This window comes from Carya illinoinensis, chromosome 8 (assembly GCF_018687715.1).
Source record: "Carya illinoinensis cultivar Pawnee chromosome 8, C.illinoinensisPawnee_v1, whole genome shotgun sequence".
In the NCBI taxonomy this organism is placed as follows: domain Eukaryota; kingdom Viridiplantae; phylum Streptophyta; class Magnoliopsida; order Fagales; family Juglandaceae; genus Carya; species Carya illinoinensis.
This window is the reverse complement of record NC_056759.1, coordinates 10,147,665-10,219,753: the sequence shown is the minus strand read 5'-3', so window position 1 is coordinate 10,219,753 and position 72,089 is coordinate 10,147,665. Positions and strand designations below refer to the sequence as shown.

General features: G+C 37.8%; 1 protein-coding gene across 3 annotated transcripts; it reads left to right on the top strand.

The window, feature by feature from the left end:
- Window positions 1–22,702: 22,702 nt before the first annotated feature.
- LOC122318954 (ABC transporter B family member 4-like) lies at window positions 22,703–30,179 on the top strand. 3 transcript variants are annotated; one of them, XM_043136733.1, is made up of 13 exons: window positions 22,703–22,856; window positions 23,721–24,080; window positions 24,804–24,858; window positions 24,965–25,140; window positions 25,215–25,436; window positions 25,571–25,809; window positions 25,934–26,459; window positions 26,566–26,839; window positions 27,025–27,878; window positions 28,164–28,430; window positions 28,557–28,820; window positions 28,912–29,208; window positions 29,701–30,179. In XM_043136733.1, the coding sequence occupies exons 2-13, from the start codon at window positions 23,745–23,747 to the stop codon at window positions 30,061–30,063; spliced, it is 3,873 nt and encodes a 1,290-aa protein (XP_042992667.1). In that variant the 5' UTR covers window positions 22,703–22,856; window positions 23,721–23,744; the 3' UTR covers window positions 30,064–30,179. The 3 variants fall into 3 exon arrangements, with proteins under 3 accessions (XP_042992667.1, XP_042992670.1, XP_042992669.1); XM_043136735.1 differs by lacking the exons at window positions 22,703–22,856; window positions 23,721–24,080 and adding an exon at window positions 24,095–24,572; XM_043136736.1 differs by lacking the exons at window positions 28,912–29,208; window positions 29,701–30,179 and having other exon boundaries at window positions 28,582–28,808.
- The last annotated feature ends 41,910 nt before the right edge of the window (window positions 30,180–72,089 follow it).

The following is a 72,089-nucleotide window of genomic DNA, read 5'->3' as shown; positions in this document are numbered from 1 at the left end:
TTGCAAATCTCCTTGCCATATACGGGTAGAAGGCAAGAGTGTTTGTGTAGTGTGTTATTATGGAGAATTTACAAGCTTTATGGAGAAATTTCAAATTAAGTGAAGAGGAAGATACAACAATTACCTTAGAGAATGAGGTGATATGGGAGGTTCAAAGAAAGGGGGAGTTCTGTCTTATTGGAAAAATCTGGATGGATAGATATATTGGAAAAAATATTGTTGAAACTACTATGGCCAAGATTTGGAGGCTGAGCAAACAAGCAAAGTTTACAGTAGTTGACTCCAATGTTTTCATTATCTCCTTTGCCAATCATGCTGATCGTGGTTGTGTAATTGAGGGACGTTCGTGGCTATTTGATAATCATATCTTTGTAATTAAATTATTTGATGGGTTTACACAACTAAATGAAGTTTGATTCGACAACAATGTGGGTGCAACTCCATAACATGCCTTTGGTGAGAATGAACAAAGAATGTGGTGGAAGGATTGGAAGTTCGTTGAGAGAAGTAGAATACGTGGATGTGAAGGAAGATAACGTGGCATGGGGAAGTTTCTTGCAGCTTAGAGTCAGACTGGATTTGTTTAAACCATTAGCGAGAGGCAGAACTACAATGTTAAATGGTATGAAATATTGGATTCCAATCCAGTATGAGAAATTGTTTCGATTCTGCTTTGACTGTGGGAGAATTTTTCTTGAGAATGGTGTTCGTGGGGTGGTGAAACAAGAAGAAAATGTTCCTGCTCAATTTGGGACGTGGCTGCGTGCAAGGGCAGATGGCAGACGACTACGTGGGGGGCTTTGGGGGAGAACCAGTAGACCAGAAAAACTGGTGGCTGAGGGTGGTAGCACGGCAGATGAGGGAGGCTCAACTCACTGTAACGGAAAGAGTACTAGTTTGGGTGATATTCAAGAGGACATTGAAAAGGGTGTTAATAGCATGCATACATTAGACACTGAAGGTGGTGAGAATCAAGTAAGGGTAACGGATATAATTGATAAGGCAAATGATGACATTCAAACTTTTGGAACAGCTATGGGGGGAGCAAATGGTGGGCCTATTACTAAGGGTTCTAGCATTGCAACTGGGCCAGCCTTTCAGGATCCAGGCACACCAATTGGGCCTATCATCCATGATCCAGTTCTTTCTCAGGCTCGGGTCCATTCATCTGGAACTGCAGTGCCAGCTATACACAACACAAGATCATGGAAAAAACGTGCTCGTGTACAAGGTACTCCTTTTATTCCTAGTGTTGAATTACCAAGTAAGAAGAGAAGTAGTGGGCTATTGTAAATTGTGGTCATATGAAAAAACAGAAGCTTAAGGGTAAAGAGAAGGTGGGAGAGGAGTATGCTATTTCACAAAATGAATCGACAGTGGCTTTTATACAGCCCTGCCGGGATCAATAATTCTTTTAAGTTGGAATTCACGTGGGCTTGGGAACCCACGTGGATTCAGAGCTCTTCTTGACTTGGTCAGAAGAGAAGTTCCTGAGGTTCTTTTTCTGCAAGAAACAAGATTACATGCAAAGGAGATGGAGAGATTGAAGTATAGATTGGGTTATGAAAATTGTTTGGCAGTAAGTAGTGATGGTAGAAGGTGTGGTATTGCTTTATTGTGGAGGAAGGATGTGAACATTACAGTTCTAAGTTTTTCAAGATCACACATTCATGCACGAGTTAAGGATGATGATTTAGCTAATGCTGAATGGTACCTCACTGGTATATATGGTTACATTTTAAAAATAAAAAATAAAAAATAAACATGGCATGTTCCAGTTGAAATTTCATCAACTTGGTGATAACAAGCAGAAACTGCGGAGTCTACTGTGGAGTGGAGATTTCTTGGCACTCACAAGCACAAATGCTTCTTTGAGCCGGGAATTTTTCAACCGAATTTTGTATATCTTTGAGTAAATAGCATTTGTTATATTTTGCATCAGCTTCTCCTCTGCAGTCTTTTGTAGTCTTGGTGCGGTATTGATCACGGTTCACTGGCATTGAAACAACAGTTTACTTCTGATCATGGTTCCCTCAGAGATGTTTTCGTTGGAATATTTTCTATTGTGCAGGCTTCCATTGAAAGAATCTTTATCACTTTGTCTCTAAAGTTTCATTCCTTCTACTTTTTATTTTCATTTATGTTTCATGACCACCAAATGACATACAACATATCTCTCTATTTCTGTCTCTGTCTCTCTCCCCTTGTTACTTGTTCTATCGTTCTTGTGGCTTTAGTGAGCTAGAATTTCCTGTTTTAAGCAATCTATTCGACTGAAAATTGAAATTTGTGAGTATGTGTTTGCTTATAACTCACTCTGACAAACAAAAATATGTATACAACTCGTTATTTTCTTTCGCTGCCTCTCTGTTTGTCATTATAATCCATGATTCTGTTAGTCCCCATTTTTGACGTAGTAAATTGTGTTGAGAAGTTGCTATTTTAGTGGACGGTGTAAATGGAGATGGAAAATGGCTTGAACGTTGGGACAACAACCACTCATGAGGGAGCCTAATAAGAAATGTAGAAGGAGAAGAATATTCTAGTCTACTTTGTATTTCTTACTGATAGTTTTTTTGTATACAGAACAATCACGGTGCAATATTATAAAAGTAAAATGGTGCTACATATGGAATGTTCTGGTTTTAGTCACTATGACTTGTACACAGCTGTGTTTAATATGGGCTTGATTTGTGCAATTAATCCATAATTGTCAATACTCCCCCTCAAGTTGGAGCATGAAGATCTGTAATGCCCAACTTGGATCTGAAAAAGACAAATAATTCGCAACCCAAAGGTTTTGTGAAGAGATTAGCTTGTTGTTGAGAAGTCGGTGAATAAGCGGGAGTAAGAAGACCAGCACGAATATGGTCACACACCAAGTGGCAATCAATCTTTATGTGTTTAATGCATTCATGAAAAACAGGGTTGCGTGCAATGTGAATGGCGGCTTGATTGTCACAGTGAAGTAGTGCATGTTGAGGATGAGAGATTGTGAGATCATGAAGAATAGAGCGTAGCCATGTAATCTCACAAGAGGTGTTGGTCATGACACAATATTCAGCTTCAGCAAAAGAGTGAGAGACAGTGGATTGCTTTTTGGTACGCCAAGAGATGGGACTATCGCCAAGTTTAACAACAAAGCCAGTGGTGGATCGGCGAGTCATAGGGCAACTGCCAATCCCCCACTAGCCCAGTCAGAGTCACAATAGGAAGATAATTGGAAACTGCAGGCTGAAGAGAAAAACAAGCCATAATTGAGAGTGGTCTTCAAATACCGAAGTAACCGGAGGGAAGCTTGCTGATGGGGCTCACGAGGAGCATGCATAAACTGGCTCAAAAGATTGACTGTGTAAGCAATATCTAGATGTGAAATGGTCAGGTAGGTGAGACGACCAACCAAGGGATGGTAAGAGGCTAGATCAACAAGAGGGGTACCATCAGTGTCATTGAGCTTAAGATGCTACTCCATAGGAAAGTAAGCAGGGTGAAAACCAAGTTGACTAGCATTAGAGAGAATGTCCAAAATGTACTTGGGTTGGTTGAAAAAAATTCCAGAGGGTTACTGTGCTATTTCAATGCCAAGAAAATACTTCAGATTCCCTAGGTCTTTGATCTTGAATGCAGTATCCAAGTGGTTCTTGAGAGCAGTGATGGTCGGTAGGTTGTTGCCAGTAACAAGAATGTCATCAACATAGATTAGGATGGCAGTGAACATGGCTTTTGTTGTTTTGGTGAAGAGACTATGGTTAGCATTAGATTGAGAAAAACCTACCAAAGTAAAAACATGAGACAACTTGGAGTACCATTGGTGAGAAGCTTGTTTAAGACCATATAAGGATTTACGCAAGCAACAAAAACGCTTCTCCCCCTAAGGGTAATAACCAGGAGGTGGATGCATGTATACTTCTTCATCAATATCACCACGAAGGAAGGCCTTGTGAACATCCAATTGGTGTAGAAACCAACTTTTAGCTGTAGCTATAGCAAGAAGACAATAAAGGGTAACAAGTTTAGCAACTGGAGCAAAAGTATCATGATAATTCAAACCTTCTACCTAGGTGTAACTCTTGGCAACCAACCGAGCTTTATGACGTTTGATGGATCCATCAGCCTTGAGTTTGGTTTTGTAAACCTACTTACAACCAATGGGTTTTTTGTTGGGAGGAAGGGGTTCTAGAGTCTAGGTATGGTTGGCTTCCAGGGCTTTGATTTCATTAGCCATAGCAGCCTTCCAGTGAGGAACAAGAACAACTTGAGAATAAAGGGAAGGGTCATGAAAATTTTTGGAAATAAAGGTGAGAAAAGCAAAATGCTTAGGACTAAAAAAATGATAAGAGAGAAAATTAGGTAAAGAATGAACTGTACCTGAGAAAGTTTGTGGATTAGAAGTGGAATGTGAAGGCTCCGGGAGGTCTGAGCAGATATAGTCTTGAAGGTAGGAAGGACGAATGATCTGGCGGTGTGGCCGAGAGGAGGTAGTTGGAGGGTTGGGTTCAAAGGGTTCAAGAGAAGGGCTATCAATGGGAGTATCTGTGGGGTTAGGAAGATGCTCTAGGGGAGGAAGTTTAGGAAAGATATGGGTGGGATAGATAGAGACAGTAGGGACAACGAGTGGGGTGTCTGTGAGGTTATAACCTGTAGGGTTAGCATAAGGAAAGACAGTCTCAAATTGAACATCTAGTGAAGAATTTTTTTTTTTTTTTTTTGTTTCTATGCTATATACATGATAGGTGGAGTGACTAAGAGAATAACCAAGGAAAATGCATGGTGAGACACGTGGTGAAAATTTATCACGATGAATGTTCAAAGCATGTGCATAGCATAGACAACCAAAAACATGAAGATGTGCATAAGTGGGGGCTTTAGGAAAAAGAAGTTCATATGGAGTTTTATGATGTAGAGAGATGATGGGCTATGATTAATCAAATACGTAGCAGTTAGGATACATTCACCCCAAAAAGAGATAGGTAAACAAGCCTGAAAACCTAACAACAAGCAACATTTAAGAGGTGACAGTATTTTTGCTCAGCAACACCATTTTGTTGAAGAGTTTCAACATAAATACGCTCATGAAGTACACCATGATTAGAAGTTTTTTTTTGTAGGCGATGATAAAAATTCCTAACCATTATTGGTGCAAATTCGTTTTATGTCAAAATGGAATTGAGTTTTTATCATGAAAAACAAACTTGTGAGACAAGAAAAGGTGTCTGATTTAAATTTCGTGAGATAAACCCAAGTGACACGAGAATAATCGTCTACAATAGTAAGAAAATAATGTGCACCAGAATGATAAGGTGTGGCATAACCACCCCATATATCACAGTACATACGATCAAAAGGATTAGCACTCTTATTTTCAACCAATGAAAAAGGTAAACGAGTATTTTTAGCATGAATACAAATATCACAATGAGCATCTTTATTCAAATCAGAGAGACCTTTCGGGGTACAAGGAAGTGAAGGATGACCTAAATGAAAATGCCATAATGGGTGGGCAGTAGAGTTGGTGTGAAGAGTAATGGGGCCCGGGGCTCAAAGGTGATATAGACCTCCACTTTCCTCACCCATTCCACTCAGCTTCCTTGTGTGTTGGTCCTGAGAAATGCAAAGAAATGGAGTGAAAAAAACAAGGCAAGAGATGTCTTTAGTAAGCTGGCTAATATAAATAAGATTGTATTGAAAACTAGGGACAAATAACACATTAGTGAGCTGAAAAGAGGGAGATAAAACAAGATTGCCCATGTGAGTGACTTGGGTCGTGGCCCCTATGGGTAAAGTGAGGGACTGCGAATGGGTTGTGACATGGGTAGCATGAGGAAAAAAGAAATCATAAAGGCCACATGTGTTGAAGCACCCATGTCAATGATCCAAGGCAGGAGGGCATAAAACGAGTGAGTGATAAAAGGCTAGAGGTACCAAAAAAATCCTCCACACGGCTTGGCTCAAGAAGACCCATCAATTGCCGATATTGCTTAGTGGAGAGGCTAGGGATTACACTTGCAGTGGAAGGAGGGATTACACTGTGTTGTTAGGTGTGGGTAGGAGTGGTAGATGAAGGTGGCACTGTGTCTCCTCTTGATGAACAGTAGAATAGGCTTTGGAAAAAGAGGGTAGGGGATCCATAGCTAGAATTTGGCTCCTGATATTGTTGAAGGAATCATTAAGGCCCATGAGAAATTGAAATAAATGTTCTGTGTTTTCCTCTGCTGAAGCATTTTCTTGAGCCCTGCATGTGCAAGAGTTAGGTTCCTGTAGAGAGTGCAATTTATCGCAGAGTCCCTTGATGGTGTTGTAGTAGGCTATAACAGTCATGGAATCTTGATGTAGATTGATGAGATCACACTTGTGGAGATACAACCACGGGTGATTGCTTTGAGAGAATCGGTGGTCTAAGTCTTTCCACACTTCAGAAGGATTTTGACAATAGATCAAGCTTTGCCTTAGAGATTTTTTGATGGAATTGAGTAACCAAGAAAGAACCATGTCGCAGCACCTCTCCCACAGTGTAGCTATGGATGCATCTGCAAGTTTTGTTAAAGTGCCATCAACGAAAACAAGTTTATTTTTGGCGTTGAGAGCCATATGCATGGAACGTCACCATGAAGGGTAATTGTCACCGGTGAGAAGTTCTGGAACCAAGGTAGCTCTAGGGTTGTTGGCAACGGTTAGGAAATATGGTGAAGTGAGATCACTGATGAGTTGAGATGGGGTTTGGCTAGGTTCAGCCATGGAAAAAAAATTTAGTTGCAGAAACGTTAGAAATCCAAAAGAACCTGGCTGTGATACCATGATAAGAAACGTAGAAGGAGAAGAATATTCTAGTCTACTTTGTATTTCTTACTGATGGTTTTTTTTTATATACAGAACAATCACGGTGCAATATTGTAAAAGTAAAATGGTGCTACATATGGAATGTTCTGGTTTTAGTCACTATGAGCTGTACACGACTGTGTTTGATATGAGGCTTGATTTGTGCAATTAATCCATAATTGTCAATAGAGCCGATGATGGGCCCCAAGGCGGACCAAGTCTTAAGGATCAATTACAAGATTAAGAGCCACGAAGATCAAGAGAGCAATGCAAGAATTGGTGCAATCCAATTGGGATCAAGCTAGCAAGAGCCCAACACTCATGAGGGGCTTGAAAGAAGGAGAACCAGTTTTGCTCCACTTGATCCAAGCTATGGAAGACACGACTTGGGCCTATTGTTATGGAAGGCCATGGATTTATTTATTTCATTAAAATGGCTTAATTTATTAGTCAAATGAATTAATCAAGAATAATTGGGCTTCGGGGATGTCCAGCCCACACATCTTATTTCTAATGAACTAGGCTTTTGGGGAAGGCCTTGTATTTTGGCCAAGGGTTTATTTGGAAAGTTATAATTTTATGTCTCACTAGGGTTTCAGAAGTTACTGTAGCACGGCGTATGGCACTGTTCACGCTACAATACCCGAGGCATTGTTTACTTAGGGTTTTTAGGGATTGTCTATTTAAACCACTTGTAACCTCATTTGAGAGGCAAAATATATGGAATTGTGATTGAGAGTTGAGTTATCTCCTCTTGTTCTTCTTGAACTGCTAAACTTATCAAAGGGAAATCAAAACCTTTGTGGCGTTCTTCCTTTGTAATCTAGATTCTTGAGACGGGTTTTTCAATGGGTCTAGATTTTGATATAATCTAAGTTCTTTGAACGAGTTCTCATCGGGTCTAGATTCTCCATCCATATACCTGAGTTTGGCTTTCTTGGGGTTGTTTTTCCAGTATTGTTGTTGGGTCTCAAAGCAAGTCTATTGGGGTTCACATCAGCCGAACTAAAAAACAACATAGAAAAAGCTAAAAATAATAGCCCGAACGTGATCGGTGATTGACAAGACTTTGAGAAGAGTACTGGAGAAGATTAGAATTCCAAAACTGTTCCATTTCTTAAGCTTTTCTTGTTTGCAGATTCCACTAATGTTTTCCTGATGATTGCTAGTACAATGGGTGCCATTGGAAATGGCTTAGGTCTGCCCCTTACATCAGTATTCTTCAGGGAAATGATTAATAGTTTGGGAAGATCTACAGACATTGTTCCTTTAGTTTCCAAGGTAAAAGCTACGCTCCCCGAGTTCAATTCCAATCTGTCACTAGAAAAGTTTAGTTGAATGTTCACTTTGTTTTTCACTACTTGTTCTGATGAAAGTCTAAGGCTCGTTTGGATGTTGAGCTGAGTTGAGTTGAGTTTTTTATGAATAGTAATGAGTTTAGATAGTTGAATGAGTTTGGTGGGATACACTTAAGATGAGTTTAGTTGTATTTACATGTTAAAATAAATTTAGATATATTTATAGAAAGTTGGGAAAGAAATAGATTCCACCATTATTTTATATTGTTTAACTAAGAAAACTGACCGAAATCAATTGCTTTTGGACTCCACCAAATTCGGAGCAACCTATCTGTGATTCACGTGCACTACTGGAGACAATGACCTATGAAGCAATGGTCAAAACGGTCTGGCATCTGGAATAATTTTTATTTTTTTCATTCAACAAAGCAGCCAGCATCTTTTCTTTCACATCGAGATACAGTAAACACACTTGAGTTTTACACGGATTCAACTCAACTTTATGTTTGGATGGTTGAACATGATCAAAAGTGGACTGCACTCAATACAATTGAGTGCAGTCAAGTAACCATACAAAGCCTAAAATATGCTAGAGTTTTACTATGTACAAGTAAAATTGCGTACTAATCTGCGTACCAATACTGATTTTTTCATATTTAAAATTTAAATTAGCATTATTTTTAATAAAATCTACTTTTTGACCAATCACGTTAGATTGATGCACATATTAGTACACAGTTATGCTTGCAACTAAATTTTTCCAATATGCCATGATCTCTCTGGTAGTAGCAGTAGTAGTATAACTTGTCTAGCGCTTCTGTTGAAAATTAATTAATCTTGTTTTTAGAAGAATCAATGCATTTGAACACTCTTCATTTCTAATATGCTAATTTGTTGATCAGATGAAGATGACATTGATTAGTTTCCTGCTAATGTTTTAGGTCTGTCTAAAAATAGTCTACCTGGGTGTTAGGGTTGGTGCCGAGGGATTCATCCATCAGTAGATTCCATAACAAAATATTACAAGACATTTATTGAATGCTAAAAACATCCATCTATCAGGTGGTACTGAAAAATGAGAAAGTTATCTTGTTCTTGTCAGAGGTGGCTAGCTGGATGATCATAGGGGAGAGACAAGTTGCGAGAATATGGGGTTTGTACTTAAAGGCTATTTTGAGACAAGATGGGGCTTTTTTCGATAAAGAAACTAAGAGCATTAGTAGTAGTCTGAACAAACTTTAGCTAAAATTTATCTAAAAAATTCACTTTTACAAATTTTAGCTAGCCACTTTTTATAACATCAAATAATAGGTTCAACAAATCTTTCACTATTCTATTAAAATATTGATTTTGAACTTTTAATTATTTTAATTCTAATTTTAATTTGAATACGATTATATTAAATATTATGGTTGCATGAAAGTTTATTGTTGTATTAAAATTTAAGGTGCTTGTTTGTAATTAATCTTAGTAAACATATAAGCTAAAAATTTGTGTGCAAAGTAGGTTGCGATGCAGTGAAGTTATATGCCGCTGAAAAAACTGAAAATAATATCATCAACGTGTGGTCTAGTGAATTATAAAAACAAGCATCAGTTCATTAATATGAATCCCATTGAAGTGCTTTAAAGTTCAAAGTGAGGGAGAGGAAAGGCAGAGAACATTGGGTTTTTCTTCGGTTATTTCTTTTTGCACGGGAGAGAAGGAGGCAGCAAGAAGTGAATATTTTAGTCCAAAAATAATATTTGGCCAGTCCCTTCCAATCAATAAATTTGACCAGCCATATAGTTGATAGTTAAATTTACTGTTCATTTGTTGAGCCTATTGTTGTACTTTATTTTACACTTTAACTATTCTTTGGCTAAAATTTAACTTCCACTACAACAAAAAAGATATTTTGGGATGAAATGAAAATCGTCCCAAAAAGTGAGATTTAGGAACGAATTTCATATTTCGTTTCCAAAAAATGACGGAATGTCTGTAATGTTCGAACGATCTAGTTAGGGATGAAATATTTTGTTCCAAATAAGTTAACCATTCAAACACTAATGATTCACCATTCGAAAGTCTAAATTGTACCGTTCGAACCTAATTTTGGTGCGTTAGGTAAATTTTTTTAGAGGGAAATTGATACATTGTTCGAACGTTCGAACGTTCCAATTTAACTGTTTGAATGATGCATCAGCACAGTTCAAACTTGATTTGAAGGGGTCGAACGGTGACCAAGGTTTGACCAGTGTACATGGCAAGAGGAATTCTTTTTCTTTTGAGTAATAGGTTCAACTAGTTTTAGTCAATTCGAAAGCATAGATTCCCCCTCCTGTGATGCATTGTATAGAGGTTGACAATATGTCATTAAATTGTTAGGAGGTTAGATTTGACTCCTCACTATGCAGAGGACTAAGTACTCAAGAGGTCTTTCTTAAGAGTTTTGCATCAAAGGTAAAAACACATACTAGAGAAGATCGGGTTCGTACCCAAGCAAATGAACTTGTGTGGTTATAGAGTGCATGGACTTGGTATATTCAGCAAACCTGTACCTTGTGTATGATATCAACATAAAAACTGTGAAAGTTAAAAATAAAAAAAGAAATAAAAAAAAACAACAAAACAACAACAAAAAACAAAAACAAGACAACTTCCCCCTTTTTATTATTATTATTATTATTATTATTATTATTATTATTATTATTATTATTATTTATTATATATATTTTGTTTAAAAAATAGGGCATGTCACACACACCAATAGCCTTCCTTAGAAATTCAAATCTTAATCTATCCAAAGGTTTAGTGAACAAATCAGCCAATTGGTGTTCGGTATCAATATGTTCGAGTGACACTACTTTTATCACAACCAAGTCTTGTATAAAATGATGTCTTATATTTATATACTTGGTCCAAAAATGTTGCACAGGGTTCTTCGAGATACTAATGACACTTGTATTATCGCAATAGATAGTCATTGTATCTTGTGAGAACCCATAGTCCTCAAACATATTTTTCATCCATAGTACTTGTGTGCAACAACTACCAGATACAATGTACACGGCTTCAGCAGTGGAGAGAGAAATGAAATTTTGCTTATTGGTCAATCATACTACCAGATTGCTACCGACATAAAAACAGTCACCAGTGGTGTTTTTTTTGTCGTCAGCATTACCAGCCCAGTCAGTATCAGAATAGCCAACAAGACTTAGATTTGAATCTCTGGAGTACCAGATGCCATAGTCAACATAGCACTCAAGTATTTTAGAATTCTTTTGACTGTAGTGAGATGTGATTCTTTGGGTTTCGCTTGAAATCATGCACATACACCTAAACTAAATGCAATATCTGGTCTGCTAGCAGTAATGTATAGAAGACTTCCTATCATGCTTCTGTAGAGAGTAGGATCAATGCTTTTACCTGTAGAATCTGAACAGATTTTAACTGAAGTGCTTATTAGAGTGCGAGCATGTGTCTTGCCTTTCATGCCAAATTTCTTAACAAGATCTTTAACATGTTTTGATTGTGAAATAAAAATTCCTTCTTCAGTTTGTTTGATTTGGATTCTAAGAAAAAAATTTAATTCCCCAATCATGCTCATCTCAAACTCATTTTTCATGTTGGTAGAGAAATCATGTGAAAGTTTATCAAGAGTGGAACCAAACACAATACCATCTACATATATATTTGTGCTATAAGTAAATGCTTACCAGATTTTCTTAAAAACAGTGTTCGGTCAGCTTGCCCTCTTACAAAGTTATTGTCAAGCAAATATTTCGTGAGTCGTTCATACCATGCTCGAGGTACTTGCTTTAATCCATATATAGCTTTCTTCAATCTAAAAACATGGTCAGGAAACAGGTGATTAGTAAATCCCTTTGGTTGTTCAACATATACTTCTTCATTTAGTACGCCATTTAAAAATGCACTTTTAACGTCCATTTGATAAAGCTTAAAACGTAAATAGCTTGCAATTGCTAGCAGTATGCAAACTGATTCCAAGCGGGCTACTGGTGCAAAAGTTTCATCAAAATCAATTCTTTCAACTTGGGTGTATCCTTGTGCCACCAGTCTAGTCTTGTTACGAACAATGGTGCCATGTTCGTCTGACTTGTTCTTAAAGATCCACTTTGTTCCAATGATGTTATGATTCTCATGTTTAGGTACCAGTTCCCACACTTGATTTCGAGTGAACTGGTGCAGTTCCTCATGCATGGCATTCACCCAGCTTTCATCTTGTAAGGCTTCTTCCACCTTCTTTGGTTCAACCTGCGAAAAATAGCAAACATATGAGACTTGATTTAAAACTTGTTTCCTTAGTCTCATACCTTCACTCAAGTCTCCAAGAATGTTTTCTTTTGGGTGGTTGTGACTGATTCTTGTGGATGGCTCCTTCTCACGGGTTGGAGTTGAGTTTGGTAAGACAGGTTCCACTGCATTTATATTCTCTTGATCTATTGAGTTTTCTTCTATATTTTCAATAAGTTGTTCAAATTCCTTGGTGATCATTTCTTTGGAATTGTCATCTACAACTACATTGACTGATTCCATCACTATTTTAATCTATAGATTTTAAACTCTGTTGGCCTTGCTGTTTGATGAGTATCCCAGAAATATTCCCTCATCACTCTTGTTGTCAAATTTGTGGGTAGTCTGAGTACTCTCTTTGTCTTTCAGTATGTAACAGGTACTCTTGAATACTTTAAAGTACTTTACCGTAGGTTTCTTCCCATTCCATAACTCATAGGGAGTGAGTTTGGTGCCTGTGCGAAGAACTACACGGTTCAAAATATGTCTAGCCGTATTGACAGCTTCTCCCCAGAAGTAGAGCCAACTTTTTGCTACTTAGCATAATGCGTGCCATCTCTTGTATTGCTCGATTTTTTCTCTCCACAATTCCATTTTGTTGTAGAGTGATTGGGGCTGAGAATTCTTAATGTATGCCCTGTTCATCACAAAAGAAAGAAAAATTAGCATTTTCAAATTCTCTACCATGATCACTACGAATACGAGAGATAGAAGAATTCTTCTTTGTTTGCAATCGTTTGAACAATTTCTTGGCAAGCTTGAAAGTTTCTATTTTATCTCTCAACAGAATGATCCACGTATATCTTGAACAGTCATCTATGATAACCATTATATATTCCTTTCCTTTGAGACTCTCATTTTGAGTAGGACCCATCAAATCCATATGTAGCAGCTCAAGTGGTCGTGAGATCAGAATGTTACTTAGCTTCCTGTGCTGTGCCTTGGTTTGCTTTCTTTCTTGACAAGCTCCACACACTATCTTTTTGTTTTTCAAATTTTTTGACAGTCCTCATACAGCTTCTTTCTTGAGAATCTTTCGCATGTCTCTATAGTTGATGTGGCCTAGACGGTAATGCCATAACTCAGTTTCATCCAATTCTACCTTGTGACATCGTATTGGGTTGATGGGAGTGATTCCATATCAATTGTCAATAGTTCCGGTGCCTCTTAAAATCCATTTTCCAACACCATTATATCCTTTGAATTCATCTTTTGAGAACTGCACAGAAAGATTATCATCACAAAATTGACTGATACTTAACAAATTTGCCTTGAGACCATTAACAAAAAGAACATTATGAAGAATAGGTAAACCAGGAATATTCATACTTCCCTTTCCTTCCACTATTGTTGAACTTCCATCACCGAAAGTTACTGACTCACCACTAGTGGACTCAATCTCTTTAAACAATCATTTTTCTCCTGTCATATGTCTAGAACAAGCACTGTCCAGGTACCACATGCTAGTGTCCATAGCTTTAAGAGCAGTGTGTACTACCAGGCATACGGCTTTTTCTTTCACTACCCATTTGGTCTTGATATTTGTTTTCTTTAAATTTTTTGAAGAACATAATTCAGATAGTTTGCACAGATTCTTACCAAGAGTATGTATTTGATTGCTCAATTTGTCCACCTTAAATTCTAGGTTCCTATCTTTTCTCACAAACTTATTTCTTTTTCCTCTCTCTTTTTCTTTTCTAAGTCAGAGACAATTTGTTCTAATGTGTCCAGTTATCCCACAAAAATGACAAGTAGGAACAAAGATACCTTTGGACTTACCTGAAGGAATCATTGTTGACTTGCCTTTGTTATCAGAGTTCTTAGGGATATTTTTAGTGTTACTTCCTTTTACAAAGGTAATGCTTTTAGATGTAGAGGCAACGGATGCTTTATGATATGAATCTTTGAAAGTATTGTATCCCAAACCTGTATGATCAGTATTATCTCGTTGAACCTTTAGTAGTTCACTTAGTTTTTGAGTGGGAGTTTTATCTTTGAGTTCCTGACAAGTTGCCAAATCCTTTTCTAGCACTTCTTTATGTTCGAGAAGTTTTGTCACTTCTAGTTCTGTCAGCTTTAGTGCTTCCACTAAATTATTATTCTCATTTTTCATGATGGTTAAGCTTTTGTACAGCTTTTTATTTACTTTCTGAATTGTCACGAATTCTTCACATAGTTCCTCATATGCTTCCTGCACGCTTAATTCATGATCAGATACTTTTGTGGCAACATCAGAATCAGTATCACATAAGCTTGTGCTGTTATCAGTACATATTTTATTCTTTTCAATATGATCAGTAATGGATGCAGAGAAAGCTATAAACACAGTTTCATTATCAAAAGATGTATCTGAGCTTTCAGAATCAGAATCATCACTCAAAGTAGCATTCAAAGCTTTTGCCTTTCTTTTATAATTTGGACATTCAATTCTTATGTGACCAAAATCAGAACATTCATGACATTGGACTTTCTCTTTAATATCTAGTTTATCTTTATTCCATTTTTCAGGTTCATTCTTTTTAACAAAACTCTTCCATTTTTTCATTTTTCCAGAACTATTTTTATTAAACATAATTTTTTTTTTTAATTTTCTGGCCACAAGAGCTAGGTCATCACTACATTAGAATGACTCTCTTCTTTAACAGTTTTGAGTGCAATGGACTTACCTTTCCTTTGTTGTGGAAGAGTAGATTCATAGGTTCGTAGAGAGCCTACCAATTCTTCTACCCGAATTGTATCTAGATCCTTGATTTCTTCTATGGCTGTCAGTTTTGGTTGAAACCGTTCAGGCAGAGATCTCAGGATTTTCCTCACAACTCGTGCCTCCTCCACCTTCTCACAGAGATTGTACCTGGAATTGACAATGTCATTTAGTTTGGCATAGAACTCATTAAAGTTCTCATCATCCAACATTTTTATTTCTTCAAATTCTGAAGTCAATATTTGTAATTTGGAATTTTTCACCATCTTAGTCCCTTCATGTGTGATTTCCAAAATATCCCAAGCCTCATTGGCATTTTCACACATTGAAATCCTCTTGAACTCATTAGGTGAAATTGCCATAAAAATGGCATTTAGACCTTTGTTATTCCAATTACAACTGCTGGATTGTTCTTTGGTCCATTCTTCTACAGGTGATGTAGGCCTCGTCCATCCCAATTCCACGGTTAACCATACTTTCTTGTCGAGTGATCTTAAAAACGCTCTCATCCTTACTTTCCAGTAGGCATAGTTGTCACCATCAAATTGTGGTGGTGATGATAGTGTTGCCATGATCGTTTAGGAGAACAGATCACACTCAGATTGAGTGAACCACGTTCTGATGACAATTGAAATTACCCAAGTACCCCTAATTCTTCATGTTTAACACTTAGCACAAACTGTTAGCACCGATTAGTAACCAAAATAAAATAATCACTTAAACACACTATTTGGTTATGAAGGGAAACTCTTTGAAGAACTCTTCAAAGATAAAATCCTACAGGACAACCAAATCAAGGAAAGTCAATTTATTGATTTAGAGAACTACAAGTAAATTGTTAACAAAAACTTTGTAACCAACTCGTTTACTCAAGACATGCAACCTGCTTGCCTTCTACCTCAGTAGGTAGTCAGAACCTCTGACACTTTCCAATCATTGCCTTTCCTACTGGAACCTCCAGTGGTTGAAATTTGAACAGGACGACTCCCCCTTGGAGTATGCTCCCCCTCAATTCCATGAACTGAGTTTCTCAATATCTTCGTCAATGTCAAGTATGTGTTGTATGTGCTCACCTTTTAAATCTTCAACCGACTCCCTTTATATAATTAATGTTGTCATCGACTTGTAGAAGGGGTCTGCTGATAGGTTTATCTAGTATCCTAGTTAGAGACGTTTCTACCAACTTGTGAACACCTCATATTGGATTATTCTACCAACATTGGTTCCGATCCAATGTACTGATGCCGAATCTCAAAATTTTGACCGTACGGATGAGTCCGGAATGATCCAAATAGTTGGAAAGCACTATTTGATCGTCGAAATCAGACTCTGAATGGCTTAGATCTAGCCAAAAACAGATCTAAAAAATAGACGGTTCTGATCTGTCTGGCGCATGAGATACATGCGCTGTACAGTGCGCGTGGGCAACGCGTGGGGGCGTGTATTACACGCGCTTACAGTACTGTGGCGCGTGGGGGAGAGTGAGGCTCGTGTGTCACACGCGCCGAACCTCTCTAGGGCGCGTGGGGGCGCGTGTCCTTCACGCGTCTTCAACCTCTGGCACGCGTGGTGGCGCGTGGGAGCGTGTGGTGCACGCGTCTTCAACCTCCAGAGCGCGTGGGGCGCGTGGGTTGCAACAGATGCACGCGCCGATCTTCTAGGGGCGCGTGTAGCCTCGTCCGACCTCCGTTTTTGATTCCGTTTGTGGAAACGGATTCGTCTCGACGCGAGGAACACCGTGAAGTTGTCAAAAATTGATTTTGAACAACTTGAATTTTTGGACAGCTCGAACCAGTGCTCTGATACCAGTTGTTGGGAGCTGTTCTGACACATAGACGATTCTAAATAAAGGAGGGATGAAATTTAACGTGGTTCGGCAATTGCCTACGTCCACAGCTGCTGTTATTTCACTATGAAATGATTTTTATAGAAAAATTTTCTCTCTGCTCACCCACTCTCTTCCTCTCTTCTTTCTCTCTTCTGCACTCTCTGCTGCACACTCTGCTGCACCCTTAAGCTCTCCTATTTATAGGAGAGCATATCACTACGTTGCAGCAATTTGCTGCATGATTCTTGGGGAGGTGGGGAGGTGCCTAACAATACAAAAGCACCGAACGGTGCCTAATGAGCCAAAATAGTAAACGGTGAGCCATGCACCGTTTGCTTCTTTGTCTCCATCTGCAACAATCTCCCACTTGGAGACAAATGAGTCTACATATCTTCATAGCAACTATCACAATAACTTCAAGTCATGCCTTTAAGTACGAAGTCCAACTGAAGCTATACACAGCTTCAGTTTGTCAACAGTAACTACTTTTGTGAACATGTCTGCTGGGTTCTCTGTTCCTTGAATCTTCTCAAGTATCAGCTGTCCACTATCGAGAAGAGATCGGATAAAATGGTATCGCAACTGTATGTGTTTTGTTCTGGAATGAAAGACTGGATTCTTTGCAAGAAAAATAGCACTCTGACTATCACTGTGCAGAATGCCTTTTTCATTCTTCTTTCCCAATTCCTTCAAGAATGACTGCAACCAAACCATTTCCTTCCCTGCTTCAGTTATGGCAACGTATTCCCCTTCTGTAGTTGAGAGAGCAACAATCTTCTGTAACTTAGAAGCCCACGATACAGCTGTACCACCCAGCGTATACACAAATCCAGTAGTACTTTTTCTACTGTCAACTTCACCTGCTAAATCAGCATCTACATATCCCTGTAGTTTTAAACCTGCTTTTGTAAAGCATAGTGACGTATCTGAAGAGCCTTGTAGATATCTTAAAATCCACTTGACTGCTTCCCAATGCTGCTTTCCTAGATTACTCATGTACCTACTCACAGCTCCCACTGCTTGTGCAATATCTGGCCTTGTACAGACCATGGCGTACATAAGACTACCAATAGCAGATGCATAGGGTATTCTGTTCATGCATTCTTGCTCTTCCTCCGTCTTTGGCGACTGATCCTTAGTTAGTCGAAAGTGACTAGCTAAGGGTGTGCTCACTGGTTTCGCCTTGTCCATGTTAAACCTTCTGAGCACCTTCTTCACATACTCCTCCTGCGAGAGCTTGAGAGTATCATTAGACCTGTCTCTAATAATTCTCATACCAAGGATTTGTTTTGCAGCACCCAAATCCTTCATCTCAAACTGCTTTGACAACTGCTTCTTCAGTTCATTGATTTCCTCGATGCTTGACCCTGCAACGAGCATATCATCCACATACAACAGTAGGATGATATAAGAGTTGTCAAAGTTCTTCATATAGCAACAATGGTCAGCCTGCAGTCTTGTGAATCCATTACTACACATGAAGTTGTCAAACTTCCGGTACCATTGTCGTGGAGCTTGTTTTAGGCCATACAAGCTCTTCTTCAGTTTGCAAACTAGATTCTCTTTTCCCTTCACTGAGAATCCTTGTGGCTGGTGCATATAAATGTCTTCCTCCAAATCACCATGAAGGAATGCAGTCTTCACATCTAACTGCTCAAGATGTAGATTCTCTGCAGCCACAATTGCCAACACTAGCCTGATCGTTGTCAATTTTACAACTGGAGAGAAAATGTCTGTGTAGTCGACACCTTCCTTTTGTTGAAACCCCTTCACGACCATTCTGGCTTTGTAGCGCTTGCTACCATTGTGTTCTTCTTTAATTCTGTACACCCATTTATTGTGCAAAGCCTTCTTGCCTTTTGGAAGCTTGGTTAGCTCCCATGTCTGATTTGATATCAGTGACTCCATCTCATCTTACATGGCTTTCTCCCACTTGATCGAATCTTCAATTCGTAGAGCTTCATCATAACTTTCCGGTTCACCACTATCTGTTAGCAAGATGTAGTATAGAGATGGTGAGAACCGCTGCGGTGGCCTGATTGTCCTTGAAGATCTTCGAATAGCAGTGAGTGGTGTACGTTGTTCGATCTGTGTATCATCATTTTCTTGATCCTCGTTCTGATCAGTGTTGACTCGAGTAACATCAAAATCAACAACCTCAGGTTTCTTTGGTTGTTCCTCAGATTTAGCTTGTGACTTAGCTTTGTACAGAATCTGCTCATTAAATATCACATTTCTACTTCTGATGATTTTGCGATTTTTATCATCCCAAAATCGATAGCCAAATTCTTCATCACCATAACCGATGAAAAAACATTTTCTAGATTTGGCTTCTAACTTGTTACGATCAGTAGAATCTATGTGAACATATGATAAACAGCCAAAAACTTTCAAATGGGAAAGATTTACCTTCTTTCCGCTCCAGACTTCCTCTGGTAGATCGAACTTTAAGGGAACTGAAGGTCCCCTATTAATCAAATAGGTTGCAGTGTTAATTGCATCAGCCCAAAAACATTCAGACAATCCTGAATTCAGCCTCATGCTTCTGGCACGTTCGTTGAGAGTTCTGTTCATGCGTTCAGCTACGCCATTTTGCTGCAGTGTCCCGGGAATAGTCTTCTGAAATCTAATCCCATTTGCAGCACAGAATTCTTTGAACCCTCCATCGATGTACTCTCCTCCATTGTCTGACCTCAGACATTTTAACTTCAAGCCTGTTTCATTTTCAACCATGACTTTCCACTTCTTGAAAGTATCAAATGTGTCAGATTTATTTTTCAAAAAATAAACCCATACTTTCCTGCTTGAGTCGTCAATAAAGGAAACATAGTACCGCGATCCTCCAAGAGAAGCGACTGGGGATGGCCCCCACAAATCTGTGTGCACCAACTCCAACTTTGTAGATTTTGGAGTTCTACCATTTTTCAGGAAACTAACTTTTTTCTGTTTTCCAAAAATGCAACTTTCACACATGTCGAAATCAGTTGATTCCAACTTTGGTAACTTTCCCTTGGATAATAGTACTTTCATTCCTTTCTCACTCATGTGACCAAGCCTTTGATGCCATAGGTTGGCATTTGCATCAGCAATTGCAATAGTATCTCTAGTGCTTGAAGTCATATATAGAGTACCTGTTTTTGTGCCTCGAGCTACTACCATAGCTCCTTTTGTTATCTTCCACGTGCCACCGGTAAATAGTACTGAATGCCCATCAGCATCAAGTTGTCCTACAGAAATCAGGTTCCTCATGAGCTTGGGAACATGCCGCACCTTCTGTAGCAACCGTGCACTTCCATTGGGCAGATTGCTTGGTACATCTCCCATGCCTTCGATTTCCAACGCTTCACCATCTGCTAAGTACACCTTCCCGAAATCACCGGTGACATAATTCTGCATGATTTCTCGGTGTGCTGTAGTGTGGAACGAGGCTCCTGAATCTAACACCCAAGATTCAATTTGGTTGTCGACTGAAAGAAGTAAGGCATCTTGGAGATCTTCTGTTGTGGCATTAACAGAGTCATGCTCATTCTTCTTCTTTGCTTCCTTGAAATTATTTTTGAAGTGGTCAATCTTGCCACAATTCCAGCACTGTACTTGTTTTCCGGGTCTAGATTTACTTCTGCCTCTTCGGGACTTCGATCTGCCCCGATTTGAACTTCTACTAGCTCCTCTACCTCTCGTCTCGAGGTTTAAGGCAGAACTGGAAGTTGATGCTTCTCCTGTATCTCTTCTGCGAACTTCCTCGCTAAGAATATGGTCCCGGATATCTTGATACTTCATCTTTGTTTTGCCATAAGAATTGCTGACAGCTGTTCTCATGGCCTCCCAGCTCTTTGGCAATTGAGCTAGAGCAATCAGTGCACGTACTTCATCATCAAATTCAATCCCCACTGAAGCTAATTGATTGATGATAGTGTTGAACTCATTCAGATGCTGAATAACTGGAGTTCCTTCTGCCATTCTCAAGTAGAATAGCTTGTACATCAAATGCACTTTGTTATTGGCTGATGGCTGCTCGTACATATCCGATAGAGCTTTCATCAAATCTGCCGTGGTCTTTTCCTTTCCCACATTGTGTGCAACTGATCTTGACAGTGTTAGTCTAATGACTCTCAACACTTGTCTATCAAGAAAACTCCAATCTTCATTGCTGATGTCATCTGGCTTTCTTCCTAGGAGTGGAAGATGCAGTTTCTTCCCATAGAGATAATCCTCTATCTGCATTCTCCAGTAGGCAAAGTCTGTACCGTCAAATTTCTCGATACCAACACCTTTAGCTTCTTCTCCAGTCATAACTTTACAAATGAGTTCAAATTCAAACAAACAAAGATCACCGTTGCGTCCGAAACACTCGAATTAGCTGGAAACGAGTCTGGAATGATCCAAATAGTTTGTCAGCACTATTTGATCGTCGCGATGGAACTCCAACTGGCGTGATCTAGCCCAAAAATGATCTGCAACACGTAGATGGTTCCAATCCAATGTACTGATGCCGAATCTCAAAATTTCGACCGTACGGATGAGTCCGGAATGATCCAAATAGTTGGAAAGCACTATTTGATCGTCGAAATCGGACTCCGAATGGCTTACATCTAGCCAAAAACAGATCTGAAAAATGGACGGTTCTGATCTGTCTGGCGCGTGAGATACACGCGCTGTACAGTGCACGTGGGGGCGTGTATTACACGCGCATACAGTACTGTGGCGCCTGGGGGAGAGTGAGGCGCGTGTATCACACGCGCCAAACCTCTCTAGGGCGCGCGTGGGGGCGCGTGGGCGCGTGTCCTTCACGCGTCTTCAACCTCTGGCGCGCGTGGTGGCGCGTGGGAGCATGTGGTGCACGCGTCTTCAACCTCCGGAGCGCGTGGGGCTCGTGGGTTGCAGCAGATGCATGTGCCGATCTTCTAGGGGCGCGTGTAGCCTCGTCCGACCTCCATTTTCGATTCCGTTTGCGGCAACGGATTCGTCTCGACACGAGGAACACCGCGGAGTTGTCAAAAATTGATTTTGAATAACTTGAATTTTCAGACAGCTCGAACCAGTACTCTGATACCAGTTGTTGGGAGCTGTTCTGACACAGAGACGATTCTAAATAAAGGAGGGACGAAATTTAACGTGGTTCGGCAATTGCCTACGTCCACAGCTGCTGTTATTTCACTATGAAATGATTTTTACAGAAAAATTTTCTCTCTGCTCACCCACTCTCTTCCTCTCTTCTTTCTCTCTTCTGCACTCTCTGCTGCACACTCTGCTGCACCCTTAAGCTCTCCTATTTATAGGAGAGCATATCACTACGTTGCAGCAATTTGCTGCATGATTCTTGGGGAGGTGGGGAGGTGCCTAACAATACAAAAGTATCGAACGGTGCCTAATGAGCCAAAATAGTAAACGGTGAGCCATGCACCGTTTGCTTCTTTGTCTCCATCTGCAACATGTACGACGTCGTGCAGTACTTTCGAGAAGATAAAAGATCAGATATCGATATCCACGCACGCACGTAGGGGCCGGTTGTATATATATAGAACTATTGTTATTATATTCATCAGTCGATGATAATAAATAATGTATTTCGAGGTTTTCACTGTCTGATCGTCCTTATCGGGACACTACTGCATTGTCTACATACACAGCGGTTGGAAGTTGGCATTTATGATCTTCTCACGATCACTGGTCTCTGTCATCATTGCCGACTAGCTCGCAGAATGATTGGAGTTGGGGTTCAAAACTTCAAATTAAATTAAAGCAATGAGTCCTTCTACGTACAGACAAGTGTATATAATGTGTATATAATCCCTTAAAATGTGTATATAAAGCATGCGCTGGCCGTATGTAGTAGTTCAAACAACACGAACTACTGCTTCCACGACGTGCATGATATTTTTCTGCACCTGGGAACCTGATCATATCGAGGCATAAGGTGTTCTTTTTTCTTTTTACTTTTTTTTTTTTTTTTTGAGCTTTAGGTGAGTAAGTCTTTCTCAACATACAGCCATTTAGTACGTCTTTATTGATTGTTAATATTATGCAATATTGCCAGGAGTTTCATGAGGATCAAACACCATAGCCAGAACAACCTGGTTACAATTTTTTTTTTTTTAATTAATAATAAACATGGCATTTTCCAGTTGAAATTTCATCAACTTGGTGATAATAAGCAGAAAGCGCGCAATCTGCTGTGGAGTGGAGATTTCTTGCCACTCACAAACACGAATGCTTCTTTGAGCCGGGAATTTCCCAACCGAATTTTGTATAGCTTTGAGTAAATAGCAATTGTTATATTTTGCATCAGCTTCTCCTCTGCAGTCTTTTGCAGTCTTGGTGCGGTATTGATCATGGTTCACTGGAATTGAAACAACAGTTTTCTTCTGATCATGGTTCCCTCAGAGATGTTTTCGTTGGAATATTTTCTATTATGCAGGCTTCCATTTAAAAAATCTTTATCACTTTGGCTCTGAAGTTTCATTCCTTCTACTTTTTCTTTTCATTTATGTTTCATGACCACCAAATGACATACCGCATATCTCTCTATTTCTGTCTCTGTCTCTGTCTCTCTCTCCTTGTTCTATTGTTCTTGTGACTTTAGTGAGCTAGAATTTCCCGTCTTGAGCAATCTATTAGACTGAAAATTGAAATTTGTGAGTAAGTTTTTGCTTATAACTCACTCTGACAAACGAAAATCATGTACACAACTCGTTATTTTCTTTCGCTGCCTCTCTGTTTTTCATTATAATCCATGATTCTGTTAGTACCCATTTTTGACGTAGTAAATTGTGTTGTGAAGGTGCTATTTTAGTGGACGGTGTAAATGGAGATGGAAAATGGCTTGAACGTCGGGACAACAACCACGCATGAGGGAGCCGAACTAAAAAACAACGTAGAAAAAGCTGAGAATAATAGCCCGAACGTGATCGGTGATCGAGAAGACTTCGAAAAGAGTACCGGAGGAGATCATCAGAATTCCAAAACTGTTCCATTTCTTAAGCTTTTCTCGTTTGCAGATTCCACTGATGTTTTCTTGATGATTGCTGGTACAATGGGTGCCATTGGAAATGGCTCAGGTCTGCCCCTTATAACTGTATTCTTCGGGGAAATGATTAATAGTTTGGGAAGTACTACAGATATTGTTCCTTTAGTTTCCAAGGTAAAAACTACGCTCCCCGAGCTCAATTCCAATCTGTCACTGGAAACTGTAGCTGAACGTTCACTTTGTTTTTCATTACATTTTTTTGTTGTTATGGATGTGTTTCACTGCCACTCATACATGATCAACTGCAACCAAAGAGTAGAATGACTTGGGGCTTCGTGGAAACGACTCCTATGCCTAAATTAGTAATTACAATAAAACTCTTTCTTCAATACTAATGAATCAGATAATCTACACGTACCTAAGTTCTTTGTATATATAAAACCCGTAAGACTTCCGTTATTATATGAAAGTGAGTTTATTTGCAATTCGAAATTTAGGTCCTAGGATGAAGGGTTTATATTTATATTCAAATGACAGATTCTCTCGCCCGATAGACTCTCATGAGCCAGTTACTCTTTCGGTGATTTGGATGGATCAAAACCTGGAGGTGGCCGACCTGTTAAGGGACCGTGGGTCAATAGCCTAATTGGTGACCCAAGATCATTGGTAAGCCCAATGGGCTTCAAGAGGATATGGAGCCCTCTCCACTGATGAAAGTATAAAATATGCCAAGATCTCTAGTAATAGTAGTAGTATAACTTGTCTAGCGCTTCTGTTTAAAAATTAATTAATCTTGTTTTTAGAAGATTTAATGCATTTGAACACTCCTCGTTTCTAATATGCTAATGTGTTGATCAGATGAAGATGACATTGATTAGTTTCCTGGTAATGTTTTAGGTCTGTCTAAAAATAGTCTACCTGGGCATTGGGGTTGGTGCCGGAGGATTCATCCGTAAGTAGATTCCACAACAAAATATTACAAGAAATTTATTGAACGCTAAAAACATCCGTCAATCGGGTGGTACTGAAAAATGAGAAAGTTGTCTTGTTCTTGTCAGAGGTGGCTTGTTGGATGATCACAGGGGAGAGACAAACTGCGAGAATACGGGGTTTGTACTTGAAGGCTATTTTGAGACAAGATGTGGCTTTTTTCGATAATGAAACGAACACTGGAGAGGTGGTTGGGAGGATGTCTGGTGACACTGTTCTGATACAAGATGCCATGGGTGAGAAGGTACTATACTGCTGTCTTTGTACATCAAAATTCACATCTGGACAAAAAACACCATAAGTTTTTTGAACGTGCAGGTTGGGAAATTTCTGCAGCTGATGTCAACATTCATTGGAGGTTTTGTTGTGGCATTTTCCAAAGGCTGGCTTCTTACCCTTGTCATGTTGGCCTCATTTCCTCTTCTTGTGGCAACTGGTGCTCTTATGTCAATGGTCATAGCTAAGACAGCTTCCCGTGGACAAGCTGCTTATGCAAATGCAGCAAATGTGGTTGAACAAACAATCAGTTCAATCAGAACAGTATGTCGTGTTGTTGGAACTATATATATGCATTATCCCTGGGGAATATGAACTTTATCTCTTGGTAAAACTTAGTTGAAATTGCAGTTATTTTCTAGCAAATGATTGATATCTACCATTTGGTTCTTGTGTAGGTGGTATCATTTAATGGGGAGAAACAAGCCGTAATGAACTATGAAAGGTTCCTAAAAACAGATTACAAAGCTGGTGTTCATGAAGGCTTGGTTTCAGGGTTAGGTTTTGCCGCCTTTAAGTTAGTAGTATTTGGCAGCTTTGCTATGGCAGTATGGTTTGGATCGAAATTGATACTGAATAAAGGATACAATGGGGGTGATGTGCTGAATGTGATTACGGCTGTATTGACTGGATCTGCGTAAGCTGCGTGCACTTTGAATATTCTTTGGCTCCCAATACTCTCTAATAGATGTATTTATATAAACGTATTTTGTTTATTTCATTTTTCATTTCTTGCCTTTTCTACCATGTGGATGTTTCAGGTCCCTAGGCGAGACATCTCCCTGCATAAATGCCTTTGTTGCGGGTCAATCTGCTGCATATAAGATGTTTAAGACTATTGAGAGGAAGCCAAAGATAGATACGTATAGCACAAAGGGAAAGATTTTGGATGATATTCACGGAGATATTGAGTTGAGAGATGTCTTTTTCAGTTATCCAGCCAGACCCAACGAGCAAATATTCAGTGGATTCTCTCTTTATATCAATAGAGGCACAACTTCAGCTTTGGTTGGACAAAGTGGAAGTGGGAAGTCAACAGTGATAAGTCTAATAGAGAGATTCTATGATCCACAGGCTGGAGAAGTTATGATAGATGGCATTAACCTCAAAGATTTCCGTCTTAAATGGATTAGGCAGAAAATTGGTCTTGTTAGCCAAGAACCTGTGTTGTTTGCATCCAGCATTAAGGATAATATTGCATATGGAAAGGATGGTACAACCTTTGAAGAGATAAGAGTTGCCACTGAACTTGCAAATGCTGCTAAATTTATTGATAAATTGCCTCAGGTTTTTTGAGTTTTAGCCTCCACTGGAACTTTAGACATTGTAATATACCTCCTCATAACCATAGAAATTGTACATTTAATTACTAACTTGGAATTTTTCAATCCAGGGACTAGATACCGTGGTTGGTGGGCATGGAATGCAGCTATCTGGTGGTCAGAAGCAGAGAATTGCCATTGCAAGAGCAATTCTAAAAGACCCACGAATTTTACTTCTGGATGAAGCTACAAGTGCACTTGATGCAGAATCTGAGAGAATTGTGCAGGAGGCATTGGACAGGATCATGGTCAATCGAACTACCGTTATTGTTGCCCATCGTTTGAGTACAGTCAGAAATGCTGATATGATTGCAGTCATTCAACAAGGAAAGATAGTTGAAAAGGGTATGCTACAGCATTGAGCCGACTATCTGTTAATTTGACAGTGTTCAGTGTTTTTTCATTGCCTAAATATGTCATCTTTCCAACTACCTTGCTTTGCACTCTCTAGACAAGGTTGAAATCTGAAGTCCTAAACAATATATAATTAAATATATATCAACCAAAAAGCGTATTGGTTAATTTCTCAGGATCACACTCGGAACTAATCAACAATCCTAATGGAGCATACTCGCAACTCATACACTTGAAAGAAGTAAACAAGGAGTCCGAACAGGCATCAGACGATCAAAACAGATCAGAAATTACTGCTGAATCTTCTAGACACTCAAGTCTGAGATACAGTCAAAGAATGTCACACCTAAGATCTATAAGTCAGGGATCATCGGTTAATAGTTGCACCTTTGGATTGCCCATAGAAGTCCTCATCCCTGATGATACGTGGACAGAACCAGAAGAAAAGTTTCCAAAGGTCTTAATCCGCCGTCTCGCCTACCTTAACAAGCAAGAGATTCCTATTCTTCTTCTTGGGGCTATAGCTGCAATCCTAAATGGCACATTATTTCCTATATTTGGTATGCTGCTCTCCAAGGTAATCAAATCATTTTACGAACCACCTCATAAACTGAGAAAGGACACAAATTTTTGGTCAATTATTTTTGTGATCCTTGGTGTGGTATCGTTTCTTGCAATTCCAGCACGAGCATACCTTTTTTCTGTGGCCGGGTGCAAGTTAATTCAACGTGTTAGATTGATGTGTTTTGAGAAGTTGGTTCACATGGAGGTTGGTTGGTTTGATAAGCCTGAGCACTCATGTGGCTCGATTGGTGCTAGGCTTTCAGCAGATGCTGCTAGAGTGCGAGCTCTTGTTGGAGATTCACTTGGTCAGATTCTTGATGTTATTGCTTCAGCAGTTGCAGGTTTAGTCATTGCATTTGTTGGAAGTTGGCAGTTGGCAATTATTATCCTTGCATTGATTCCTCTGATTGGTATCAATGCATATGCTCAATTAAAGTTCATGAAAGGATTCAGTGCAGATGCAAAGGTCTGTTCTAAAACTAATCATCTCCTTTTTATCTCTTTCTGTTTTGGGGACTACAGATAAAAGGATTTAGTGCAGATGCAAAGCATTTCTCTTTCTTTAAACAATTTTTTGTATACAATTGAGATTTTTATATAAGAAAAACTCTGTCCATCTTATTAAACTGAGCTATTTATATATATATATATATAGATATAGATATATAGATATACATATCTAATTTTTCATCACTCTTAAGTTTATTATTTGGAAAGTTGATCCCTCAAAATCTCATTTGTATGGTTGAAGATGATGTACATGGAAGCAAGCCAAGTTGCCAATGATGCAGTTGGGAGCATAAGAACAGTCGCTTCTTTTTGTGCTGAAGAGAAGGTGATGAATTTATACATAAGCAAATGCGAAAGCCCAAGGAAGGCTGGAATAAAGCAAGGCTTGATCACTGGAACAGGATATGGGACATCTTTTGGCTTGTTGTTTCTTGCCTATGCTACCTTTTTCTATGCAGGAGCTCAATTGGTTCAAGCAAGGAAAGCAACATCCTCAGATGTTTTCCAAGTATGAATTCCTTCTCTACTTTTAACAGGCTTTCCAATGATTTGAACAGTAATACAAGAAATCTAACAAGGGCATGAACCCTTGCGATCTTATTAAGTTAAATAATGGTGAATGCTTGGTTTTCAGGTTTTCTTTGCTTTGACCTTGGCAGCCACGGGAGTCTCTCAAACAAGCTCCATGGGTCCAGATACTGGCAAAGCCAAGAATGCTGTTTCTTCCATATTTGCAATAATAGACCAGCAATCGAAGATAGATGCAAGTGATGAGTCTGGTATAACTTTAGACAATTTCAAGGGAGAAATTGAGTTTCTTCATGTAAGCTTTAAGTATCCATGCAGGCCAGATGTTCAGATTTTCCATGACTTCAGCTTGACTATCCATTCTAACAAGGTTCGTAAGGTTCAGTACTTTTGGTGTTTTCAACAACTAGCACAAAAGACTCGAAAAGTTGTTCACATTGGTACTAATTTTTTTTTCTCAGACAATTGCCTTGGTTGGAGAAAGTGGGAGTGGGAAATCCACAGTCATTTCATTGCTGCAAAGGTTTTATGATCCTGATTCTGGTCATATTAAACTTGATGGAATTGAAATTCAAAAGTTTCAAGTGAAGTGGCTGAGGCAGCAAATGGGTCTCGTGAGTCAAGAACCAGTTTTGTTTAATGACACTATTCGTGCCAACATTTCATATGGAAAGGAAGAAGGAAATGCAACAGAGACAGAAATTATAGACGTAGCAGAGTTGGCAAATGCTCATAGCTTCATTAGTGGCTTACAAAAGGTAATCAAAACAAACAACGCAGTACATATTTTTAAATTGCTCTCATTATCTGTTTAAACACCATTTATTCCAAAAACTATGAGAATAGGTATACATTTTATTATTTATTTTATATGATAAGGATCCTTAGGCTCATTTTGATGTTAAGAGTATCTCAGATAATCTCTTGATAGTAGTGAAATAGACTGAAAATGTCTTAGAACACTTGTGTTTCCAAATACACCCATAGTCTTTATTATTTAGTTTGAACATTCTTTTATTATTTAGTTTTGTTCAATAATTCCATAACAAATATAGTCTTTTGCGGTAAACGTGAGTTTCAAATGGCCCCAGATATAGCTTTTTTTCTGGATCTTGACTGTAATACTAAGTTAAATCACTACTTATCCTAAATACATAAGGTGACAAGAAGATATAGATTTTATGATTTATTTTATATATATAGCATTATCATACTCTAATATGATTTCCTTCTTTGCCTCCAAAATGAAGGGTTATGATACAATAGTAGGAGAGCGTGGAGTCCAGTTGTCCGGTGGGCAGAAGCAACGAGTAGCCATTGCACGAGCCATGATTAAAAGTCCGAAGATATTACTGTTAGATGAGGCTACCAGTGCACTGGATGCCGAGTCTGAAAAAGTGGTTCAAGATGCATTAAACATAATTAGGGTTAACAGGACTACGGTGGTGGTGGCTCATCGATTATCCACAATCAAGAATGCTGATGTAATCGCAGTTTTTAAAAATGGAGTTATTGTAGAGAAAGGGAGACATGAGAATTTGATTAAAAACAAGGATGGCTTTTATGCCTCATTGGTTTCAATTCACACCAGTACTAATGCTTCAACTGCCTAGCTAGCTAGGAACTTTATGTTGTTAAATATTTTAACTTTCCGGATGTTAAATATAAATGATACGGAGATATGTTTTAATCATAAAATAATTTTATAAAAATAAAGTTTGATTTGGTATTTTAGATTGTAAAGTAAATCTAATGAATCATATGAAGTCATATTAATTTATGAGTGTATTTTTATAAAATCTCTTTATAGTCGTAGCCCTTCAAAGATATATGTATCTAAGTTTGGTGCCAGTAGCCGCAATAATTCCAGCTCCAATAGCGTATATTTAAGTTGGTACAGTTTATGCTACTTCAAGGATGAAGCACCTAGCCTCCTCTCTTTTTCTCTCTGAGAGAACGAGATGGTGTTTCTAGTCTATTTGAAGTTTCTACTTCAACTTGTTTCCTTTGTCTTTCAATATTCTTTCTAGTTTCTTTATCTTTTTCTATTCTTTTTTATCTGAGTGGGTTGTAGGCAGTCGTTGGAAGGGTTGTGTAGTCACTTACATTTGACAGAGGAGGAAGAAGGTGTTATCGCTTTGGAGGGGAGGCAACGAAGGATATTTTACGTAAGGGGGAACTATGTTTGATTGGTAAGGTGTGGCTTGATCGAGTCATCCCAAAATCTGTTATTCAATCTACCATGGCCAAGGTTTGGCAGTTGAGCAAACAGGCAATCTTTAATGGGGTTGGGAATAATATTTTCACTATCTTATTTGCTAATCACGTGGATAAGTAGAGGGTGGAGGAAGGAAAGCCATGGTTGTTTGACAATGCGATCTTTGTTATTAAGAAGTTTGAAGGGCTTTTTCATCCCAGTAACATGAAGTTTGATCATGCTTCATTTTGGTTACAACTGCACGTACAATCTTTTGCTGGCCAGCATGAACAAGGAGTGTGATGTTAGAATTGGGAGTTCAATAGGGGATGTTGAGGACATGGAGGTTGATGAAAATGATTTGGGATGGGGTCCATTTTTATGTCTCAAAGTCTACCTCAATTTGAAGAAACCTCTTACCCAAGTTAGAACAATAATAGTTGAAGGGAAACGGTTCTGAATTCCAATTCATTATGAAAAGCTACTCAGGTTTTGCTTTACATATGGCCAAATTGTTCATGAAACACATAAGTGTTCTATAGATGTTTCAAAGGATCCAAAGAGCATGCAGTTTGGTTCCTGGCTACGTGCTGCACAACTGGGACGTAGGGTTTGGGACCATTCTCAAAATCATACTCTTCATTCAAAGCAGGCTGGGAGTGGTGGTAAATGGCCATGCGAGGCAGAGCAAGGAGGTGCTGCATCATCTGAACCATTACAGGAGGAGACTTCAAGTTTGGAAACTGACAATGGGAAGGAAGTGATTTCAGGAGTGAAACAGGTATCTTCTAATGCCCATAATGGAATAGTAGATGATGGGGGCCATAATATGATAATGGTTGAAAATTCTTTTTAGCCAATCTCTCCATAATCATCCACTTGATCCTAGGGACTTTTTATCACCCTTCAGCTGAGCATAGGAGAAAGGTGATGGGCTAGGATGGCGTGGGAATGAAGATGATGGGCCTATGGTCTAGGAGAAAGTTTTACAAATTAAGAAGCAACACTAGCAATTATCTGTTAAAAACACTATTCTCAAGAGGAGCAAGTAATAGGCAAGACTGGATGGCTTTGAGTTTGCACTTGCTACATCTAGAAAGCTATCCTCAAAGAAAAGTGTGCTTAATATGATTGATGCTAAGACTAAAATACAGACTTCTTGTAAGAGGTCAAAACTGGACAGCTTGAATGGAACGAGTATGGAAGGAGTTAGATGAGTGCTAGTTGAACCTTTGTTATCGACAAGAGCTGGTTGCAGCCTTGCTAATAGTTATGAGTTTCATCAGTTGGAACTCTAGTTGGCTTTGGAACCCATGGGGTGTTCGAGTGCTTCGAGACATGCTTCGAAGAGAAGATCCCAATGTCTTATTTCCGCAAAAGACAAGACTTAATGTTAGCAAAATGGATAGATTGAAGTTTATTTTGGGTTTTCCTAACTATTTAGTAGTGAGTAATGAAAGCCGTTTGGGGGGGGGGGGGGGTTATTGCCCTACTTTGAAAAAGTCAACTCCTTTTGAAAATTCTTCATTTCTCTAAATCTCATACCCATGCTGAGATTAAGTTAAATGAGGGAAGTGATGTATCCTGGTTCCTAACAGGAATGTATGGTCATCCTAAGGTTTCAAAGAGGCATGAAATGTGGGCTTTGTTACAGTCAATTATTGTACCATCAGACTGTGCTTAGCTTCTAATTGGTGATTTTAATGAGATCTTACACATAGGGGAAAATGGGAGAGGGAAGGTGTAGAACAGATAGGCAAATGGAGGACTTTAGAGACGTTTTGTATGATTGCCGTCTGTCATACTTGGGTTTTTGTGGACCTCAATTTACCTAGTGGGATGAGAGCCAGAATGGAGGAAGCATCTCTGAAAGATTGGATAGGTTCTTAGCTAATAATGAATGGAGATCCCTTTTCCCAATGATGGTTGTTGAGCATCTTCCTATTGCTTATTCAGACCATCTTGTTATTAGACTAAAGCAACATGATGATTGTATAGTGTAAAGAAGAGGGTCTGGTTTTAAGTTTGAGGCTATGTGGATAGATTCGGCTGAGTCAAACAGATTATTGCCTCATCTTGGGAAATTATGGGAGGAGAGAAAGATTTTTCAATAGTTATGCAAAATATCAAAAGGTGTGGGGAGAGGCTTTAGTATTGGAACAAACATAGTTTTGGCCATGTAAAGAAACTGATTACTAAAGCTTGTGACAGACTTCATCTTCTGTATCAAGTTGACCTAATTGTTTAAGGGTTAATGATCATAGACAAGCAAATGCTGAGATGTAGAAGTGGCTTGAAAGAGATGAAATCATGTGAAGACTAAGGTTAAAGGCTTTGTGGTTAAAGGAGGGAGATAAAAATACAAGATTTTTCCATAGAAAAGCATCCCAAAGGCAGAAAAGAAATTTCATCAAAGAGGTTAAGGAAAACAATAATGTTTGGCACATGGGGGAGGGTAGGGATAGAGTTATTCTGTACTACTTTCAAACCATCTTTATTGCTTCAGATTAGTAAGGTGATGTGGGTTTCTTGGATGGTCTCCAAGGTGGTGTAACAATTGAGATGAATGAGAGTTTGCTTTGAAATTATACTACTGAGGAGGTTTATCAAGTTCTTAATAAAATGGATCCTTCCAAGGCTCTTGGACCAGATGACATGCCCCTTTTATTCTATCAGAAATACTGGTCTGTGGTTGGTCGAGATGTCTCTAAGGCTATGCTGAAAGCTCTAAATGAGGGGGGTTTTCCATCTACTTTGAACTATTCCTTCATTGTTTTGATCCCAAAAAGGAATAAACCAAAAGTAGTGGCAGATTACAGACCAATTAGTCTATGCAATGTAGCCTATAAGTTGATTGCTAAAGTACTATCTAATAGACTCAAAAGAGTTCTTCAACAGATAATTTTCATGTCTCAGTCAAATTTTATGCCTAGGAGGTTAATATCAGATAATGTTTTAGTTGCCTATGAACTAGTACATTATCTAAGACAATAGAGGCATGGAAAGAAAGGGTACATGTTTCTAAAATTAGACATGAGCAAAACATATGATCGAGTAGAATGAGTCTTTCTTGATATTATTATGGAAAGAATAATGGGATTTGAGGAGAGGTGGAGGAAGATTGTCATGAGTTGTGTGAATTCCGTCTCTTACTCAGTTCTTATAAATGGAACCCCAAAGGGACCTATCATGCCTTCAAGAGAATTAAGACAAGGGGATCCTCTATCTCCTTATATTTTTTCTTTTATGCACTAAGGGTCTGGTTGCTTTGTTAAAACAAGCAGAGGATAATAAGCTAGTGGAAGGCATCAAAATTTGTAGAGGCAGTACACAGATCAACCATCTCCTGTTTGTAAATGACAGTTTGTTCTTTTGTAGGGCATCTATGCAAACAAATGAAAATATCCATCAACTCCTCAAGGTGTATGAAGAAGCCTCAGGCCAAAAAGTGAAGACTGCTATGGTGTTTAATTAGTACAAATGTTAATCCTCAATTGAAGTATAATATTATGGCCTCTTGGGCAATACAACAGATTTAGCATTTGAAAAGTACCTTGGACTTCCATCAGTGGTATGTAGATCAAAAAACAAGGCTTTTATGGATATCAAGACCAAAGTTTGGAAGAAATTACAAGGGTGGAAAGAAAGGCTACTATCTCAAGGTGGAAAGTAGGTTTTGATAAAGGCAATGGCTTTATCAATCCCTACATACTCGATGAGTTGCTTCAAAGTGCCTGAGAGTTTATGCAAGAATTTGGAAAATATGATGGCTAAGTTTCGGTGGGGCCAAAGGAAGGAAGAGAATAAAACAAGATGGGTAAGTTGGTCTAAGATGTGTGCAGCCAAGTTCTATACTGGTATGGGTTTTAGGAACCAACAGAGTTCCAATATGGCTTTATTGGCTAAATAGGCTTGGAGAATAATGAATGAGACATCATCCATTCTGTACAAAGTTTACAAGTCAAAGTATTTTCCCAACTTAGATTTTCAGATTAATGCTCAATTGGGAAATGCACCTTCATATGCTTGGAGAGGAATCTGAGAATCCAAAGGTTTTCTGCTATAAGGCTATAAATGGCATGTAGGAAATGGAAAGTCTATAAACATCTAGACAGATCTGTGGCTGCCTAGTCAAAGACTTCTCTCTATGGTTCATTATAAGGATAGACTGCAAAGTTACCAAACAGTTGCCCACCTCATTGATGAAGACACTAACTGGTGGGATGCTAAGCTAGTAAGAAGCCTTTGACCCCTTGAGAAGCTACTAAAGTGCTGAGATTACCACTTGGACCTGTTAATAAAGAAGATCAGCTAATTTGACACCATGAAAAAATAGGTGTTTACTTAGTGAAGAGTGCTTACAAGTTTTTATTGTCTTTGAAGAATCATAGAAAATAAGGGGAATGCTCAAATTTTCAGTCCCAACAGTCCTTTTGGAAGAAAATGTGGAAGTTGCCTCTTTCTAATAGAGTTTGAGTGTTCTCTTGAAGAGCTTGTAAGCAAAGGCTGCCTACTTTGAGGAATTTATTAGTGAGGAAGGTGGTAGCAGAGGATACTTGTAGAATCTATCGAGTGGGGAGGATACAGCTCATGCACTGGTTTATTGTTCATCCATCTTATCATATTGGAAGCAAGCTTTCAACTACTTGTCTTTGGATGGTGACCCAATGGATTTTATGCAGCTTGCAATGCGATGAGACAGGAAGGGCATGCAGGGGATCTTGCGAAACTCTTTCTCTTGGCTTGGTCTTTCTGACATAGGAGGAATCTATTCATGTATGAGGGACACACTTAACATCCACAACAAGCTATAGATTATGCTATCTCTCTGCTAAAGGACTCGCATGCTGTTCAAGTAGCTAGTTAGGAGAAGGTGATAGGGAGGCTTGGTTGGAAACCTCCTTCTATAGGTGCTTTTAAACTTAATATAGATGGAGCAATTTTCAATGAGTTGAGGAGGTCAAGAATTTGAGTCATTCTAAGAGATGAGAAAGGCTGTGTTATCATGGCAGGTTGTAGCAAAAAACCAGAGATTTCAAATCCAATGGAAGTTTAATTACTTGCCATTTTGAAAGGCCTACAACTACGTATTTCAATGGATATTGGTGATCTAATTGTGGAATCTAATTCTTTACTGAGTGTTAATGTTATTCTAGCAGAAGGGGATTCCATGTCTCCACTAAGTAATATGATTTTCTCAATCCAAGATTTGCTCAAACAGATGCCAAAAGTGTGGATTCAACATGCCAACAGAGTCTCTAATGCTGCAGTTGATGCAATGGTAAAATATGCATGGTTTGTAGAGAGTTAGACAGTTTGGTGGGATTCACTTCCTGAGTATGTTTCCCAAATTTTTTGGCATGATGCCAAGTTGTAACTCTTTATGTTGCTATTATTGCAATGAAGATGATTATGTTATTGAGGCAATTTTGAGGCGATTATGAGGCGATTATTTTTCTGGTTTTGGAAACTCTGGATTTTTAGGGCTTTCCATTCTTGATTATTTCTAGCTGGCTTCTCACGTTAGGGTTGCCTCTTGACGGCATTTTTCACCCCTCCGATGGCTTCTCCGTCGACGGGGCCTGCTGGTTCCAATGCTATATTGTTGAAATCGTATGCTCAGGTTGTAAACAAAAAAATAGAGCATCCTACATTCAAAATTCCCATGCGTTTTTCGATTGAAATCGATGGTGAGATGGGTTTTGTTTTCTCAGAGTTGGAGATGACAAAAGCGGCTGATGAATTCAGGTATGCTTTGGTGATGAAGTTCATGAAAACACGTCCTTCCATTGACAAAATAAGAATCACTGTGGTGAAAACTTGGGGGCTGATCGACGTTCCAACTATCATTTTCATGGATGAATTTCATGTGTTGATTCATATGAAAAATGAAAGAGACTTTGTGCATTGTTGGGCACGTGAAGGAAGAACAATGGAAGGTCTCCCTTTTCGGTTATTCAAATGGACTAAAGACTTTGATGTGAAAAAGGAATCCCCCTTGGCACCCCAATGGATTTTTCTGCCCAGACTACCTATGCATTTATACTGGACTAATTTCTTACAGATTATAGCTACCAGGTTTGGTCGGTATCTTGGAACGGATAATGCCACCTTGAATCGTACTCGTGCTTCTGGGGCGCGCATTTGTGTTGAAGTTGATCTAACTATGGAACCAGTAAAGGGCTTTCCAATAGTAGTTTCTCCCACAAATTGCATATGGCAGGAGGCCAAATATGAAAGAAGTGATTTTTATTGTTCAAAGTGTTTTAGACAAGGGCACACTTCTGTTGTTTGTAGCGTGGGTGAGAAGAGGAAAAATGAAGGAAGTGTTAAGGAAAAAAAAATCTGGCAACAAAAGGGTATTGAGGAGCCGATGGAGGATAAAACTGGAACTGTTATGGGGGAGAAAATATTGGATACAAGGGTTGTTGATGGTAATCTGAATGAAAACATGGAAAGTGTTTCTGCTGCTCATGATATGGGTGATTTAAATGTGACCAGTCCTGCAGAGATGGTTCCCGAGAAAAATTTAGACGAAGTGGTGATAACTTCACAACCGGACTTGATAAATAGCGCTGACATGATAAAACACAAAGAAGGAAAACAGGTTAAAGAAATTGAGTGTGGTCAACATGTGCAATATGCTATACCGAGAGACCCTGACAATAGTGATGAAGAGTGTGAAGAAGTTTGGCATGATGACGAACCTGAGTTGCAATGGAGTGCACAAGCAGATAGAGTGCAGAATACGGTGTTTGATGAGGAAGAGAATAATGACCGTCTGGGCAATGGCAGTCCACAGGGAAAAGACATGATAGGCTATTCTTTGGAGCGAGAGGAAGGAGAAATTTCAGTTTTGTTGGGGAAGAAAAAAATGTATGATACAGATGGGGAGAGACAGTCCACGGCTGAAAAAGTCACAAAACCATATGCATATGAGGAAAAATCGGTAAGGAAGTCACAGTGGATGCATACTCGTGCTCAAAAATTAAATTTATGAGTGACAATATTTTCTTTTGGAATATAAGAGGGTTGGGCAGTTCTAGAGGACGTTTAAAAAAGTTACTCAATAAGTTTAAGGCGAGTTTGTTTGCTGTTGTGGAACCTTTTATTAAAGCTGAACGTATGCATGATTTGGGGAATTATCTTAACTTGAATTATCATTATCATATTTCGAATGAATTGCAAGGGGGAAAGTTATGGGTGTTCTGGAATGACCCAAATATTTTTGAAACAGTAGCATGTTCGACCCAATCTATTTCTGGGTGGTTGGTGATCGATGGAAAAAAAACGCTGATTTCTTTTATTTATGCTAAGTGTTCTTATGTGGAGAGAAGGGCTCTTTGGCAAGAACTTGAGGGGCTGCAAGTGATTGATCAGCCTTGGATCGTAGTAGGTGATTTCAACACAATTAGAACGGACTCTAAGAGAATTGGTGGTAATCCTCGATCGATGCCTTCCATGAATGAGTTTAATGATTTTATTAACAGGTGTGGTCTCTTTGAGTTAACTTGTTCGAGACAATGGATGTCTTGGTGCAATGGGCATGCTCGGACCTCCTGGAGTTGGGCGAAGCTAGACAGAGTACTCATCAATAATAATTTCTTTACTCGTTTTCAGTTTTCGAAAGTGAATTACCTTAGTCGCAAATCTTCAGGTCATTGCCCAATGGTGGTTTCTTCAGAGATACCGTTTACTGCATATGGTCCTTCTCCTTCTCGCTTCCTGAATATGTGGTGATTGCATGCTGATTTTTTGAATGTTGTGAAGGAAGTGTGGAATAGACCGGATGAGGTACAAGGCAAGATGAAGCTTGCGACCCATTTGAAATGCACTAAGGTTGCTTTAAGAGCTTGGAATAAAAATGTTTTTGGAAGAGTGGAAGGTAATATAAGAGCTCTTGAGGAGAGAATGGAAATTTTAGAGGATAAGCTTCAGCTTGAATTTTCCAAGGAGATTGAGGTTGATTTTTTAGCAACTAAAATAGAGTTGGATTTATGGGAGAAGAGGGAAGCCTCTCGTCAGGGTCAACTTGCTAAGAAACAATGGCTGACTAAAGGAGATAAAAACTCTGCATTCTTTCATGTCGTTACTAAGCAACATCACCTAAAGGGCATGATCAAGAAAATGGTGCTTTCAGATGGAAGGGTTCTGGAGAGTGCCGAAGCAGTTCATTCGGGTGCTGACAGTTACTTTCGGAATTTTTTAAATGAAAATTCAGAAGTTGAGTGTTGTGCTTTGGGAGAGTTAGTTGATGAAAAAGTCTCAGATGAAGACAATGAGATGCTTTGTGTGGAGCCAACTGAGATGGAAGTTAAACAAACCATATTCTCTATTCCAAAAACTAGTAGTCCAGGTCCTAATGGCTTTGGGTCTGAGTTCTATATGGTTTGCTGGGATATAGTGAAGGAGGATGTCATCCCTGCTGCCAAAGATTTTTTTAGGGGTGCTCCATTATCCAGGTTTTACTCTTCATTTTTTATTGTTTTGATACTAAAAGTACCTGAGCCGATGAGCTTTGATAAGTTTCACCCCATAAGTCTTTGTTCCGTGGTGTATAAGATCTTTTCCAAGATTATTGTTAATAGATTGACAGACATTATTGATAAAGGGGTGTCGCATGAACAAGGTGCTTTTGTTTCAGGACATAGTATTTTTGAAAATATTACCCTGGCATAAGAAATGGTTCATTCTTTGAATAAAAAAACTGTCGGTGGCAATGTGATGTTGAAAATCAATATGGCTAAGGCTTATGATAGGGTGAATTGGGATTTCTTATTAAAGGTTTTCCGGGCCTTTAGTTTTTCTGAGAGGTTTTTGACTCACTCAAAAATGAGTAGCACTAATGCTATCCCAAGTGCAGGAGGATGTCGTGTAATAATTAGAATTGAATTCCTAGATCGTCTCCTCAGGGAAAGTTACTTAAAATTAAACTTGTTGAAAAATGTGAAAAACTTCACAAAGAGAAAACAAGAGGATGATATGTACAATGGATGGAAGAGGTTACTAGTCATGGACTAGATTCATATTTTTAGATGTTTGATTGTCGGATTGGAATGTAAATGACTAACAGATTAAATTCAGAGATTAATAAAACTAAATTAAGCATTAAACTAAATTAGAAGGTAATTAACAAAACATGAACGGAAAAATTAAAAAGAGCCCAAAACTAAGATTCTAGAATTAAATTACGAATTCTCAAAATAACATATAACAGTTGTAATCACTATGAAAAATTAAATGAAGTAAGAAAAATAAATAACATGAAATAAGTAAACAGAAACTCAAAAGTATTCTATAACTTTAAACTGAAGTTAAATAAAATATAGAACGAAAAATCTAAACGAAAACGTCCTTTCACGATTCGATTGAAATTCGAAACGAAAAGGAACAATTTCTCAAATATGATGTTTCAGGCAAAATAAAAATAAAAACAAAAGCTTATAACCAAATCTTTCTTGCAATAAATTAAGGTTACACAATTAATGAGAACTTCTAAAGCAATTCTTATTGAAACAAAGTAGCATACTTGATTAAAAACTTCTAAAACGATTTCTTTTATTGGATGAAACAAACTAGTAACTTAATGAAAATTAAGGTATTACACTTAATGAAATGCAATTCTAGAACACATATTAATACACTTAATAAAAATTCTAAAAACAACAAAGTATTACAACAAAAAGAATTGTTGAACAAAAACTTAAAGATTTCAGCCAAAGAATGCCGAAATTGAGTGGTACTTCAACCCTCTTTCCCTACTCATTTCTTCCCCTACTTCTCTCTCAATGTGGCGTCTATTTCTTCCCTCTCCTCTCTGCCTCTTGAAGAATCAATCAATTGGTTGTTTAATCTTGCACCCAACGGTTGCTTAAATCATGCATTGAATAATTAATCCTAGCCACTTGCTGCCTTTGATTTCTTTCCTTTCTTAAACCAATCTTTCTCTACCAAACCAACCCCACACACTTCTCTTCTTGTTCTCACTATATTCATGCACTGACCGATTTCTTTCACTTTTAGCACTTACACATCACTCCTTCGGCTGCCCCACACATCACTCCTTCAAATGAAAAGTATGAAAGGCTACCTCTCTCCACTCAAACGGAATCCCCCTTTTCTTCTCCTGTGCCTCTCCGTGGCCAAGAAACCTCCTCACGAAAAAGTAAAAACATGAGTGCTCCGAATGATGTTCTGCTGATGTGTGAGTGCTGCAGCTCCGATGGTTTGTTGAGCATGTTTCCGAATGATGTGAGTGGATCCGAATGAAGCTGTGAATGAGGCAGATAGCTGTGGTCTTGCATGTGTATTACATGTTGTCCGAATGACTGCCAGCTGTGTTGAGTGAGTGTTGCTTTTATGTGTGAGTAATGATGCTCCTGCTGTCATGTGTGAGCTGCATTTGAGCTGCATGTGCATGGACAGACCATTTTTGTGTGCATCGTGTGAGGTCATGTGTTGTTGTGTCCAAGCATCTCGGCTGCTTTAATGAGTTCATTCCACTCATTACTCTACCACTTCAAACCCTCTCTACTTTCCTTTTTTGACAGGTTCGGTTGTTGAAATGCTTCTAGCCTCTTCTTTTGCTTTCATGCGTCCACCTTTGTCTCTTTTATTTATTCCATGGAGTCCCGCATGTGTATTTGTTGTTTTGATGCAAGTTGAGTGGTTGTGGATCCCATGCATGGTCCGAATGAATGGTTGCATGTTTTTGTTGCATGTTGCCGAAATCTTCACCATCATCCTCTATCTTTCTTCCAACTCAATATCACCACCTACACTGCATCATGCACATATGGTTGTCACTTGTTCACAAACAATAAAAATAACACTCAAAAAAAATAAATTAAAAGAAAAATAGATTATCACAAATAAATTATATATGTGAGGAAATATTGTTCCATTAAATCATAGTTATAAAATTAAGCATAAACATGATATTAATCAATTAAAAATCGCAACTCGTATTTATGCTTATTAACTATTTTTCCATCTAAAACCAATAATAATGTCATGATGAATTTAAAATACATTGGTTTTAAATAGCTAAAATATGCAATATTTCAGCTCAATCACACCCCCCAACTAGCATTTTGCTAATCCTTAAGCAAAATAGTGAAAATTAATTGAGATGAACATTGCATAAAGCTCGAAATTCAAACAAAAACAATCAAACATAATTCTGAATTCTCACAAAAAATTAATTCGTGACTACTCAACACCAGGAGTTGTATTCACAAGGAAAGTCTCAACAAATGTTCACATAGAATTAGGGCAAATGTATTAGAACTCGAATATGTATGTGTGTGGCTAAACCTCTGTATGTTCCTCACTAATAAACATGATTTATCATAGGATTTTTCAACCTTAAGATTAATCATTATTGATTCTAACTACCTCAAAGCCAAAGGGACTAGCAGTTTTCACGCCAACTCTGTTTAAAGGTTGAACATTCAACCCCCAAAGTTTTGGGTAACTGTTTCTAGCCCTTTATTTAGGAAAACTTACACGATTTTTTTTTTCGTTTTCTTTTCTTTTCTTTCTTTTTTTTTTTTATATATATATATATATAAGGCTCGGTAGTCCTGCAGTTTACTTCTCCTGTTTTAAATCAATGAACGTTAATGAGGAACACTACAAGTGTAAGCATGTGCAAATTGTTCTTTCAAAACTTGCCCTTCATTATATATAAATCATATTAATTCTCATTTTTGTAAATATCGCATCCCGGTGTTTCAAATCACTCCTCAACAAAATATGATGCATCATAAGTCATGTTCTATGCTTAAGGTTGAAAATAAATCTTCACAAAATAATTCTGCTCAACTACTCCACCAAGATACTCAAATTTCACAAAAAATGCCAGAAGTGTGTGTTAATCGTGCACCTCACAAATTTTATTTTAATTTATTTTATTTTATTATTTTTTATATTATTATTATTTTTTTTTATTTATTTTTTAAAGGAATTTAACACATTTAACAGAAAACCCTCCCCCCAACTAAATGTGACATTGTCCTCAATGTTCAGCAATGAATATCCGATGATGTATGTTATACAGTCATGATTAAACAGAGAGGAAACAAATTCACTTGAGATATTCGAGTGCACAAAAGGAGTAGATTTCTGTCAAAGTTAAAAACATAACAGAAAACAAAAGAAGGAAAAACAAAACAACACATATGGTATATACAATGATGATTCAGAAATTAATTCTGATACGCAGGATCCTCCAAAGTAGTGGACCCAAAACAAAATAAACAAAATGCAAAACAAGCAAGAAAGAAATTTTTTTTTTTTTTTTTTTTTTTTTTACATAAACTTGAGGTTTTTAGCCTCAAGTTTGAGACGCTCATGTTCTTCATACAACATCAGGTCATCCTTAGCCATGGGAACTGGCAAGCGGAATGAAGAATCTAAAAGAGACTTCATCTGTCTATTCTTCTGCCGTTCGATTCCTTCCCTTATGTGAGCCTCTTGAGCAATTCGTTGAAGTACAACGATTTGTTCTTTAAGCCTTTCAACCTCATGGTTTTTGGCTTGTACCCTTTGGGAAAAAGCAACAATGGAGGATGAATAGCGAGTCCCAAGACTCACCAGGTCGTAGATGGCGTCAGAGTCTGACCTATTAGCCATACTATTATTTTCAAGTTGCAACACGGCACTAATGGTAGCTGCAGAAAGAACAGGAGGTTGAGATGCAGAAGGCCTCATGGATTGATCTAGAGGGGTGCTAGAGGAATGAGCCATTGATAGAAGAATAGAAGGTTTAAACACGAGAATGTTGAAAGAATGCAGATGAGTTTATAGAGATGAGAATGAAAACTTGATGCGGATTTGATGAAGTTCACGACTGATTTTATAGAGGTAGTACAAAGAACCAGACGAGCTATCATCCACGTTAAAAAGTAATGTGATTTCGGTGAAATGACAACTCGGAGCCTCAAATCCCATTTTTCAACAACATCATGTGATTTATTTTCAAATCTCCAGCCACTCCTGTCGGGTCACAGACGGATCCAACTATTCTTTTAACTTTCAAATTTCCAGCCGCACTTGTCAGATCACGGACGGACCCAACTATTTTTTCAACTATCTACAGTGTCTACTAACGCACCGTTTTATTCAAAGGTTGAATTATGCATGAGGGTGTGCTAGTTCTAACAGGCTGAAGATATTCTCGAAGTGTCCTGTTTGGATTCCCCATTTCTCTATCATGATTCTCATTTTCAGCCATGATGCTATCAGTGTCTGATGATGATTAGAAGATGATGCAGAGCTAACAGATGTCAATGATTCTGTCCTAAACAATCGAGATGTATGGTCTCTAGTCCAACCAGTCATACAAACAGGAGCAGAAAATCAAAGACCATGAAAAATAAACAAAGCGAAGGGAAAAAAATTTAGATGTCACCCAGGCTGTGAAGAGATTCACAGCTCCACGAACGTCCTCTCAGCAGTAGATGAATGCTCTGATAAACGCCAGTTGTCCCCGGCAACGGCGCCAAAAACTTGACTCACTCAAAAATGAGTAGCACTAATGCTATCCCAAATGCAGGAGGATGTCGTGTAATAATTATGAATAAATTCCTAGATCGTCTCCTCAGGGAAAGTTACTTAAAATTAAACTTGTTGAAAAATGTGAAAAACTTCACAAAGAGAAAACAAGAGGATGATATGTACAATGGATGGAAGAGGTTACTAGTCATGGACTAGATTCATATTTTTAGATGTTTGATTGTCGGATTGGAATGTAAATGACTAACAGATTAAATTCAGAGATTAATAAAACTAAATTAAGCATTAAACTAAATTAGAAGGTAATTAACAAAACATGAACGGAAAAATTAAAAAGAGCCCAAAACTAAGATTCTAGAATTAAATTACGAATTCTCAAAATAACATATAACAGTTGTAATCACTATGAAAAATTAAATGAAGTAAGAAAAATAAATAACATGAAATAAGTAAACAGAAACTCAAAAGTATTCTATAACTTTAAACTGAAGTTAAATAAAATATAGAACGAAAAATCTAAACGAAAACGTCCTTTCACGATTCGATTGAAATTCGAAACGAAAAGGAACAATTTCTCATATATGATGTTTCAGGCAAAATAAAAATAAAAACAAAAGCTTATAACCAAATCTTTCTTGCAATAAATTAAGGTTACACAATTAATGAGAACTTCTAAAGCAATTCTTATTGAAACAAAGTAGCATACTTGATTAAAAACTTCTAAAACGATTTCTTTTATTGGATGAAACAAACTAGTAACTTAATGAAAATTAAGGTATTACACTTAATGAAATGCAATTCTAGAACACATATTAATACACTTAATAAAAATTCTAAAAACAACAAAGTATTACAACAAAAAGAATTGCTGAACAAAAACTTAAAGATTTCAGCCAAAGAATGCCGAAATTGAGTGGTACTTCAGCCCTCTTTCCCTACTCATTTCTTCCCCTACTTCTCTCTCAATGTGGCGTCTATTTCTTCCCTCTCCTCTCTGCCTCTTGAAGAATCAATCAATTGGTTGTTTAATCTTGCACCCAACGGTTGCTTAAATCATGCATTGAATAATTAATCCTAGCCACTTGCTGCCTTTGATTTCTTTCCTTTCTTAAACCAATCTTTCTCTACCAAACCAACCCCACACACTTCTCTTCTTGTTCTCACTATATTCATGCACTGACCGATTTCTTTCACTTTTAGCACTTACACATCACTCCTTCGGCTGCCCCACACATCACTCCTTCAAATGAAAAGTATGAAAGGCTACCTCTCTCCACTCAAACGGAATCCCCCTTTTCTTCTCCTGTGCCTCTCCGTGGCCAAGAAACCTCCTCACGAAAAAGTAAAAACATGAGTGCTCCGAATGATGTTCTGCTGATGTGTGAGTGCTGCAGCTCCGATGGTTTGTTGAGCATGTTTCCGAATGATGTGAGTGGATCCGAATGAAGCTGTGAATGAGGCAGATAGCTGTGGTCTTGCATGTGTATTACATGTTGTCCGAATGACTGCCAGCTGTGTTGAGTGAGTGTTGCTTTTATGTGTGAGTAATGATGCTCCTGCTGTCATGTGTGAGCTGCATTTGAGCTGCATGTGCATGGACAGACCATTTTTGTGTGCATCGTGTGAGGTCATGTGTTGTTGTGTCCAAGCATCTCGGCTGCTTTAATGAGTTCATTCCACTCATTACTCTACCACTTCAAACCCTCTCTACTTTCCTTTTTTGACAGGTTCGGTTGTTGAAATGCTTCCAGCCTCTTCTTTTGCTTTCATGCGTCCACCTTTGTCTCTTTTATTTATTCCATGGAGTCCCGCATGTGTATTTGTTGTTTTGATGCAAGTTGAGTGGTTGTGGATCCCATGCATGGTCCGAATGAATGGTTGCATGTTTTTGTTGCATGTTGCCGAAATCTTCACCATCATCCTCTATCTTTCTTCCAACTCAATATCACCACCTACACTGCATCATGCACATATGGTTGTCACTTGTTCACAAACAATAAAAATAACACTCAAAAAAATAAATTAAAAGAAAAATAGATTATCACAAATAAATTATATATGTGAGGAAATATTGTTCCATTAAATCATAGTTATAAAATTAAGCATAAACATGATATTAATCAATTAAAAATCGCAACTCGTATTTATGCTTATTAACTATTTTTCCATCTAAAACCAATAATAATGTCATGATGAATTTAAAATACATTGGTTTTAAATAGCTAAAATATGCAATATTTCAGCTCAATCACACCCCCCAACTAGCATTTTGCTAATCCTTAAGCAAAATAGTGAAAATTAATTGAGATGAACATTGCATAAAGCTCGAAATTCAAACAAAAACAATCAAACATAATTCTGAATTCTCACAAAAAATTAATTCGTGACTACTCAACACCAGGAGTTGTATTCACAAGGAAAGTCTCAACAAATGTTCACATAGAATTAGGGCAAATGTATTAGAACTCGAATATGTATGTGTGTGGCTAAACCTCTGTATGTTCCTCACTAATAAACATGATTTATCATAGGATTTTTCAACCTTAAGATTAATCATTATTGATTCTAACTACCTCAAAGCCAAAGGGACTAGCAGTTTTCACGCCAACTCTGTTTAAAGGTTGAACATTCAACCCCCAAAGTTTTGGGTAACTGTTTCTAGCCCTTTATTTAGGAAAACTTACACGATTTTTTTTTTCGTTTTCTTTTCTTTTCTTTCTTTTTTTTTTTATATATATATATATATAAGGCTCGGTAGTCCTGCAGTTTACTTCTCCTGTTTTAAATCAATGAACGTTAATGAGGAACACTACAAGTGTAAGCATGTGCAAATTGTTCTTTCAAAACTTGCCCTTCATTATATATAAATCATATTAATTCTCATTTTTGTAAATATCGCATCCCGGTGTTTCAAATCACTCCTCAACAAAATATGATGCATCATAAGTCATGTTCTATGCTTAAGGTTGAAAATAAATCTTCACAAAATAATTCCGCTCAACTACTCCACCAAGATACTCAAATTTCACAAAAAATGCCAGAAGTGTGTGTTAATCGTGCACCTCACAAATTTTATTTTAATTTATTTTATTTTATTATTTTTTATATTATTATTATTTTTTTTTATTTATTTTTTAAAGGAATTTAACACATTTAACAGAAAACCCTCCCCCCAACTAAATGTGACATTGTCCTCAATGTTCAGCAATGAATATCCGATGATGTATGTTATACAGTCATGATTAAACAGAGAGGAAACAAATTCACTTGAGATATTCGAGTGCACAAAAGGAGTAGATTTCTGTCAAAGTTAAAAACATAACAGAAAACAAAAGAAGGAAAAACAAAACAACACATATGGTATATACAATGATGATTCAGAAATTAATTCTGATACGCAGGATCCTCCAAAGTAGTGGACCCAAAACAAAATAAACAAAATGCAAAACAAGCAAGAAAGAAATTTTTTTTTTTTTTTTTTTTTTTTTTTTTTACATAAACTTGAGGTTTTTAGCCTCAAGTTTGAGACGCTCATGTTCTTCATACAACATCAGGTCATCCTTAGCCATGGGAACTGGCAAGCGGAATGAAGAATCTAAAAGAGACTTCATCTGTCTATTCTTCTGCCGTTCGATTCCTTCCCTTATGTGAGCCTCTTGAGCAATTCGTTGAAGTACAACGATTTGTTCTTTAAGCCTTTCAACCTCATGGTTTTTGGCTTGTACCCTTTGGGAAAAAGCAACAATGGAGGATGAATAGCGAGTCCCAAGACTCACCAGGTCGTAGATGGCGTCAGAGTCTGACCTATTAGCCATACTATTATTTTCAAGTTGCAACACGGCACTAATGGTAGCTGCAGAAAGAACAAGAGGTTGAGATGCAGAAGGCCTCATGGATTGATCTAGAGGGGTGCTAGAGGAATGAGCCATTGATAGAAGAATAGAAGGTTTAAACACGAGAATGTTGAAAGAATGCAGATGAGTTTATAGAGATGAGAATGAAAACTTGATGCGGATTTGATGAAGTTCACGACTGATTTTATAGAGGTAGTACAAAGAACCAGACGAGCTATCATCCACGTTAAAAAGTAATGTGATTTCGGTGAAATGACAACTCGGAGCCTCAAATCCCATTTTTCAACAACATCATGTGATTTATTTTCAAATCTCCAGCCACTCCTGTCGGGTCACAGACGGATCCAACTATTCTTTTAACTTTCAAATTTCCAGCCGCACTTGTCAGATCACGGACGGACCCAACTATTTTTTCAACTATCTACAGTGTCTACTAACGCACCGTTTTATTCAAAGGTTGAATTATGCATGAGGGTGTGCTAGTTCTAACAGGCTGAAGATATTCTCGAAGTGTCCTGTTTGGATTCCCCATTTCTCTATCATGATTCTCATTTTCAGCCATGATGCTATCAGTGTCTGATGATGATTAGAAGATGATGCAGAGCTAACAGATGTCAATGATTCTGTCCTAAACAATCGAGATGTATGGTCTCTAGTCCAACCAGTCATACAAACAGGAGCAGAAAATCAAAGACCATGAAAAATAAACAAAGCGAAGGGAAAAAAATTTAGATGTCACCCAGGCTGTGAAGAGATTCACAGCTCCACGAACGTCCTCTCAGCAGTAGATGAATGCTCTGATAAACGCCAGTTGTCCCCGGCAACGGCGCCAAAAACTTGACTCACTCAAAAATGAGTAGCACTAATGCTATCCCAAATGCAGGAGGATGTCGTGTAATAATTATGAATAAATTCCTAGATCGTCTCCTCAGGGAAAGTTACTTAAAATTAAACTTGTTGAAAAATGTGAAAAACTTCACAAAGAGAAAACAAGAGGATGATATGTACAATGGATGGAAGAGGTTACTAGTCATGGACTAGATTCATATTTTTAGATGTTTGATTGTCGGATTGGAATGTAAATGACTAACAGATTAAATTCAGAGATTAATAAAACTAAATTAAGCATTAAACTAAATTAGAAGGTAATTAACAAAACATGAACGGAAAAATTAAAAAGAGCCCAAAACTAAGATTCTAGAATTAAATTACGAATTCTCAAAATAACATATAACAGTTGTAATCACTATGAAAAATTAAATGAAGTAAGAAAAATAAATAACATGAAATAAGTAAACAGAAACTCAAAAGTATTCTATAACTTTAAACTGAAGTTAAATAAAATATAGAACGAAAAATCTAAACGAAAACGTCCTTTCACGATTCGATTGAAATTCGAAACGAAAAGGAACAATTTCTCATATATGATGTTTCAGGCAAAATAAAAATAAAAACAAAAGCTTATAACCAAATCTTTCTTGCAATAAATTAAGGTTACACAATTAATGAGAACTTCTAAAGCAATTCTTATTGAAACAAAGTAGCATACTTGATTAAAAACTTCTAAAACGATTTCTTTTATTGGATGAAACAAACTAGTAACTTAATGAAAATTAAGGTATTACACTTAATGAAATGCAATTCTAGAACACATATTAATACACTTAATAAAAATTCTAAAAACAACAAAGTATTACAACAAAAAGAATTGCTGAACAAAAACTTAAAGATTTCAGCCAAAGAATGCCGAAATTGAGTGGTACTTCAGCCCTCTTTCCCTACTCATTTCTTCCCCTACTTCTCTCTCAATGTGGCGTCTATTTCTTCCCTCTCCTCTCTGCCTCTTGAAGAATCAATCAATTGGTTGTTTAATCTTGCACCCAACGGTTGCTTAAATCATGCATTGAATAATTAATCCTAGCCACTTGCTGCCTTTGATTTCTTTCCTTTCTTAAACCAATCTTTCTCTACCAAACCAACCCCACACACTTCTCTTCTTGTTCTCACTATATTCATGCACTGACCGATTTCTTTCACTTTTAGCACTTACACATCACTCCTTCGGCTGCCCCACACATCACTCCTTCAAATGAAAAGTATGAAAGGCTACCTCTCTCCACTCAAACGGAATCCCCCTTTTCTTCTCCTGTGCCTCTCCGTGGCCAAGAAACCTCCTCACGAAAAAGTAAAAACATGAGTGCTCCGAATGATGTTCTGCTGATGTGTGAGTGCTGCAGCTCCGATGGTTTGTTGAGCATGTTTCCGAATGATGTGAGTGGATCCGAATGAAGCTGTGAATGAGGCAGATAGCTGTGGTCTTGCATGTGTATTACATGTTGTCCGAATGACTGCCAGCTGTGTTGAGTGAGTGTTGCTTTTATGTGTGAGTAATGATGCTCCTGCTGTCATGTGTGAGCTGCATTTGAGCTGCATGTGCATGGACAGACCATTTTTGTGTGCATCGTGTGAGGTCATGTGTTGTTGTGTCCAAGCATCTCGGCTGCTTTAATGAGTTCATTCCACTCATTACTCTACCACTTCAAACCCTCTCTACTTTCCTTTTTTGACAGGTTCGGTTGTTGAAATGCTTCCAGCCTCTTCTTTTGCTTTCATGCGTCCACCTTTGTCTCTTTTATTTATTCCATGGAGTCCCGCATGTGTATTTGTTGTTTTGATGCAAGTTGAGTGGTTGTGGATCCCATGCATGGTCCGAATGAATGGTTGCATGTTTTTGTTGCATGTTGCCGAAATCTTCACCATCATCCTCTATCTTTCTTCCAACTCAATATCACCACCTACACTGCATCATGCACATATGGTTGTCACTTGTTCACAAACAATAAAAATAACACTCAAAAAAAATAAATTAAAAGAAAAATAGATTATCACAAATAAATTATATATGTGAGGAAATATTGTTCCATTAAATCATAGTTATAAAATTAAGCATAAACATGATATTAATCAATTAAAAATCGCAACTCGTATTTATGCTTATTAACTATTTTTCCATCTAAAACCAATAATAATGTCATGATGAATTTAAAATACATTGGTTTTAAATAGCTAAAATATGCAATATTTCAGCTCAATCACACCCCCCAACTAGCATTTTGCTAATCCTTAAGCAAAATAGTGAAAATTAATTGAGATGAACATTGCATAAAGCTCGAAATTCAAACAAAAACAATCAAACATAATTCTGAATTCTCACAAAAAATTAATTCGTGACTACTCAACACCAGGAGTTGTATTCACAAGGAAAGTCTCAACAAATGTTCACATAGAATTAGGGCAAATGTATTAGAACTCGAATATGTATGTGTGTGGCTAAACCTCTGTATGTTCCTCACTAATAAACATGATTTATCATAGGATTTTTCAACCTTAAGATTAATCATTATTGATTCTAACTACCTCAAAGCCAAAGGGACTAGCAGTTTTCACGCCAACTCTGTTTAAAGGTTGAACATTCAACCCCCAAAGTTTTGGGTAACTGTTTCTAGCCCTTTATTTAGGAAAACTTACACGATTTTTTTTTTCGTTTTCTTTTCTTTTCTTTCTTTTTTTTTTTTTATATATATATATATAAGGCTCGGTAGTCCTGCAGTTTACTTCTCCTGTTTTAAATCAATGAACGTTAATGAGGAACACTACAAGTGTAAGCATGTGCAAATTGTTCTTTCAAAACTTGCCCTTCATTATATATAAATCATATTAATTCTCATTTTTGTAAATATCGCATCCCGGTGTTTCAAATCACTCCTCAACAAAATATGATGCATCATAAGTCATGTTCTATGCTTAAGGTTGAAAATAAATCTTCACAAAATAATTCCGCTCAACTACTCCACCAAGATACTCAAATTTCACAAAAAATGCCAGAAGTGTGTGTTAATCGTGCACCTCACAAATTTTATTTTAATTTATTTTATTTTATTATTTTTTATATTATTATTATTTTTTTTATTTATTTTTTAAAGGAATTTAACACATTTAACAGAAAACCCTCCCCCCAACTAAATGTGACATTGTCCTCAATGTTCAGCAATGAATATCCGATGATGTATGTTATACAGTCATGATTAAACAGAGAGGAAACAAATTCACTTGAGATATTCGAGTGCACAAAAGGAGTAGATTTCTGTCAAAGTTAAAAACATAACAGAAAACAAAAGAAGGAAAAACAAAACAACACATATGGTATATACAATGATGATTCAGAAATTAATTCTGATACGCAGGATCCTCCAAAGTAGTGGACCCAAAACAAAATAAACAAAATGCAAAACAAGCAAGAAAGAAATTTTTTTTTTTTTTTTTTTTTTTTTTTTTTACATAAACTTGAGGTTTTTAGCCTCAAGTTTGAGACGCTCATGTTCTTCATACAACATCAGGTCATCCTTAGCCATGGGAACTGGCAAGCGGAATGAAGAATCTAAAAGAGACTTCATCTGTCTATTCTTCTGCCGTTCGATTCCTTCCCTTATGTGAGCCTCTTGAGCAATTCGTTGAAGTACAACGATTTGTTCTTTAAGCCTTTCAACCTCATGGTTTTTGGCTTGTACCCTTTGGGAAAAAGCAACAATGGAGGATGAATAGCGAGTCCCAAGACTCACCAGGTCGTAGATGGCGTCAGAGTCTGACCTATTAGCCATACTATTATTTTCAAGTTGCAACACGGCACTAATGGTAGCTGCAGAAAGAACAGGAGGTTGAGATGCAGAAGGCCTCATGGATTGATCTAGAGGGGTGCTAGAGGAATGAGCCATTGATAGAAGAATAGAAGGTTTAAACACGAGAATGTTGAAAGAATGCAGATGAGTTTATAGAGATGAGAATGAAAACTTGATGCGGATTTGATGAAGTTCACGACTGATTTTATAGAGGTAGTACAAAGAACCAGACGAGCTATCATCCACGTTAAAAAGTAATGTGATTTCGGTGAAATGACAACTCGGAGCCTCAAATCCCATTTTTCAACAACATCATGTGATTTATTTTCAAATCTCCAGCCACTCCTGTCGGGTCACAGACGGATCCAACTATTCTTTTAACTTTCAAATTTCCAGCCGCACTTGTCAGATCACGGATGGACCCAACTATTTTTTCAACTATCTACAGTGTCTACTAACGCACCGTTTTATTCAAAGGTTGAATTATGCATGAGGGTGTGCTAGTTCTAACAGGCTGAAGATATTCTCGAAGTGTCCTGTTTGGATTCCCCATTTCTCTATCATGATTCTCATTTTCAGCCATGATGCTATCAGTGTCTGATGATGATTAGAAGATGATGCAGAGCTAACAGATGTCAATGATTCTGTCCTAAACAATCGAGATGTATGGTCTCTAGTCCAACCAGTCATACAAACAGGAGCAGAAAATCAAAGACCATGAAAAATAAACAAAGCGAAGGGAAAAAAATTTAGATGTCACCCAGGCTGTGAAGAGATTCACAGCTCCACGAACGTCCTCTCAGCAGTAGATGAATGCTCTGATAAACGCCAGTTGTCCCCGGCAACGGCGCCAAAAACTTGACTCACTCAAAAATGAGTAGCACTAATGCTATCCCAAATGCAGGAGGATGTCGTGTAATAATTATGAATAAATTCCTAGATCGTCTCCTCAGGGAAAGTTACTTAAAATTAAACTTGTTGAAAAATGTGAAAAACTTCACAAAGAGAAAACAAGAGGATGATATGTACAATGGATGGAAGAGGTTACTAGTCATGGACTAGATTCATATTTTTAGATGTTTGATTGTCGGATTGGAATGTAAATGACTAACAGATTAAATTCAGAGATTAATAAAACTAAATTAAGCATTAAACTAAATTAGAAGGTAATTAACAAAACATGAACGGAAAAATTAAAAAGAGCCCAAAACTAAGATTCTAGAATTAAATTACGAATTCTCAAAATAACATATAACAGTTGTAATCACTATGAAAAATTAAATGAAGTAAGAAAAATAAATAACATGAAATAAGTAAACAGAAACTCAAAAGTATTCTATAACTTTAAACTGAAGTTAAATAAAATATAGAACGAAAAATCTAAACGAAAACGTCCTTTCACGATTCGATTGAAATTCGAAACGAAAAGGAACAATTTCTCATATATGATGTTTCAGGCAAAATAAAAATAAAAACAAAAGCTTATAACCAAATCTTTCTTGCAATAAATTAAGGTTACACAATTAATGAGAACTTCTAAAGCAATTCTTATTGAAACAAAGTAGCATACTTGATTAAAAACTTCTAAAACGATTTCTTTTATTGGATGAAACAAACTAGTAACTTAATGAAAATTAAGGTATTACACTTAATGAAATGCAATTCTAGAACACATATTAATACACTTAATAAAAATTCTAAAAACAACAAAGTATTACAACAAAAAGAATTGCTGAACAAAAACTTAAAGATTTCAGCCAAAGAATGCCGAAATTGAGTGGTACTTCAGCCCTCTTTCCCTACTCATTTCTTCCCCTACTTCTCTCTCAATGTGGCGTCTATTTCTTCCCTCTCCTCTCTGCCTCTTGAAGAATCAATCAATTGGTTGTTTAATCTTGCACCCAACGGTTGCTTAAATCATGCATTGAATAATTAATCCTAGCCACTTGCTGCCTTTGATTTCTTTCCTTTCTTAAACCAATCTTTCTCTACCAAACCAACCCCACACACTTCTCTTCTTGTTCTCACTATATTCATGCACTGACCGATTTCTTTCACTTTTAGCACTTACACATCACTCCTTCGGCTGCCCCACACATCACTCCTTCAAATGAAAAGTATGAAAGGCTACCTCTCTCCACTCAAACGGAATCCCCCTTTTCTTCTCCTGTGCCTCTCCGTGGCCAAGAAACCTCCTCACGAAAAAGTAAAAACATGAGTGCTCCGAATGATGTTCTGCTGATGTGTGAGTGCTGCAGCTCCGATGGTTTGTTGAGCATGTTTCCGAATGATGTGAGTGGATCCGAATGAAGCTGTGAATGAGGCAGATAGCTGTGGTCTTGCATGTGTATTACATGTTGTCCGAATGACTGCCAGCTGTGTTGAGTGAGTGTTGCTTTTATGTGTGAGTAATGATGCTCCTGCTGTCATGTGTGAGCTGCATTTGAGCTGCATGTGCATGGACAGACCATTTTTGTGTGCATCGTGTGAGGTCATGTGTTGTTGTGTCCAAGCATCTCGGCTGCTTTAATGAGTTCATTCCACTCATTACTCTACCACTTCAAACCCTCTCTACTTTCCTTTTTTGACAGGTTCGGTTGTTGAAATGCTTCCAGCCTCTTCTTTTGCTTTCATGCGTCCACCTTTGTCTCTTTTATTTATTCCATGGAGTCCCGCATGTGTATTTGTTGTTTTGATGCAAGTTGAGTGGTTGTGGATCCCATGCATGGTCCGAATGAATGGTTGCATGTTTTTGTTGCATGTTGCCGAAATCTTCACCATCATCCTCTATCTTTCTTCCAACTCAATATCACCACCTACACTGCATCATGCACATATGGTTGTCACTTGTTCACAAACAATAAAAATAACACTAAAAAAAAATAAATTAAAAGAAAAATAGATTATCACAAATAAATTATATATGTGAGGAAATATTGTTCCATTAAATCATAGTTATAAAATTAAGCATAAACATGATATTAATCAATTAAAAATCGCAACTCGTATTTATGCTTATTAACTATTTTTCCATCTAAAACCAATAATAATGTCATGATGAATTTAAAATACATTGGTTTTAAATAGCTAAAATATGCAATATTTCAGCTCAATCACACCCCCCAACTAGCATTTTGCTAATCCTTAAGCAAAATAGTGAAAATTAATTGAGATGAACATTGCATAAAGCTCGAAATTCAAACAAAAACAATCAAACATAATTCTGAATTCTCACAAAAAATTAATTCGTGACTACTCAACACCAGGAGTTGTATTCACAAGGAAAGTCTCAACAAATGTTCACATAGAATTAGGGCAAATGTATTAGAACTCGAATATGTATGTGTGTGGCTAAACCTCTGTATGTTCCTCACTAATAAACATGATTTATCATAGGATTTTTCAACCTTAAGATTAATCATTATTGATTCTAACTACCTCAAAGCCAAAGGGACTAGCAGTTTTCACGCCAACTCTGTTTAAAGGTTGAACATTCAACCCCCAAAGTTTTGGGTAACTGTTTCTAGCCCTTTATTTAGGAAAACTTACACGATTTTTTTTTTCGTTTTCTTTTCTTTTCTTTCTTTTTTTTTTTTTATATATATATATATAAGGCTCGGTAGTCCTGCAGTTTACTTCTCCTGTTTTAAATCAATGAACGTTAATGAGGAACACTACAAGTGTAAGCATGTGCAAATTGTTCTTTCAAAACTTGCCCTTCATTATATATAAATCATATTAATTCTCATTTTTGTAAATATCGCATCCCGGTGTTTCAAATCACTCCTCAACAAAATATGATGCATCATAAGTCATGTTCTATGCTTAAGGTTGAAAATAAATCTTCACAAAATAATTCCGCTCAACTACTCCACCAAGATACTCAAATTTCACAAAAAATGCCAGAAGTGTGTGTTAATCGTGCACCTCACAAATTTTATTTTAATTTATTTTATTTTATTATTTTTTATATTATTATTATTTTTTTTATTTATTTTTTAAAGGAATTTAACACATTTAACAGAAAACCCTCCCCCCAACTAAATGTGACATTGTCCTCAATGTTCAGCAATGAATATCCGATGATGTATGTTATACAGTCATGATTAAACAGAGAGGAAACAAATTCACTTGAGATATTCGAGTGCACAAAAGGAGTAGATTTCTGTCAAAGTTAAAAACATAACAGAAAACAAAAGAAGGAAAAACAAAACAACACATATGGTATATACAATGATGATTCAGAAATTAATTCTGATACGCAGGATCCTCCAAAGTAGTGGACCCAAAACAAAATAAACAAAATGCAAAACAAGCAAGAAAGAAATTTTTTTTTTTTTTTTTTTTTTTTTTTTTTTACATAAACTTGAGGTTTTTAGCCTCAAGTTTGAGACGCTCATGTTCTTCATACAACATCAGGTCATCCTTAGCCATGGGAACTGGCAAGCGGAATGAAGAATCTAAAAGAGACTTCATCTGTCTATTCTTCTGCCGTTCGATTCCTTCCCTTATGTGAGCCTCTTGAGCAATTCGTTGAAGTACAACGATTTGTTCTTTAAGCCTTTCAACCTCATGGTTTTTGGCTTGTACCCTTTGGGAAAAAGCAACAATGGAGGATGAATAGCGAGTCCCAAGACTCACCAGGTCGTAGATGGCGTCAGAGTCTGACCTATTAGCCATACTATTATTTTCAAGTTGCAACACGGCACTAATGGTAGCTGCAGAAAGAACAGGAGGTTGAGATGCAGAAGGCCTCATGGATTGATCTAGAGGGGTGCTAGAGGAATGAGCCATTGATAGAAGAATAGAAGGTTTAAACACGAGAATGTTGAAAGAATGCAGATGAGTTTATAGAGATGAGAATGAAAACTTGATGCGGATTTGATGAAGTTCACGACTGATTTTATAGAGGTAGTACAAAGAACCAGACGAGCTATCATCCACGTTAAAAAGTAATGTGATTTCGGTGAAATGACAACTCGGAGCCTCAAATCCCATTTTTCAACAACATCATGTGATTTATTTTCAAATCTCCAGCCACTCCTGTCGGGTCACAGACGGATCCAACTATTCTTTTAACTTTCAAATTTCCAGCCGCACTTGTCAGATCACGGACGGACCCAACTATTTTTTCAACTATCTACAGTGTCTACTAACGCACCGTTTTATTCAAAGGTTGAATTATGCATGAGGGTGTGCTAGTTCTAACAGGCTGAAGATATTCTCGAAGTGTCCTGTTTGGATTCCCCATTTCTCTATCATGATTCTCATTTTCAGCCATGATGCTATCAGTGTCTGATGATGATTAGAAGATGATGCAGAGCTAACAGATGTCAATGATTCTGTCCTAAACAATCGAGATGTATGGTCTCTAGTCCAACCAGTCATACAAACAGGAGCAGAAAATCAAAGACCATGAAAAATAAACAAAGCGAAGGGAAAAAAATTTAGATGTCACCCAGGCTGTGAAGAGATTCACAGCTCCACGAACGTCCTCTCAGCAGTAGATGAATGCTCTGATAAACGCCAGTTGTCCCCGGCAACGGCGCCAAAAACTTGACTCACTCAAAAATGAGTAGCACTAATGCTATCCCAAATGCAGGAGGATGTCGTGTAATAATTATGAATAAATTCCTAGATCGTCTCCTCAGGGAAAGTTACTTAAAATTAAACTTGTTGAAAAATGTGAAAAACTTCACAAAGAGAAAACAAGAGGATGATATGTACAATGGATGGAAGAGGTTACTAGTCATGGACTAGATTCATATTTTTAGATGTTTGATTGTCGGATTGGAATGTAAATGACTAACAGATTAAATTCAGAGATTAATAAAACTAAATTAAGCATTAAACTAAATTAGAAGGTAATTAACAAAACATGAACGGAAAAATTAAAAAGAGCCCAAAACTAAGATTCTAGAATTAAATTACGAATTCTCAAAATAACATATAACAGTTGTAATCACTATGAAAAATTAAATGAAGTAAGAAAAATAAATAACATGAAATAAGTAAACAGAAACTCAAAAGTATTCTATAACTTTAAACTGAAGTTAAATAAAATATAGAACGAAAAATCTAAACGAAAACGTCCTTTCACGATTCGATTGAAATTCGAAACGAAAAGGAACAATTTCTCATATATGATGTTTCAGGCAAAATAAAAATAAAAACAAAAGCTTATAACCAAATCTTTCTTGCAATAAATTAAGGTTACACAATTAATGAGAACTTCTAAAGCAATTCTTATTGAAACAAAGTAGCATACTTGATTAAAAACTTCTAAAACGATTTCTTTTATTGGATGAAACAAACTAGTAACTTAATGAAAATTAAGGTATTACACTTAATGAAATGCAATTCTAGAACACATATTAATACACTTAATAAAAATTCTAAAAACAACAAAGTATTACAACAAAAAGAATTGCTGAACAAAAACTTAAAGATTTCAGCCAAAGAATGCCGAAATTGAGTGGTACTTCAGCCCTCTTTCCCTACTCATTTCTTCCCCTACTTCTCTCTCAATGTGGCGTCTATTTCTTCCCTCTCCTCTCTGCCTCTTGAAGAATCAATCAATTGGTTGTTTAATCTTGCACCCAACGGTTGCTTAAATCATGCATTGAATAATTAATCCTAGCCACTTGCTGCCTTTGATTTCTTTCCTTTCTTAAACCAATCTTTCTCTACCAAACCAACCCCACACACTTCTCTTCTTGTTCTCACTATATTCATGCACTGACCGATTTCTTTCACTTTTAGCACTTACACATCACTCCTTCGGCTGCCCCACACATCACTCCTTCAAATGAAAAGTATGAAAGGCTACCTCTCTCCACTCAAACGGAATCCCCCTTTTCTTCTCCTGTGCCTCTCCGTGGCCAAGAAACCTCCTCACGAAAAAGTAAAAACATGAGTGCTCCGAATGATGTTCTGCTGATGTGTGAGTGCTGCAGCTCCGATGGTTTGTTGAGCATGTTTCCGAATGATGTGAGTGGATCCGAATGAAGCTGTGAATGAGGCAGATAGTTGTGGTCTTGCATGTGTATTACATGTTGTCCGAATGACTGCCAGCTGTGTTGAGTGAGTGCTGCTTTTATGTGTGAGTAATGATGCTCCTGCTGTCATGTGTGAGCTGCATTTGAGCTGCATGTGCATGGACAGACCATTTTTGTGTGCATCGTGTGAGGTCATGTGCTGTTGTGTCCAAGCATCTCGGCTGCTTTAATGAGTTCATTCCACTCATTACTCTACCACTTCAAACCCTCTCTACTTTCCTTTTTTGACAGGTTCGGTTGTTGAAATGCTTCCAGCCTCTTCTTTTGCTTTCATGCGTCCACCTTTGTCTCTTTTATTTATTCCATGGAGTCCTGCATGTGTATTTGTTGTTTTGATGCAAGTTGAGTGGTTGTGGATCCCATGCATGATCCGAATGAATGGTTGCATGTTTTTGTTGCATGTTGCCGAAATCTTCACCATCATCCTCTATCTTTCTTCCAACTCAATATCACCACCTACACTGCATCATGCACATATGGTTGTCACTTGTTCACAAACAATAAAAATAACACTCAAAAAAAATAAATTAAAAGAAAAATAGATTATCACAAATAAATTATATATGTGAGGAAATATTGTCCCATTAAATCATAGTTATAAAATTAAGCATAAACATGATATTAATCAATTAAAAATCGCAACTCGTATTTATGCTTATTAACTATTTTTCCATCTAAAACCAATAATAATGTCATGATGAATTTAAAATACATTGGTTTTAAATAGCTAAAATATGCAATATTTCAGCTCAATCAGTTTTGCGGGTTGATTGGTAATTGCATAAAGTCTCCATGGTTTGCTATTTTGATGAATGGAACTCTGAAATGCTTCTTTAACTCTTCAAGGGGTTTACGTCAAGGAGATCCCCTATCCCCTTATTTATTTATTGTCATGGAGGAGATTTTAACTAGACTGTTGAGGAAAAATTTCGAGGAAGGCAGGATTGGTAAATATCTCCATCCTATTGGTGCTCCTATGGTTTCCCACCTATTCTATGCTGATGACGTCCTCATTTTTGCTAATGGGGGGAAATGTTCATTTAAAAATTTTATGCATGCGCTTGAGTTATATGAAAAATGGTTGGGGCAGAAAATTAATAAGGAGAAGTTAGCGTTATTTGCTTCTAAGAGGATTGCATCAAATCAGAAGCATAGTCTGCTCAAAATCACTGGTTTTAGGGAAGGTAATTTTCCGGTTACGTATTTGGGGGCCCCTTTGAACTCGGGCAGATCGACTACCATAATTTTTGAGTATCTTGTGGAAAAAGTGAGAAAGAAAATAGCTGGATGGAAATTCCGACTCCTTTCACAAGGTGGCAAGTTGATTCTTGTTAAACATGTTTTGTCTAGCATGCCTATCCATCTGATGAATGTTCCGGTTACTATTCTTTCCCGTATAAATTCTCTTCTTGCTAATTTTTTATGGGGGGAGATGGACAATAAAAAAAAAAATTACATTGGATGTCATGGAAAAAAGTGTGCAAGCCTACAAAGGAAGGTGGTTTGGGTATACAGGATTTTAAAGAGGTGCAAAAGTCACTTCAAATGAAGTTTTCTTTCCATCTTATTTCTATTAATAATTTGTTGACTGGTTTTTTCAGAGCTAAGTATTCTCGCAATGCTCATGTTTTAACACAAAACAGGAGACCCACGGATTCCCATTTTTGGAAATCTATTATTTCTGTCTTACCAGAAGTTATGGATCATGTGAAGGTTTTGGTCAGGGGTGGTAACGTTTCTTTCTGGTTTGATAGATGGTAATTTAGTTTGCTTTCCGCTAGAGTTCATGATATTGCTAATTTGAAATTACTGATTAGTGATTGTTGGATTAAAAACTCTTAGAACACGGATATGTTAAGGGACTTAGTTGATGCTGATACGGTGGCAAATGTAATTTTACATGTTCCGATTGGGAAAAGGGGTGTGGATAAAAATGTATGGAAGCCTTCTCCTGATGGTAATTTTTCTACTTCTACAGCTTGGGAGGTGACTCGGATTAAAGGGCAGTTATTACTGGGCTATAGGTGGTTTTGGCATAATAGTTTACCTACACAAATATCTATGTGTATGTGGAGGAGCTGGTTTAATTCTTTGGTGGTGGATGAATGAATTCAGCACAAAGGGGTCTCGTTAGCTTTGGCTTGTGATTGTTGTTTAAGGGGTCAAACAGAAAGTATAGACCATATTTTCTCCTGGGGTGAGGTTGCAGTTCAAGTTTTGCTGTTTGCTAGCACATAAATGGGGATCCCTTCAACACATCATTGGTCTTGGAAATCCAAAGTGTTGCATTGGTTTAACTATGCCAAGAAGTCTTCCATCAAGGGAACGTTGATTGGTTTAATTCCTTGTTTAATTACGTGGTGCCTTTGGAAGAGAAGATGTAAAGCGAGAATGGAGGGGAAGTCTGTAAATGCTGATCAGGTTTGGCGAGCTATACGTGTTTGGATCAAATTGCTGGGTGACAATCTTTGCTCAGCCAGAAAATTCTCAGAACATGATAGAGCCGTTTTTGAAAATTTTCAGTTACAATGTCAGAACATAGTTTCTAGACTTGGAAAAATAGTAAAATGGTCTAGGCCTCCCGAGGGTTGGTTTAAACTTAATTGTGATGGGAGTTGTCGAGGGAATCCCGGTAATACAGGAGGTGGTGGCACTATAAGGGATAGTCATGGCTTTGTGAAAGGGGCTTTCTCTACGTATTACGAACATGGCACTAATAATAGTGCGAAATTAAAGGCCATTGTGGAAGGAGTTCGGTTTTGTAAACGGCTTCATATGAATAATATTATTATTGAAAGCGACTCCAAAATTGTTGTCAATTGGATTCGTAAAAGGAAGTGCACGTTGTGGTATCTTTGGGATTTTTGGGATGATTTATATGAGGAATTGAGGGGAATGGCTTATATGGTTGAACACCAATTCAGGGGAGCAAATTTTGTGGCGGATGTTTTAGCTCGTGAAGGAGAAAGGAGGAGGACGGAAGTTTATGATAGCATTCAAAGAGGTCCTCAACTTTTGAAAGGCATTGTTCGGACTGATTCTCTGGGCCTTCCTTCTTTTCATTTCTAGTTGGGTTTGTTTTTATTTTTGTTTTTCTTCTTTTTTTGGTTGTGTGTTGGTTTTTTAGGCTTGTGTAGTTCCTTGTTAGGCAGGTTTAGACGTTGGTCTGTTATAGGCTTGTTTAGGCTGGTTTGTGGTTTTTTTCTCTTATTGTTTGGGTTGCATTTGGGAGGTCTTTTTTACTTTATCTGTTAACTCCCAGAGGCTGGTTCTGTAACCATGGTTTCCCTCCACCGAAAGTGAGGATTTTTTAATAAACTTGGGACGGAGCCACTATTGGACATGTGGCTACCGGCTCTTAAAAAAAAAAAAAATAGAAGAAGATATATGTATTTCTTTTTAACCTTTAAATTTCATCTTAGTGTGATTTCTATTTGTCTTTGTAAATATTTGCAAACTTTTTATTTTACACCTCCACGCTACCACTTTTTTTTTTCTTTCTTTTTTTCTTTTCTAATATGGACCTTAAATAATTAAAACTAGCAATTGATAGCCCAAATACCAAGATTTAACAATTTGCATCGCACTCAAGTATTATCGGATCGAGTATTAAATATCGATAAAAATAAAACATATTATATATATAATCTTAGGGGTCAAATTATCTTAAATAATGAAAAAATAGACTCCACCTTAAAATTTTGTAAAAAAGTTATTCTTTATTAATGGTACCCGCTTTTGTATGAAAGGACTTATACGTGACTTATCTATTTTGAGCTTGTACCTAGCATTACTCATAATTTATAAGGATATTTCAGCCATAATAGCAAAGTTTTGGTGGGGAAATATAAATAGAGAAATAGGTATCCACTAGAGAAGTTAGAGTCAGTTGGAGATATCAAAATTTGGGGGTGGAATTGGCTTTCGAGATATAGAAGATTTCAACACAACTTTGCTTGCCAAATAGTGCTAGAAACTTTTACAACAACCTTACTCATTGGTAGCTCGAGTGTTTAGAAGTAAATATTTTAGGCACACTAATATATTGGAAGCAAAAACAAGGTCATCATCTTCATTTATATGGAGAAGTATAAGTTCATTAATTGGTTTGTTAAGAGAAGGGTTGTTATGGAGAGTTGGGGATGGGAGAACGATAAAAATCTGGTAGCATAAATGGATTCCAAAGGAGTCATCATTCAAAATTCAATATCCTATTAAGGTTTTGGACCCTACAACAACAATTCATGAATTAATGGCGGAAGAAACTAAGAAATGGAATGAGCCACTTATATGCAGGGATGAAGTTCAACTAATATGCATTATATAGGTTAGCGGGGAAGATAAACAGATTTGGAATTATAGTAAAAATGATATGTTACTGTTAAAACTACCTATCACCTAGCACAAGCAGTGAAAAGAAAATGTAAAGGTGAATCTTCAAGAGCACAAGAGAAAGATGGATTACGAAATAAGCCATGGGAATTAGAAGTAACAAGGTCAGTTAGATTTTTTCTGTGGAAAACAAGTAACAATATCCTACCTACTGGACTAAATCTATTTCAAAGAAATATTGTTTATTCATCTTTATGTCCAATATGTCTATTGGAAGAGGAATCAGTAAAGCATGCTATATGGAGTTGCCCATATGCTCAAGATGTGTGAGAGGAGATCTAAGGGTGCTGAAACTGATTTACGTGCTGAAACTGATTTAAAGGTGCTCGGATTTGTTAAAAGATAGAACAGATTTGTAGAGAATCCTTAGGAGCTCCAGAACCTTCTCTTTCACTACTTCCTTGCTTCTCTCTTGTAATCCCACAATATTGTTAAAATTACTAATATGTGAGTATTTTCAGTATTTGTTCTTGTGCTTTTCTACTACTCTTATATTTTATCTTGCTCCTTTCAGTATTTATTTTCAACTTGGATTCCAGTCATTGGGTCCTTTATTTAATTGGATTCTAGTTATCTAGTCCTAAATTTTAATTTCTTATTTTACTTGCACTATCACTCCAGTTATCTACTACTTCTGGCTCCAGTTATCTGGTCCCTACTTCAACTCCAGTCATATGGCATTTACTACGTTTTTCTTCCGCTCCTTCTAGTATCATATATATACATGCATACATATATATATATATATATATATATATAATATATATGTGTGTGTGTGTATACAATTCTTCTATTTACAAGTCAACATAGATGATGCGCCCTTCTGCTTACATGGCAAGATTTCATTTGCAATAATTTTGACTCTAAAACTTTTCTTGCAAATCAAGTCATGCTAAATCAACTATGTAGTTAGTGTGTCTTCTATATTGGCTTACAAACATTTTTTTTTCATATATAATAGCATAAAAAAACAAAATAAGATATTCCCCATTTTATTTGAAATGGATAACATTCATTTAGTTCTGCCTCACAAATAGGACTGTTAATGCTCTAAAAATCGCATAACAGGTAAGAATGGGAGAAAAAGTCATTCGTGGTCCACTGAGGCAATTTGAGCCTCGAAAAACGTGTCTGGTGTCCTCAAAAATGGTTCAGAGCGGCACGTACAATGTCGGCACGTATATCCATGGCAATAAAAGGAAAGCAAGTGCGAAGAAATAAAAAGAGATGGACACATAGATTTACGTGATTTGGCATAATACCTGCATCCACGTGTGTTTGAGGAGGAGAAATTCAGTATTATATTATAGTTTAGAGTCTCTCATAGTCTCTCATTACTTACTATATAATGGTGGCTTCGAATACATTTATTGGAGAAAAACAAGCTCATCGTCCAAAGGTTGAAGGAGAAGTCAGAAAAGGAAAACTCAAAAGATCCATTGGTAGTCTTCTGAACCCCCTTATTTATTTGATTTCTTTTCCTACGTGCCCCCTTGCAGTGGTGAGGCAGGGTTTGCTGCACGTGCCTGACAACCCCACCTTTTTCCCATTTCGCCTTATAGCCTTCCTCACCCCTGACAGCCCACCCTAATCTTTGACCACTTGCCTCCTAACCCTTCCCCTGATACCCATGTTACCTCCTGACCTACCTTTCCCCCTTGTCCCCTAGTGGCTTGGTGGGCTGGGTTTGGGTTAAAATATTTTACCCCTTCATGGTACCTGATGATTTTTAAGGGCAATTTGCTAAAAAAAGACCTTGAGAATCTTCCAGAGTAAAAATGCTCGAGTACGTTAGGAAATAGGTTTCGGGGGAGGGTCCCTATTCATTCATTCCTTTTGTGTGGACAGTAAAGATTTTTTAGCAAGAGACGGACTCGACCAGGTAACGTGCACAAAGCTCAACTCGGCAAGGTGAGCAAGAGATAGGATCAATCATGTAATACGTGAGCATGGGGTTCATCTTGGCAAGGCAAGTGGGATATAAGCTTGACCACTTAGAGCGCGAGCACGGGGCTCGTATGAGTCTAAGGACTAAGCTTTGTTGAGTCGGGGGGGGGGGGGGGGGGGAGGGGGTAGGCGAGTGTAGAGACTTGGCCTTACCCAACAGCGAGTCTAGAAATTTGAATTCTTGGTGAGTTTAAGGACTTAGTTTTGTTGAGTGGGGGGTCAGAGAGTTTAAAGATTTGGCCTTATCCCACAACGAGTCTAGGGACCCGACTTCATGGTAAGTCTAGGGACTCGGGTTTGTTGGACTGAGGGCCGGCGAGTCTAGAGACTTGGCCTTACCCTACAGTGAGTTAAGATATCTAACTTCATGGCGAGTCTAGGGACTCGACTTTATTGAACATGGGGTCGGCGAGTTTAAGGACTTGGCCTTTCCCAGCAGCGAGTTTAGGGACCTGACTTCGTGCAAGTTTAGAGACTCACATTGTTGAATGAGGGCTCGGTGAGTCTAGAGACTTGGCCTTATCCTGCAGTGAGTTTAGGGACTCAACTTCATGGTGTGTGGGTCGACAAATCTAGGGACTTGTGTTCAACCATTGAACCACGACAAGTCTAGGGACTTGGCATTGTTGACAGAAGCGCTTGTCCGTGCTGAATTGCTCCATCAGAGTGCAGGGCCACATGGCTAGTGTTTTGCACTATAGGAAGTGGTTTTGTTAGTAGAAATGAATTTAAACAAATTTTGAGAGAGGCAAAACAATGATTTTTAGCCGTTGTAGTCGATCCTTTTGGTTGATTGAAAAATTGTCTATTGTTGGTTGTGATTCCTCTGCCTTCTCGCTCCTCTTCCTTCATCTCTCTCTCTTTTTCTTTTTTTTTAGAACCGTGCCATGCCGTATAACTCTACCATGATTCAAGCCTGAGCAGATGAATCCCAAGCAAGCGAGATGAGTCCGAGCAGATGGGTTCGAGGTGAGTCCAAGCTGATGGGGTATCGAGATAATGAGGCGAACCCAAACTGTGTTTCTTGTGCAGGTAACTCCCTAGTAGAGAAGACTTCTTTGTGTCGAGGAGATTTTCCAGTGTTGTGGAGCCTTTCCTATACAGAGTACCCCGAGCATGCGAGAATCCATACAGGGCTTCCCGAGCACAAGCGTTTTGCAATTTTTCCTAAGCAGTGTTCCTGTGCCATGGGAGTGCTTCCCGAACCTTGTTTCCCAAGCTGAGTAAGCCCTTGTTATTAGAGAGGAGCTTCCCGTGCCGGTGACTTTCCAGAGCAAGTTTCGAGCAGAATAAACCTTCTTGGTTGGAGCAAACAACAAACTTTCCCAAGTAGATTTTTTTTTTCTCTGAGCACAGCAGACATTCCCGAGCTGGGCAAGTCTTAGGCACCCTGGGCGTAGGTTTTTGAGTCAACGAAGGTCTGGGCATCCCAAGCAAAGGTTCCCAAGTTAGCGAAGGCCTATCTCGAGCTGAACTTCCCGAGTAGATGAGCCTCAAGTAACGGCTCTCCTGAAGTTTCTCAAGAAGGTCAGCTCTGGGCATCTCGTGTGGTGCTTCTTGAGCAGTGGCTCTTTCCCGTGTAGATGGGGTGCGTGAGTCCAAGTTGAGGGTCCGAGGTGTATAAACATGCTCTGATCTATGTTCTCGAGTTGGTGGCTGTCGTGCAAGGGGTTCTGAGCTAAGTGGTTGTGATGGTGACTCTCATGCTACATTTCCCGGGGGGGAGGGGGGGCTGTCCTAACCTAGTAGGCCTTTCCTGAGCTGTGGAGTCCCATGCGGCAAGTAGGGTCCTGAGCCTTGGGCCTCTCTCGAGTTGTGGATTCCTGAGCCGCGAGTCCTGAGCAAAAGTAGGGAGTCTTTTCCATGCAAGCGAGGTGAGTCTAAGTAGTGGGTCCTTTTTGAGGTCAAGGCTGGGGAGCTTGTGAGCAATGGCCAAAGCATTCATCCACCAGCCGTGGTGACTATCGACACTCTTTCTCCATTGCAGTATGGCTGAGATGGGTTGTTGTTTTGTGTGCACAGTGGAGTGCACACAAGTTGTGTAGTCAACGGCCCCCGTGGACAGGGGCCATAGCGATTGAGCCAAAGATTTCTGGCAATCACCTTGTGCACTTGGATGCATGGCCATGGGCCACCACGTGCTAGCTGCAAGTGTTAGGGACACCATCGATGCGACCAAACGATGCCAGCGAACCATAAGGGTCTCTGCAGACACCCCTTACATCTGCAACACGATTGAGCCGTGCCTTGGCCCCTGGCACCGCAGGGTATGGTTCGTGCAAAGCCACACTTAGGGGGGGGGGAGTGGGCGGTTAGCGTTTGGCCAAGAGGAACCAGACGACGCCGATGGTCATTATGGTGGCTGCTGGCACTACACCTGGGTTGTGCTACAACTGGGCCATTGCACCATTGGGTGCCATGCATAGCACTCTCGTGCATGGCATTGTGAGTGCATGGCATTAAGTGCACAGTGCCAAGCCTGACATGTGTAGTGTATGGGCAATGTGCACTTAAGTGCACAGTGTTCGGCTTCTTGTTTGTGCTCATGCAATGTGTACTTTGTGATGCATGGCTACTGTGCACTTAAGTAGTGCCTCTGCTGGTCCTACTATTTTGTGCTCGCATAATTGAAGTACATTGGCCAAGGTGCACTTACTATACAAGTGTCTCGGGAGTTCTGGGCTCCCAGATTTAGACAATTACGCCAAAATATATATTTTCTTATGAAAGTAAAAGTCACAAGTTCAAGAACACTTATCTAGGAGAATTCCTTCTGCCCACTTGGTGATTATTTAGTGCATCGAAAAATCATCATTCTCCTATCTCCGGCTTAAAAAGTGATCAGATTCTACAAACGGCGCTACTATTGATATTCTAAAAATTGCACAACAGGCCGAAAGGGGAGAAATAGTCATTCCCGACCCACTGAGACGATTCAGGCCTCAAACAGCGTGGTCTGGTGTCCCCGGCAATGGTCCGAAGTAGCATATATGGTGTCTTCAGCAATGGTTTGGAGCAGCACATCCATGGCAATGAAAGGAAAGCAAGTGTGGATAAATAAAAAGATATGGACATACAGATTTATGTGATTCGGCATAATGCCTATATTCACGAGCATTTGAGGAGGAGAAATTCACTATAATATTCTAGTTTACAGTCTCTCATTCCTCATTATACAATGGTGGCTTCAGATAAATTTACTAGAGCAAAACAAGCTCCTCGTCTAGAGGTTAAAGGAGAAGTCAAACAAGGAAAGCTCAAATGATCCCTTGGTAGTCGTCCAAACCCCCCTATTTATCTAATTGCTTTTCCTATGTGCCCCCTGCAGTGGTGAGGTAAGGTCTGCTGTGCGTGCCTGACAGCCCTACCTTTTTCCCATTTCCCTTGACAGCCCTCCTGACTCCTAATAGCCCACCCTACTCTCTGACCCCTGCCTCCTAACCCCTATCTCCTACCCCTCCTCCAGACACCCACGTTACCTCCTGACCTCCTTTTCCCCATTGTACCCTTTTGTCACCTAGTGGCTTGGTGGGTTGGGCTTAGGCCCAAATATTGTACCCCCTTAAAAGGACCTTAGAACATAATAGTTAGGAGAATAGTAGAGTAACAACAACCTTACAGCTAAATTATAATTAAGCATAGCAAAACTAGTTTTTCTTTTATTTTGAACTACTATATTGCGAGTATCTTGAAAGTGAATGGAATTTTTGTTTTGAATAAAAGTTGTATTTGAGTTAGGAAACAACATCCTAGATTGTTCTTGTAACAACCCAACCCACCAAAAGCCCAGTGCAACCCCTTTATTTTTATTTTCTTTTCTTTTCCGCCCACCTTCACCTTCCTTCCCACAAATTCCAAACCCTCTCTCTCTCTCTCTCTCCCTCTCTCTCTCTCTCTCTCTTTGTGACGCACTCTCACACACAACACTCTCTCTCTCTTCAGTTCTCTCTCACACACAGAGCACCCTCCTCCCATCTTGTATCTCTCTCAATTGCCCCCCATCGTGTATATAATATATATTACTCTCTCTTTTTCTTTCTCTAAAATCATGCATATATGTATTCTCTGTGTGTGTGTGTGTGTGTAATCTCCACCCACAGCCACTGCTCCTTGCTGTTTCATTACCACTAACAACAATATTAGGTAAATTCTCATCCCTTATAAATAGTATTTTTAATGAATTTTGATTATAAAATTTGTTAATATTTAGTGTTGTGAATTGTTGAGAATATACCTAGTTGATTACGCTGCTAGTTCATTATGTTGTTAGGGTTTATTGAAAACGAATTTAATATTCAAGTGTTAGTAGTGGGAATTAGCTAGAATTAATATATGTTTATGTCATTGTTATATGGTTGAATGTAGACATTATTTACGTTGAATTAATAAAGGGATAGAGGCCATGTACATGCTATCTGGCAGCTTATTTGCAATCTAGAAATTTGGAGTTTATCAATTTTGGAGGATAATCTTTTAGAGCAAGTCTAAATTCATGTTATTAAGGATGGTGTGAAATTTTAAAGTTAAGTGAGATAATTTTTAGACTAGAAGTTGACGAATTATAATAACTTTGAAATAGGTTCCAAGCGACCGTTAGCAAAGGAATATTATGACTATTTTGAGTATAAATCAAGGTAAGTGGCTCTTTAATGGGTTTTTACAAAAAGAAATGGTTGGTTTTGTTTGGAATTTGTGCACTTTGGTATTATATTTCAAACTTGTGTAAACTTTGTATTTGTGCACATTCATATGCTATTTTAGCTTTGCTTGTGGGATTTGTGCAAATTTTATGATGGTTGGAATGTTTGAAAAATGCTATGTAGCTTATTAAATTGAAAGTTAAATATGAGCGTGTTATTTATTCTGGAGTCCATGATATGAATGTGTACGTCTGTGACATATTTGACTTCTCTCATGATGTGATGTCTTCGTGGCATGATATCTTTATGGTATATTGGTGATTTCTCTATTATCATGTGGCCTTAAATATGATATTTGGCTGAATATATTGGTTGAGATAAAATTGTATTGCTCACATTATTTTATTGAGAACTTATTCACTCTTTTATAGTCAATAAAATTGCCAACTCCCACACCCTCATTAGATTGATACTTATTGAGCACATGGCAGCTCACCACTTCATTTTACATATTTTTCAGAGTTAAAGAAGTTCCTTCATTTAAAGTGATCATGAAAGCTTTTGAGCCAAAGATTCCAGAGTGAACTTGGTTTAATCACTTGAGGTTGGAAGTTTTAGAGATTGATTGTTTTGTTGCTTGAAGATGGTTTTGGTTGTACAGCGAGTTTTCTTATGGTCATATTTTAGTTATTTTTCAATTTTTGTTGGAGTATCTATATTGTAAATATTTAGAATTTGGCTCTTGTGAATGGACTTTTTAGGATAATTGTATTATAGTTTGGAGATTGTGTATTAGATTATGTTTATAGTTTTGGGTTTGAGGCATTACCGTTCTGGTCAATCCAAAAGAAGTAGAGTATTTATCCACTTATGCATATGTTTGGAAACTCCAAGACTGTGTAATGGTCATGTTTGGAATTTCTTTTTAAGTTTTCTTCGCTCTTAATATTTATTTATTTTTACATATGTTTGCAAATCGTTGTTGGAAGAGAAATGCTTTGGTACAAATGAATTTCATAAATATAAATTCACAAAAATTTTAGAAATCAATAAAAAGATCCATCTATTTTTCTCTCAATTCATACATCTTAACCAAAAATAATCACAATCATTAATATGAAAAGGATTAATATTTTTATTAGAAAAAGAAAAAGAAAAAGAAAACTCACGTTAATATTCAGTGTTTGATGCGACAGATTTTTATAATAATAATATGTTTAATGTGTCAATAAATATCTTTATAAATATTAATTTGATCATTTGAATTTTTTTTTTTAAAGGAGCTCTCACATATTTGCTTCTCTTTGTATTTTAAGAAAAGATGTACCAATAACAGCGAAGAACAAACCATTAAACT

Excerpts from the sequence above, each read along its gene's own strand:
- LOC122318954 (XM_043136733.1), top strand. The coding sequence starts at position 23,745 with ATGGAGATGGAAAATGGCTTGAACGTCGGGACAACAACCACGCATGAG. Across the intron at positions 24,859-24,964 it reads TGGTGCCGGAGGATTCATCC|AGGTGGCTTGTTGGATGATC; the intron begins GTAAGTAGATTC and ends TGTTCTTGTCAG. Across the intron at positions 28,821-28,911 it reads TGACTATCCATTCTAACAAG|ACAATTGCCTTGGTTGGAGA; the intron begins GTTCGTAAGGTT and ends TTTTTTTCTCAG.